Here is a 71,637-nt window from a genome sequence, read left to right on the forward strand (position 1 = left end):
CTTGGAGCAATAGGTATTCGAATTGTATCGAATAAAATCTAAGTATAACTCTGCACACTCAAATAACGTCAAGACAATTCTCAAAGAAGGTATGAACATGTGATGATTCAATCATGATGCATGAACATCTAACAATTTGATTTTAAAAATCATGTGATAACCTAATTTTTCCAAAATAATCGGAATAAACATTATTACGCTTTAAGATTGTTGGAAATATTATGCGAATAGCGATAATAAAACACAATAGGGGAAATTTATTCTAAATATATTTCGCTGAATTTTATTAATCACATGAATAATATAAAAGAATCGACAAGTACATATTAATTCGACATAAATTAAAACGATATGAACATACATACATGAGCATCGAATTAAACAAAGTAAACATACATAAAAATAAATCGAATAATAAGAAGCTTTAAGGGAAGAGAGATGCAAACTTTCGGAGGCACGATTGGATCGCTTTCCTTAAAGCGTAATACGCCCCGTACTGTACTTCGGTTTGACGGCGTAGAGCTTCCCAGGATACAACCGAACGAACGACGATAACCAATACAAGATTTAATCGTAGTTCAAGCGAAACTTACGATATATAAACTCTCCAGACTCAATGAAGACACTAACATACAAAATGGATGCAACGACTTACTGATATTAGGGTAGAAAATTATGAAGAGTTTGTCCAATATTTATAGCCAAAAGGGTAAAGGGATATTCTTAAAAAGATTCTCTGACTTGGAGTGCACACAAAGAAAAGCACTCATAGATAAATATTAATTCAATATTTATCTTATCAGATAATCACTAGGCTTGCACATGTTAAAATCCAATCACATGTGAGAAGGACAATTCTAATCGGTTCGAACAAGTCGAATCGGACAGTCTTAGCATGCCTGGCCGAAATTATGGCCGGGTCCAACTGGGCCGGAGCCCAAACATGTTCGAAAATGGGTCAAAACATAAGCCAAATTGACCTGGGTCAATTCCAAGTCAACCCAAATTGGACCGAGGCCCAATACACGATCCAGCGGGCTTATGCACGCGTATGGACACTTCTAGACTTCATCTATACATACAAGTCAAGTGACCCACTATATTGAGAATCTATATATGAGCACAACTATTGTTGTGTAAATGAGCAATGTGGGATAATAAACAAAGTGTCTATTATCCTAATAAAATGTTCAAACTTCTCAACATAATTTCTCATTCACCATGGACCAAATTGGTCATATGAATATTCAATCTTCATTTACAGATGTAGAGCTACGCATCAACATCTAGTTCCAAAACATTCGAACATTAGAACCCTTGAAAAATCTGATCAACTATAATTGACTGGACTAATATATCAATTTGTCCAACAGCTTGGACACTCAGCACCATACCGAAAGTAAAACAAACGAAAATTTAAATGTCGTAACCTCCAAGTATGAGTTAAAAGCGATCAAGCAATTCGGATCGAGCCCTAGTGAAGGGAACAAGTTCACTCAGGCTAGAGCACTTGGGGTGACTACGAATGGTAGTGGTCCTTGCCCAGGCGAGGGACACCACTAGCTACAACTGAGACCCAGAGGATTATATAGTCATTTACATAGAATTAATGACTATCAAGTCATTTTTATGTACTTATGGGATCACTTTAAATAACTTCGATTGAAAAATGAAAAAAGAATCTTTTGGGTAGGGTCATGTGATGTGACCCACTGATGGTATGCCAAATCCACCATGACTTGCTAGCTTTTTTTTTGATATAATACTGACTTTTTTTTGAGTTTAAGAGATAATTTTGATTACTAAGCCATAATGACACTTTGATACAAATAGGTTGGCAATCACCCTTTCACATTCGATTTCGAGTTTACAATTGAATGTGCGAGAAGATTGTTATCTCGGATAGTATAAACAAAAGTACAGGAATCAAAGGAAGTCACCAAAGACTTAATGTTGTACAAGATTTCCCGATACGACAAAAAACAGCTGTCTGAGGAGTTTAGCGCTTTTATCAGCAAGAGTGCATCCGATTCAATTATCACTTTGGTTGCACCTATTGACATTGCTAGAGACACTCCAAATTGTATGGCTGAGGCCTCGGCCTGGTAGATGTCCGGTGATCTATCATTGTACGTGGACTGACTAATGATGATTTCAACTTGATGGTCTCATATCACCACTCTTGTGCCCCATCTTCTTTGGTCGACTAAAAGTGCTGCATCACAATTTATCTTTAGGAAACCTGGACAGGGAGGACTCCATGGATTAGCATGCTGCCTGTTCCCGCTGCTGAAAGTTCTGTTGCTATATGCTGCTGCTGTAAATTCAGAAGAAATCTTCTTGGCTTTTGTAAGAACCGAAAGAGGGGAGGCACACATCGAATCAGCCCAAGCCCGATTACGATTCTTCCAAATAAGCCATAAAAGTAGATTGAAGAGTTTCCAATTATCCATACTTAAACAAGTAGAGAGCTGTGCATAAAGCGAGAAAAAAATCCTCATTATACCATGCGTAGATATTCAATTGCGGTAAAAACAGCTTCCAAAGTTTAGTCGACCATTCGCAAGAAATCAAAAGGTGGGCAAGGTTTTTAGGAGCTAGATCACATACTGGACAAATGCTATTAACAGAGATTCCTCTACGAGCTAGATTATCTTTGGTGGCTAAGCTTTGATGGCCAACTCGCCATAAAAATAGTCTGGCTTTGGGCAAAATGTGGGATTTCTGGATTGAATGTCTTTTAAGGCAACGTAGTATGCACCCTCACAGAGAAAGCTATATTCTTGGTGCCATTCCACGAGAGAAAGTCCTTTTTCCAGGAGCGATGGGAGTCGCCAAAATGTCCCAGGCCAGGACTGGTGGCAGCAGAGAAAATACCAGTTCCGAGTTCCATGATCCAGAGCTAGAATTGATGAGCTGACTGACTCTAGTAATGCCCTGAGAGGATAGGCTTGAGATGATGTTTCCTGCATTATCTGTCTTTGCAATCCAATTATCCTGACCTATAGCGATCCATGCTCCGTCACCGACATTCTAGGTGCTATCTCTCAATAAAATATTCCTTCCTTCGAGAATGTTACGCCAGACCAGAGAAGGATTGTTCTCTGTAGCCACTTCCGAACATGAATTTGAAGGAAAATATTTTTGCTTTGAGTGCTCTGACTAGAAGAGAGTTTTGATCTTGGACAATTCTCCATCCTTGTTTTGCTAGGAACGCTAGATTGGATGCTCTCAAGTTTCTGAATCCGAGTCCTCCATTCTTTTTTGATTGGGACATGGTCTGCCAGCTGACCCAGCGGATCTTCCGTTTACCTTCCTACCAAAAACATCTGATGGCAGCTTTAATTTCCTTGATAATTTTGATCGGGATGCTAAAGCAAGTCATCGAGTAAGGGGGAATAGCCTGGATTACTGCTTTAATAAGAGTTTCTTTTCCCGCTTTTGAGAGAAACCGCGTTGTCCATATATTCAATTTATTCCATATCCTCTTGACTATGTTTTTGAAATTGATGACTTTAGCACTACCAACCAGAAGAGGCAAGCCTAGATATTTCCACAAAGAAATTACCTCATCAATGTTTAAGATTGATTTAGTTTCTCTCCCGACTTGTCTTGAACTATTCGGACTGAAGAAGACCCCTGATTTGGAAGTGTTTATGAGTTTATCCTAATGCTCTCTCATACGAATTAAAAATGTTCTTCCAGGTTGCAAATTCAGCAACGTCTGTTCTTGCAAAGAAAAGGCTATCGTTGGCGAATAGAAGATGAGTCACGCTGGGGCTGTCCCTCGATATTTTTTAGCCAGTTAGAATCCCTTCGCGCTTTGCATTTAAAATCAAAGACGACAGAGCTTCAGAGCATAACAGAAAGAGGACGGAGACAGAGGATCTCCTTGCCTGAGTCCTCTTTTCTGGCTGAAAACGGGAGTCAGAACTCCATTAATTAGGACAGCCGATTTGATAGATTCAACGCATCTCATTATCCATGCAATCCACAAGTCGTTGAACCCCATTCTTCTCATGATGCCTCTCAAAAAGTCCCATTCAACTCTATCAAAGGCCTTCGTCATATCAATCTTGATAGCACACCATCCGGAGCTTTCAGTCTTTTTTGACTTCAGAAAGTGAGTGATTTCATATGCAAGTGTCACTTTGTCCGAGATCAGTCGTCCCGACAGGAAAGCAAACTGGTTTGGAGAAATAATGCTAGACAGGATGGACTTCAATCTATTAGCAAGGACTTTTGCGGCCAGCTTTATAGATTACATTGCAAAGGCTAATCGGTCGAAATTCATATAACCTTTCAGGAGCTTTCACTTTAGGATTAAGACAATAAGAGCCAGATTAAAGTTATCTGGAATCTCTCTACTTTCTATGAAATCCCTTAAGCTGGAAGTTACTTCTTCTTTGATAGTTTCCCAGTGAGCTTTGAAGAATCTAGGGGAGTGGCCATCTGGCCCTGGGGATTTATTGTTCATACTGTTGAGAGCTACAGTGACTTCCTCTGTTGTGATTGTAGAAGTGAGGAATGAATTATCTTGCTCAGTTACTCTGGCCGAAACAGCTTCCAAAACCGGTAGGGTCTAACTCTGTCTGTCTGCTTTGAATAAGTTCTGAAAGAATTCCACTACAAGATTAGAGATCACTGTCGGGTTTGACTGCCACATTCCGTTAGTATCCATCAATCCTTCTATACGATTGCGCTTCTTCCTCCCATTGGCTGAAGAAAAATGCAGAGCTTTTAGCTCCCTCTTTATACCAGTGTTCCTTATCGCGCTGTGACCAGAAGTCGGATTCCTTATGGCTCAAGTCAAGGATTTATTTTTGAAGGACCTGTGCTCTGTCTCTTTCTTTATCTCTTAAAGGAAGGCTTGAGAAAGATTCAAGTTGAGCAGCTTTCCGTCTGATCTGGTGGCCAAAATTTGTGGGATGATGCTTTTTCCAGTGAACCAGGTTGGCCCTGCTTTTACTCAGCTTAGCCCAGAGATCGGAAATTGAAGTAGCTCTAGGGTCCATAGTCCATCTAGTTTTCACAAGATTTGTACATTCTGCTTCCTTATTCCAACAAATTTCATAACGAAAGAAAGAGGAATTGACTTGTGGATTCAGACCTGCTGGAAGAAACTAAGATCGGGACATGATCTGAGACCCTGTACCTCCGCCTTCGAATAGTTTCTTGCCCACACTTTATCAGCTACTGCTCTGTCCAACCTTTCTTGAGTGACATCTTGTCCTTCTCTCTTGCTTCTCTAGGTAAAGGGAAAACTAGAGAAGGGGAGGTTCGTAACCCACAATCGCTAAGGGTCGAGCGAAAGCTTTCCAACTGTTCCTCTAATCTTGTGTTACCGCCGCTCTTCTCTGAGTTATGGGTAATCTGGTTAAAGTCACCACAGATAAGCCAAGGGAAATTCGCCCCTTGACTGAGTGTACGCAACAATCTGTTTGTTTTCCACTTTTGGTCCGACTCGGGCCATCCATATACACCAGTGAGACGCCATGAGCCATCGATTTCAACGTCAATGTGATTGTGGGAATATGAAATAATTTTTACCGCTACATCTTCACTCTAGAACAAAGCTAGTCCACCTTTGTTGAACCCTTCTCTGTCTACCCCAAAACATCCAGGCCATGAGAGCCTACATCGAATCCATTCGAGATCCCTTTTCATTTTCATTGTTTCAGAAAGAAATATAAGGGAGGGCTTCCAGAAATTTTTTAATTTCAGGAGATTCGGAATCTTGTAGGACCGCCCAAGCCTCTACAGTTCCAAGCGATTGTATTCATGGCGAGAGTCGGGAGAGGGTTTTCCCCTCCGCCTCCGGAAGTTCTTGGTTGTCGTTTCCATCTAGTTCATTGCCGAGCAGAGATGAAGAGCGATTTCCCAGAAAGAGATTACCGTGGGTTGAAGATGAAGGCTCAGTTGGATCCGCCTGATGAGGTTGGGCTTGAGAAAACAAGAAGTCCCTTTCCCCTACCAAGTTTATGTTGGCTATCGACTGCAAAGATTGTCGGAGTCGGGCTGCTCGTTTGGGGCTCCTGCTAGTGAAGACTACAATTGCGAGGGGCGGGCTAACCTTGGGTCGAAGATGCTCATTGGATTTAATTCTTCAAATTGGTCCGTTCCTTCAGTCCGAGCCTCCTGGGCCCTTTGAATGCCTTGGGCTTCTAAGGAAGTAAACTCAACAGTGGGGCGGCCCAAGTCTACAGCCCAATCTGGTTCAAGGTTTCTAGCTTCTTGATCTAATCTCTGTATGGGTTTCAAGAAAGTTTATTTCCCCTTTAAGACGGGCTGCTCTGACTATGCTCTGGGCAGTTGGGACAGCAGTTGGGTTTGAACAAAGGTGGGCTTGTTCTAAAATTGGATGGGCCCTGATGATTAGATTTTCGGCTTCTATTCTGGCCCGTTTCCTGAGATCCAATTTCCTTAGAAAGGCTCTCCTATGGTTCGGCTCATCTTCCCCGGTTGGTTCATGGTTAACATTCTCTAATGGCTCCTTTCTCTTTCGGTCTGATTAGAACGATGGCATTTTGAGCTGAACAAGTTGCATAGTACAACGATCAAATCGCTGTGACACAGTAGGGGGCAAGAGAGAGAATCCTCTGCTGCGGCGATTTTGCCAGTCTCTCTTCTGACAATAGCCGTTCCTGCCACGCGGTTTATAGAGTTAGCTGATGGATTGAACGAGGTATCCTCCGAATTCTCCCATGGACCAAACTTTTGTTCTTTCCGTTGAGCGTTGGACGACGAGCCCCTTCTAGATTTTGAATTTCGTTCTTTGTTGGCCGGAAAGTTAACCTCTCCTTCTCCTGCCTTGAGACCGTATCCGAAGGGAAGAGGGGTTCTTCTGTCTCCAGATCTCTGTCGACATTCCGAGGTCTTGTGGTCGAATCTGCCACACATGAAACAGAAGTCCGTCACCCTCTCATATTTCAGAGAGATCCAATGACTAATGCCCAAGTATACAAGAGGGAGCCCCCTTTGAAGCGGCTCGTTTACGTCGATTCCAATTCTAATTCTGAGAAAACGTCCACTCCTGTCATCAACATCCCTAAAGATGCCAATTTTAGCGGCGAGTACTTCTCCCAAGTCGGCTGTCAAGCAGCAATATGGTAAGCCGTGGAGTTGAATCCAGAAATCTTGCTGAGAGAAATCCACTTCTGCAGGCTTCATGGAGCTGTTGAAGGGTTTCAATACGAGTAATTTTCCTTGGAACGACCAAAGACCGCCATTCAGTATGAAATTATGGTCTTCCACTGAGTTAGTTTTGAAAGTGAAAATGTTGAATCCGGCGTCTTTGATGAAGAGAGTTTTCAACTACCATAAGTTTCTCAAAAACTCTTTCATAATGTGGAAGGGAACTCTCTTGGTTGAGTAAATTTTCCCCGCTATCTCTGGGTTTACTACGTTTTCAGCCGAGAACTTTGAGTCATCCAAGGTTATGGGATCCAACTCTTTCAAAGAGGGATTTAGACACAAACGACTGTTCATAGTCGAGTACTGGCTTTTCCACTTTTAAGGAAACAAAGATTCTTAATAAATGCCGATGTTTAAAGAATAATTAAAGAGCAATTAAGAACGGAATTGTTGTCGGAATTAGGTGGGTAAGTAAGGTAAAGGGGGGAGGAGAGGAAGGGGTCTTTCATTTTTTTACTAATGCATATTACGTCGATGACATTGTACTTTAGTTAAAGTTAGTGCAGTTTCCTTAAAAAAAAATTTAGTTCAGTTTGTGGTTATGATTATTGTGGCTTGATGTAATACTGACTTGCTAGCTAAGAATTGGTTTTCTCGGCAGTTTAATTTTATTTACAATATGATACTCTCGGCCCAATTTCAATTATAAGCCCACAAACTCGTTATATGGAAGTCCAAGAAAGCAACTTGCGCCGTGCTTACGTAAAGGAACAAAAGTTCATACTTGAGACGAAAATAATATTGAATAACATAAACTAAAGTGCAAATTTCTAAACCTGGAGGACTATACATCTCAATATTTTTTTTCTTCATATTTTAGAGGACTATGGATTTTTTTTTTTTTTAAAATTGCAGCTACGCACTGACACGGTGCACCCATAACACCAACCGTTACACTCTAACTTATAAAAGGCGACACACTTTGTCTTATCAACGCGTAGGACCGCCCGCACCTACATACAGCAAGGAGCTCATTCTTGACGACCATGGAATTAACCACTTTCCTAATCAAATTATAAGAACCTAGATTTGGCCCAAATTGCATTATTCGAATCGGGCTAAGTTTTGAAGCCCATTTTTGAACATGAGGAATAATAAAACTTCATTTTCTTTTTGTCATTTTCACTCTCAAAAAGGTAGTGGAAAATGCATAGAATCATCCATCCATTCATTCCATATATATATGAATCAGTCAGCACGCCTGCCTGCCTGTGATCTCCATATTATGCATTTTGGATCTCTTCCCATTTATAAATTCTTTCATGGTGGACGGATTGGGAGTCAATCTTTGTTTCCATTCGCAGACGTTTCTTCCTTAATCCTTGTTGGAAAATCTTCCATTTACGTGCAAAATCCCATACTTACATAATATATAATCATCATCATGAGATCGCCCAAACCCCAATCATTATCAACCCCTCGTCATCGAGAATTTCAGGTATGCCCCCATTTCTTCACTAGCTCAAATTTCCATTGCAATATAACTGGGTGTTTGAGTTTTTCATATGTAGCTTATAAAGTTCCTTCCTTGGTCGGTCATTCATGTGAACACTTGGAATGTCTGAGAAATGGAATTTAGAATTCAAATTTTGGAGATATTTACGGCTTGGTAATTTCTGAGGAATGGGATTTAGATTTCAGAATGGAATTCCGTCGTAACTCTGTTGGGAAAACTTCGAATTGAAGTTTACGTATGGTATTTTAAGATAAGAGTTAGTGACCTCCCATGAGGTTCTATTATTATTAGAACACTGCTATACTATCCTTTTGGTTTTACATAAATCCCACTGAATAATTCTCTGAAACATGTTTGCATGATTGTGGCTGCAGCAAAAATTAAAACCCTGTGTCTAATGTGCGTTTCACTTCTATTCAATCGCTGTTTCGTTACATTGTACTTTTGATGCTTCAATCCCTAAAATTTTATATAATCAGGAAATATTGGTTTCTCTGTGATCAACTTTCTCTCCACAGAGTCACAGTGATGGTCAAATTTGCAATTTTATCATGGTGATACACATTAGCATCCTAACTCATTGTGCATGTAAATTAGCTAGTTACATCTCAACATAAATACTAGCTACTTTGTATTACAGAGGAAGTTGCTGAAAATATTATCAGAGCTTATCACTGATAAATTTTCTATCATTCTTTCATCAATCTTGATCTTTGTTTGCATCCAAGCACTAAAATCTTTTCAAATTCGGTACATGTTTTCTTAGCAGATGGAGCAGGAGGACGTCCCAATTCTAAGGTCGCCCAAACCCCAATTACTATCAACCCCTCGTCATCGAGATTTTCAGGTATGCACGCTCGTCACTATCTCAAATTCTCATAACAAGAATGGTTGGTGGTTGTTTTGTGCATTTTTGGCTTAAAGATTCTTCCTTGATTATGTGATCACTTGAATATGCACCCTGAATGTTAAACTTTAATAATTTCTGCCACTGCTCCTCTCTTAATGCCATTATGCTTAGTTTCCAGTTTCGTAAAGCCTCACTTTTTCCTATTATCGTGTTACTGGTTTCTCATCTATCAATTTTAAATTTCCGTCTATATTTTCATTGTTCACTAATCATTATAAAAACTGACTGATTAACATGTTGATACACATCAGCACCTTAAATCAGATTTTGTCTCAACAGTCATTGAGCATGTAAATTAGTTAGTTACGTCTCAAGATTCTTGGCAGAATCTATCATTAATACTAGCTGCTCTGTACAGACTAGGTTGTGGATTTAGCAACAGATTTCAAAACTGAGTTTTGTCTCATATCTCTGTTGTTGCTCTACATTTCTCTAGTTTTCTTTGCATCTGAACACTCAAATAGTTTTGTTACTTGTTGTCAAAGCTGATGGATCAGGAGGACGTCCCCATTTTAAGATCGCCCAAACCCCAATCACTATCAACCCCTCGTCATCGAGATTTTCAGGTATACACATTTGTCATCATCTCAAAGTTCCATTACAAGAATGGTTGTTGGTTGGTTTTTTCATTTGAGGCTTAAAGGTTATTCCTTGTTTATGTGAGCACTTGAACTTGCTCCCTGAATATTGTTTAACTTAATAATTGCTTGTTGCCACTGCTCCTCTATTAATGCCACTATCCCACCTTAGGTTTTAGTTTCGTAAAGCCTTACTTTTAGAATTTCTATTATCATTTATATATAGGAAACACTGGTTTCGATATGCCTAATTTTGAAATAGTGTTGAAAAACGTTATCAATCATAATCAAAACTGATTAACATGGCGATACACATCAGCATCTTTTTTAAACAAATTTTGTCTCAGCACTCATAGTGCTTGTAAATTAGTCAGTCACATCTCATGATCCGCAGAATCTATTTAAATACTAGCTACAGAGTAGGTTGTGGAAATAGCATCATATTTTAAAACTGATGACTTTTCTATCATTTCTCTGTTGTTGCTTTATTTCTCTTGAGCTTTATTTGCATCCAAATACTCAAATCTTTTAGTTTTCATGCATGTTGTGAAAGCTGAAAGAGCAGGAGGACGTCCCAATTTTAAGGTCGCCCAGACCCCAATCATTATCAACCCCTCGTAATCGAGATTTTCAGGTATGCGCATTTTTCACTATCTCAAACTTCCACTACAATAATAACTGGCTGTTTGATGTTCTTTGAGCTACTTTGTACATAGTATGTTAATGAAAATATCATCAGATTTCAGAACCGATGACTTTTATCTCATTATTTTCTCTACTTTCTGGAGTTATCTTTGCATCCAAACACTAAAATCTTCATTACATGTTTTCTTAAGCCGATGGAGCAGGAGGATGTCCCAATTTTAAGGCTGGAGCACAAGCAGGATGTTGAAATGGATGTCTTATCTTCTACAGGAAATGACATTCATTCCAAGCCACGAAAGTCATCGAGGAAATCTGTATGTGGCCTCTTCAACGAAAACAAGACGCTAGAGTCTGAAGAACGATCTAAATCAGTCACGAAGCTTTCTGGACTCATCTTCTTTTATATAATGGTCATCGCCATAGAAATTGTAGGTGGTTTCAAAGCCAACAGCCTAGCTGTAATCACAGATGCAGCTCACTTAGTTACAGATGTTGCAGGATTCTCAATCGCGTTGTTCACAGTTTGGGCTTCAGGTTGGGAGGCGACGGCTAAGTATTCTTTCGGCTTTGGACGTCTCGAAATTCTCGGCGCATTGTTTTCCGTGCTGCTCATATGGCAAATGTCTGTCATGTTAATAAAAGAAGCAGTTGAGAGAATCTTTCTTGCAAATTCAGACGTAAACGGAAGGCTCATGTTTGCAATAGCACTTTTCGGATTCATTGTCAACTTTGTAATGGTTACATGGTTGGGTCATGATCATGCTCATGCTCATGGCCATGGTCATACTCATCACCATTCATCTGGACATGATCATGACCATGATCATCATCATCACCATGAAAAGGATGAAATATGTGTTGAAATGGATGAAGAGCCGACAAAGAAGAACAAGTTCTTTAACATTAATATACAAGGGGCGTATCTTCACGTGATGGCCGATCTAATTCAGTCTGTTGGGGTTATGATTGCTGGAGCAGTTTTGTGGTTAAAACCAGAATGGCTGGTCGTCGATCTTGTCTGCACAATCGTCTTTGCGACTTTTGCTCTAATCACTACGATTCCGATGCTTAGGAATTTATTTGGTATATTAATGGAGACAACGCCTAAGGAGATCAATATTTCTAGGCTGGAAAATGATCTGAAATGCATCAAAGGAGTTCAAGAGATTCTAGACTTGCATGTTTGGACTATAACGCTCGGACAGGTCCTGTTGACTTGCCACATCCAAGCTGAGGCTGGCGTTAGTTCAACTGAAATACTAACCAAGGTTAGGGAATATTGTAAGAAAAAACACGGAATTTATCATGCGACTGTACAAATAGAGTAGTTGCGTGAGGATTATTATAGAATAATTTAACAGAGGAGAATTTTAAAATATCATGTTCTTGAAACTAGTTTCTTTTCAATTTTATTTTTCTTCTCCTTAGATTGATGGAGTAATTAATTACTACCTCCATCCGGAAATAGATGGAGTAACATTCTAGGAGTTGTATTTTTGAAGGCTGTTCCAGCAGGAACTTGTAATGGTGGATATCTTCTTCACCATATTGGCAGTTTTAATCTTGCAAAATTAAAATGTCTTTTTGTTCAGAGGTCCCCATGTGAACATACAGCCATACAGGAACATGAAATACAATTTTCACCATCATAAATATACACAGATAGACAATCCTGCAATGCTAACAACACTGTTCATTAGATTTCTTTAAATTTTGCACGCTTCATACCACAACCCGATGAAACAAAGAAGTATTCTACACGTCACTTCCTCGGCCCAAAAATTGAAAAACAATGATAAGCAAGAAAAGGGAAAAAGAAAAGATAAATCTGTTTCTAGAAAATTCTTTCTGTTCTTCTCAACGACAAACTCAAGTAGAACAGCATCCTTTACTAGTTCCATTCCCAGATGCATTAGCAACATTAATGGATGTCCCTTGACCAGGAATGGCAGTGGTAGCACCAGCTTCTTGGGCTGCCAACGCCTTTTTGCTAATGATATGGTAAATCTCACTTAGTATGGTCTGAAACGCTTTCTCGACATTCGTTGCTTCTAGTGCTGAAGTCTCGAGAAATGATAGACCTTCCCTCTCTGCCAGAGTTTGACCATCGCCTTCTTGAACAGCTCTGAGATGAGCTAAGTCGGATTTATTTCCGGCCATCATGATTACAATGTTTGAATCAGCATGGTCTCTCAATTCACGAAGCCACCTTGTGACATTGTCAAAGGTTTGCCTTTTAGTTATGTCGTACACAAGAAGTGCACCGACGGCTCCTCTATAGTAAGCACTGGTTATAGCTCTGTATCGTTCCTGCCCAGCTGTATCCCATATTTGGGCTTTCACAGTTTTTCCTTCTATCTGTATTTATAAATTTAGAGCAATTTAGTTAAGCTTCGCACAAACCACCATGCAATCTCCAATATAAATTCATATTATGTTTTATCCCTAAACAAACAAAATGAAAATAACCTGACATACACGAATAAAGTCAACAGAATTGCTAATGCAAGGTATGCTTCCATATATACAAATGATCATAAACTGACGTATAATATAGGTAAACCTGATCAGTTTATTTGATAACTTCAACTATACGCACTGAGGAGACACTAGATTATTTCACGATGATCTTTAGACTTGTTTTCCCTATTAGAGAAACATGATCTTAGATAGGCGTCGACTATCATTTTCAAATTACTAAAAGAACAAGCCATTATGATGCTTCGAGTACCCTTCTGACGCATAGTCCTGAAGCTAAAAACACACATGTAATCCTCAATTCTAAACTACATGGGTTTGCCGGCAACACGCATTGGTTTTCTGCTACTATTAAAGGAATCAAAATTTCCCAATTTAACAAGGCATTATTCCATAAACAAATGAACGAATGAACGAAACAATAATCTATACAGAACTACACAGAATATATGTACCTGAAGAGTTCTGGTGGCAAACTCAACCCCAATGGTCGATTTTGATTCCAAGCAGAATTCATTTCTCGTAAATCTCGACAAGATATTGGATTTACCTACACCAGAGTCACCAATCAACACAATCTTGAACAGGTAATCGTACTCATGATCCACTCTATGTGCCATCCCCTTCTCCTCTCCGATCCAGTCAAAACCTGATCCAGAAAAAAAAAAAAAAAAGAAAAAAGAAACTAGATCAAAAAAACGAATGAACATGAACAAACAATCATACAAAAAATCAATTGAGAATTTTTAGGCTTACCCAAGTTAGGATAGTCAGAGAAGAGGGTAAATTACCAAACTTTTTCACAGAATGCGATTCTCCGTTCTTGGTAATTTTTCGATTTTAGGGTTCGTATTCGCCGAAAATAAATGAAAAAAATAAGTTATAGAAATGGTAAAAAAGTTATGACAAAGGTAGAGGTGGAGAGCGTTGATCTGTACCTGACTGACGATGAACGTTATAAATATGTATTGCGTAAGATTATTTATTTTAATTATTATTAATATTTGTGATTGAACGGCGCCGTATTTATAAGAAGCAAATGAGATGGCAATCTGACATTTGCAGGCTGGCAGAGTGTTTTTCTTCGTGTGGACCGTGTACACGTTAGTGTTTGCCACGCCGTTATTTTTAAAATGTTTTTAGTAAAGTAGGCCCAATGATTGGTTGGCGCAATAAAAGCCCAATACAGAAAGGGAACCCATTTAGTTCTACATCAGGACAAAAGCAGTTTGTATTTTAGAGTAAGATTGAGTAGGGTGCGACCAAATCCACCAATCCAACAGATCCAATCAACTCCAATCGATTTTAGGTTGGATTGAATTGAATTTGAAAAAAAATATATTAAAAATTCAATCCAATTCATATATTTTATCGTGGGTCATGAATTCGACAAAAGATATCTAATCCAATTCATTAATCTACCAATCCACATTTTTATTAAATTAAATTATTATTTATACATCAATATATATATAAAATAAGATATATCAATTTTTAATAAATCTAAAAGATCAAAACGTCATCTATTTAAATACGGAAAAAGTATTTATTAGTTGGGTGAAAATTTATGATAATATATATGTACAAATAATTATACTACCATAATATTTTTAAAATTTATTATGATATTTTGTATACGGAAATTGAAGTGCATGAAAAACTAATCAATTTTTTCTATTTCTTTATAAGATAGTTTAATTTGTTAAGATTTTCAACATAATCTTTTTTGTAAAATTTATTTCGATCCATAAATTATCCAATCCAACTTACTTATTTGACCTGTTGGGTTGGGTTGGATCACAAGAAAATTTTCGAAAATTCAACCCAACCCAACACCTTCTTGTCAAATCCAATTCAACCCATACTCACCCTTATTTTAGAGTATCTTATATACAATAGAGAGAACTTTTTCAATTTGTTCCAGTTGCAATTTAATTGAAAATTTTATTGTCAAATCAACATCCGACACATGGCGTTTTAATTAGGAATCAAGCTTTTGAGTTTAATTAGGAATCAAGTTACAATTTTAAGTTAATATTTTTTTTCCTATTCTAATTAAGAAATCAAAACACAATAAAATAATGATTTCTAATAAAATTCTATCAATTACTTATTCCTAATCATATACAAATTATTTAATCCTAATCATATGAGATTCCTATTCTCTTTTATCTTTGTTTTACGAGTATATATAGTTATATGCACCATACTAAATTCACACCCGTAAAAACAAAAACTTCTCGTACGATTTTCTTTTGCTAAGCTAGATTTGTTTTTTATTTTTAAAAAAGAAGCTTCGGTAGGGTTTTTTTCCTCATCAATACAACTACTAATTATTTAATTAATTAATAGAAGTTTTGTTTTGTTTTTATTGTGATCGATTGATTTTTTTTTTAATCAGGAAAAGTTTTGTTTTGTTTTTATTATGATCGATTTTTTTCCCACCATAATAACATTCTATTATTGCATATCTTATTTTTCAAATAATTAATTATTTTTCTTAATTAAAATTCATTATATATTTTTTTTCTATTCATAATTAAAACGGACATATATTCTATTTTCCTATTCAAACGAACATATTATTAAAAAAAAATCTAATCTAAATATAATATATATTATTTTCTTTCTAAATTTTTATTAAACTATTATTTTTAATAAAAATCCGTTATATTTTTAATTAAAATGAGTATATCTTATATTTCCAACAATAAGAAAAATTAAATTGATTAGATGCAATTATAAATTTTATTATCAAATTAAATCTTGATATTTAATTTTTATTTTTTATTATATTTATTATTTTTAAAAACAAAATAAAATTTTAATTCTAATATTTAGATTTTAAAATAAAATCAAAATAATTATAATTAATATAAAATTAAAATAATTTTCTTTTAACATATATTTAATAATATTTAATACAAATTATTATTATATAATTATTATATGATATATGTACTAATTTTTAAAGGTATCATTTTACCGTCCATTTCCACTAACTAGTATATATATCGCCGAAACAGATTCGCAACTCGATACTGTGTCATCGCCATATCATAACGTGTACAATTCTCGTTTAGGTTTGATCATTTCATCGGAGCGATCATCATCATCAGAGAGATGAAGAAGGAAGATACAGTGAAGCTGATAAGCGCTGAAGGATTCGAGTTCGTCGTGGACAAAGAAGCAGCCATGGTCTCCCACACAATTCGCAACATGCTCACTTCTCCAGGTTTGTTCTTCTATTCTACCTCTAGATTGTAATAATTCCGTAATCGTGATACGTTTTAGTTTGATATGCATTATCACAATTCAGTGAAGATTATTTTTATTTGATTAGGTTTTAATTTGATTTGTCCTCTTATTATTGTCATTGATTAATTAGGGGGTTTTGCTGAAAGTCAACTCGGAGAGGTGACATTCCCCGAGATCAGCACGACAATTCTCGAAAAGATCTGTCAGTATTTCTATTGGTCTCTGCAATATTCCAGGTATGTTAGTACTTAGTTTTGATAAATTCTGAATTTTGGTTCCCTGTAAAAATGAAGCCTGACCATCTTGTATGTTTATTCGATGATAACGTTGTCACCGCTGTCATTTCATTTTGAAATTGAAAAATTTAGAATCTGTTGCATTGCTTGTATGACTGCGGTGCTGTTTTATTTTTCCGTTGATCGGTTTGTTATCCATTTCACTTCAAATACTTCCACTTATTGATAGTATCATAAATGTTTTGGTTATTTTCTTGTCTGTTTTGTCATTTCTGAGGTATAGAGGCTCCACTTTCGCAATTAGTTGGCAGTTACTGATATTTGGTCTTGAGGGGTAATAGTGTGCTACTCATAACTCATCTCAAACAAGTAGAGTTCTAGATGTCCTGATTTGGGATTCTCATAAAGAATGCCCCCTCCATTTAATGATACATGCAGTTTTTCCAATTTTACCCTCTTATTCCAAATCTCCCGTAGAACAACTTATCTCCTTCGTCAGAAAATCAGTCAAGTTGGCGGCGGCTGTTGATCATTTATCTTCCGATCTCCTCCGTCATAACCACCATTTCATCCGCCATCGCCATCGAAACCCATATTCCGATGATTTTCGAGACTCTGCTGGACGGGAGTTAAAGGCTGACAAAGACAGCTATTAAGAAAATAAATTGGCGACGGCCGTTGTTTGTTCGTCTTGGCATCTCTTTCGTCACAGCCACCATTTCCTCCGCTGTCGCCTTCGACGTAGGATCGATTGGACTTCAATTTATCATCTTACAATTCTAACCGATAAATAAATTATGAATGAAATTGCTAAACCCTTTGAAATAAAATTTAAACTTCCCCACTCATAATTCCCAAAACAAAGCTTGATGATATACCACATAAAATAAAATAAGCCGAAATCAAATGAAACCCATATCAACGAATTTCGTGTGTAAGAGTACAAACCTCTGGATGCTCTGCATCCCGAATCACCATGGTTGGGCCTCCAGCTGTTCCGGTGGTGGGACTCAAATGAGGTTGCAAGAACTTATAACGGTGATGAGGAGGAGAGGCAATTGAAGGCTTCGGAGGACGCGGGTGATAACGGCTGGTAGACTTGTAACCGCCGCCACGACCGATTGAATTGATAATGTGTTGGGATCGAGCAGCACACATATTGAATGTATTCTGAATCGGGAGAATGGAGACGATGATTGGGATATTTGCAATTACTTATGCACATGAAAGACATTTTAATCAAAAACACACTTTCCATAATTTAAGCTCAATTATCTAAAACTGCATGTATTGATACTGAGGCAGTATTTGTCAAACACGTGCTATTCCGTCTTGTGAAGTGCACGATTCCTAAGTTAAAAAGGAAAGTAATTTGTCTTTGGAAAACTGTGATTGGTCAATATTCTAATTTGTAATTAGCATGAGTCATATATATGTGTGTGTGTGTGTGTGTGTGTGTTATAACCTGGTATATATAGGTAAAAGTTTTTTTGATTACCTCTGTTCTATTGTTTAGACTCGTCATGGCCTGCCATTATACAATGTTTGTTGGTAGAAGTATGCAATTAAACTCTCGATCTTATTTCTTGTTTTCCATTTTTCAGGGGCAAAGAGACTGAATTCCATATCGAGCCTGAACTCACCCTGGAGCTGATGATGGCTGCCAACTATCTCCATACTTGAGCAGATTACTTCCTTCGGGGAGAAACAACAGTATTCATAAGTCTTCAGCTTGGATCACTGCTAGTAGTAATAGATAGTTGTCTAATTCTGAACATGTATTTATTGGTTTTCAGTGTATTCTATTTAATCTGACCATGTTATGTATTGGCCTTTATTTTATTTTATTTTGGTCTATCTACCAGAGCTATACTAAAGGATGGTATTGGTTGGCTCCCAAGAAGGCCTAGGATGAACCTGCAATGCAATTTACAGATGCACCGCAAGGTGTTACTTTAACATATCTTTTATGTGTTTGTATCATTAGAAACTATGCAAAACTTATTTGATGAATATGTTTTTTTATTGCTGGACGATGTAAAGTTGCTATTTGCACAAATTACACCTATAGAATACCAAATGTTAACAAGTTGCATGATGGGATTAGATTGGTTTGTTTTCATGGATGTTATGGAGTATTTTGGTTCCGATATTTGAGAAGAAAGATCGATAGGGAATGACTTTCTTTGTCCAAGTTTGTCCACTTTAGATAGACTTTTCTTCTGCACGGCTATACACGTTAAAACTCTATAAATTAATAATGTCGGGACCGGAGAAATTTATTCTCGATAAATTAATAATTATTAATTTAAAGAGTTTTTAACCGATTCAACGTAATTTATATTTTCGTATAAATTAAGTAATTATACTGTACATATCAAACAAAAAGGCAAATTAGTCTATGCCTTTTAGAATTACGTTGTAGCGAATTTTGTGACTCAATAGTTATACTGTGTTCTTACTTGGTGGCAATGGCTCCAAATAGAAAACAAACAATTATTGAATCATATTTCAATAGAATGTAATATATTTTTTTTTTAGTTTCTATAAATTATTAATTTATGATTTTCTTGAGACCAAAAGTTATAAATGAATCTCTCAAAAAATTATTATCTTATTATTTTATCGAATTTTTTAATTTTTTACATTGGTCCAAGTCGGGACGGGACAAATTTATTATTTTAAAAAGTTTATTAATTTATCGAGTATTAATTTAAAGAGTACTGTATATGCGGAAACTTGAACAATTATGTTTTCCTTAAGGCTTTGTTTGATGTGATGGAGAGCATCCATGGCCATGCTTCGCTCACAGAATCTATTTGCAAGTGGCTTGTAGTCGGCACCAAGACGTGCTTATTGCGAGCAAGTTGAGGATGTGATGATGTAAGAGGGCGCATTAAGTGTGAGTTTGTCCAAGCTTTTCGAAATTACTTTTTACTTTCCTGAATATAAGTGTTTGTTTTCTCTTTTTCGATATTTTCATACAAAGTACTGGCAGAATAAAAAGTAAGGGGTAGTAATATTTCTTATATTTTTACGGTACGCAACGATGTGTTATTATTTTCCTATCTAAGTTGAAAAGTTAAGTAAATGGTAGGAAAAAAAATAGAGGAAGTATCTTGTCTAAGTCAGCGAGGCACGAATACTAGACAAGTTTTATCTCATTCGTGACCATCCATTTTGGGGCTAATTGTTATCGTTGAAAGTGATTGCCACATGTAGCTTAAGACTAAAGAGATGATGTCAAGTTACAATTGTGGGCAAACAATAAATACTTGCATGATACAATAATGGAACAAAATAGCACCGTCAACTCGGAATTTCATCATGATGAACAGACCTCTTAACCGGAGTTTGATCTAATATCAAAGGGTAGTGCCCTAATCGAGGAATGGGAATATGGCCATAAGAGGTGAATCAAACTAATAGAAACATAGAAGATAAGAGGGAAAGGTGGAAGTCAATTTCAAGTTAATCAGGAAAAGTCCTGTCAATTACATGCATCCGAAGAAGATCACTTATAAGGATAGATTTTTGTTTCTCTACTAAATTAGGAATCTCAAAACCATAGTTCTTAGGATAATGGACACTTGGCAGAGACAGATAGCTCCACTTTGGATGACAGGTGGACACTGAGAGACGGTTATCCGTTATAGTTGATCAATTGAAAAAGAAGATAGTGTGCAGGAAACAGAGAATGTGACATTAGAGGGTGATGGACAAAGCAGAAAGTAAAAGGAGGGAAATTAATCTCCTTTTTGTTTAGTTTTTTTTTTTTTTTTTTTTTTTTTTTTTTTTATTTTTTAATTCCAAGATTTCTTAGTGCAATAGATATTATTTATTTATCTTTTTTCAAAAATAAGGTATTAGTATTTTCATTGTGATGAATGCACATGGGGTTGGCTCAAACAGTGGTGTGATTGTGTTGTAGTAGTGTTAAAAATTTGGAAGATTTTTTGCTTGTTGATGTGAGCTTGTGTTGCGTTGCTTTCTTTTCTCCTTTAAAATCTTATTCGTTCATTAGCGTCATACTTAGAAGATATTTTGCTGCCAAGTTAATTCGTGATCGACAGCTTAGGAATGGAAAATAACAGTAGAGTCTCTTCTTCTTCGTCATTCATTAGTGATCTTTTTGACACCAAAGAGTCAACAAATTCTGTCTCCACGGGGATTTTTGAGTCTATTTTTCCACCTCCATCGACGGTAATATTCCTAGAATGCACTTCTAGATGACTAGATGCAGCTAGGATTTTCTCTCTTTATATGTTTGCCTACAAAAGGATGGGAAGAAAAGTATCACGTTAATATATTTTTATGCGATAATTTAAGGCTAATGGGCAGTGGAACGATTTACAGGTTCCAAAAAGGAGGGGCTCCTCGAGCTCTTGGGAAAATCAGGTCTCAGGAAATCAAGAATGGAAAGCAAAACTAGGAGCTCCAGGTTTGTGATTTTGTGCATACTTTAGTTTCCTTTCATATTATCTACAAAAGAAAAATATTTAATCTCCATATAATTCGATTCTTATCCCTATGTTTTCTTTTTCTGAGAACCTTGAATTGATGGATAATACCAAATCTATCTATTGTTTTTTTATATGAAGTTGGATTTTCAGTTTTTTCGGTTTTGCAAATGAAATATGTCTTTCTGATCGAGAGAGGGAAATTCTTACATAATCTTCCTCCCTAAGTTGACCGGATTCATAATATGATTAATTGTTTGTCTCAAAATAACTCAGCTCCAGAAGTGGAGGAGGTGAGCTATGAGAGAAACTCAAATAAACTCTATCAGGAAAAGAGAGCAAAAGAAAATCCATGCCATCTAAGTTCATCTCTTCACTATGGTGGACGAGACGTCTATACCGATTCCCCGAATACCAGAACCACTGGATCATACCCAAAAGTGAGTCTCAGTTACTTTATAGTAACAAACAAATTCTGTGTTTGGACACTTTCTATATGAAATGACATTTTTTGGGTGAAATAGTTTCAGAAAGAAGGTCCTAGTGCTAACAATTCAAATGATGCTTCAAGAGGAAATTGGTGGCAAGGTAGTATTGGTATATCTAGTAGATATCATACTGCTAATACTTTTTTTTTGATGATACATACTACTAATACTTGAGCTCATCTTTTTGGCTGCATTAATGTCTACTTAAATACTTGCTCATCAAAACTAGCATTTTTTCAGGTTCGCTTTATTATTAGTACCTTAGCCGTGTTCTTGGTATACAAATTTGAGGCAAGGTTAAGAAAGATTTCAACTTTTTTTATCTATAAAATAAATAAATTTCAACTTTTGGATTTCTGATTTGTATAAACACAACTTTGCAGGATTTTATGAAAAGCCAGTGTATGAGTATCAAAAAATAAATAAGTAGCTGAGCTCCTATGTGGGATCGATCTGCTACCAGCTTCTTTAAGCCAAAGACTTTTAGCTTGTTTGATTTCTCTGTCTAGGAAAAGATCTTTTTAGGAATATGAACACTAATATTATTTCCTTTTGCCTGATAACATAAATAATAATGGGGTTGTGTTATACTACCTCCGTATATTTCCGATGCATTTTACATAGGAAATGTAACAGTTAATTAGAGGGAGTATGTCTAAAAACAGATGCTTTTAGAATTATCCCAATTTCTGTTATATTTTTCTATTGAACAAAGAATTGAAGAAATATTCTCACACGTATTGTAATGTGGTATTCTATTGTATCAAGCCTTTTTTCAATTCTGTGTGTATATATCTGATACCTCACTGCATTGGAGAATTTCTGATTGTTACCGAGTGAAAGCGTAAAGAACAAGGAAAACGAAAATAGCAAGAGCCATAGGAACCAATAAAACCAGAGGAGCAACAGCTGCAAGTGTATACAAACTCCCACAAGCCAAAGTCCCTAATTTTATCTGAATCAAATCCACCAAAGCCCACATCAAAAACCCGCATCCGAAAACTGACCCGAAACCCGATACCAATATCCCTACTCTCAACGCCATCGCATTAACACTCGCCAAGCTAAAGCTAGCACCAAACTGGAATTCTTCTGCATTCTCAACATTAATACTAATAGCTTGCTTGAGTGCCAAGGCAACGAGGCTGGAGAAGAGGAAGCAGCTGAAGGAGTACACGTGGCAGCATACGAGGTTCTCTACGATGCGAGGCCCAGCTGCACAGGAGGCGAAATCGTGATGGCCTATTAAGGCGACCGAAGGATCGATATTGGTGGGGTTAAAGGTAAGACCAAGGAAAAGGGCTAAAGTGAAGAGTGAGTTGACGTTGACCACACCGTCTAACGCCATGATGTGGATGTTTGTTGTGGAGGAGATCGGTGTCCGACGCCGTGAAAACCTGCCGATGATCGACATTTTTGCCTGAAAGAGACACGGAAATCGTAATATAAATACTTAATTATATATGTGAATTTAAAGAAATGGTTAGTTGCTTTTTGGCATGTTTAGAAGGTGAGTGACGTTGATGATTGAAACTTACAAGTTTATTTTTTTTGTTTATTGCGTGACTTTAAAGTCAAGAAAAAGGATGTTGATTTTAGTCTGTTTATCAGAGGATGTGTAGAAGCTAAACCAAACCCTAAAAAGATAAGAACAAAAGATCGTAGCGGAATATAATATTTAATTTGCCCCCCTACTATTTGATGATCATAATAATTTAGTGCATAAATTCAAAAAGGGCAATATTTCATCCCCAAGTATTTTTAGGACGTAGGCTCCACTGAAATACTGACTGACATGTATTTTCTATCAGCATTTCACGAATTTTCTCGGACCAAATCCTATACTCCTATTATCCAATGATGTTTTAGATTATTGACTAACTACATGTCCATATGAATGAATATAAAAATCCAAACCATCATGCATTTTGAAACGAGGGTAAACTATGTTGTTAATGGTATAATCCAGCCTGACAAAAGAGTACAACTAAGAAGAGTTAAATATTGAGAGAATTAAAAAAGAGCCCATGACTGAGTTTCCAAGAAAACCTCTATATTGAGGAGTATTTAAAGGAGCAAAATTCCTAGAGTTTAACAACAAACCACAGAAAAGATTTTGTAAATTAAAAAAAAAATGGCAGAGGAAGTGAAAATGTTTGGGTTCTGGGCAAGCCCTTTTAGTAACAGGGTAGAGCTAGCCTTGAATCTAAAAGGAATTCAGTACGAATTCATCGAAGAAAATCTGCAAAACAAGAGTCGGTCATTTCTCAAGTACAACCCCATTACGAAGAAAATCCCAGTGATTGTGCACAATGAAAAGTCAATCATAGAGTCCCTAGTGATCTTAGAGTACATCGAAGAAACCTGGAAAGACAATCCATTATTGCCTCAGGATCCCCACGAACGAGCCTTGGCTCGGTTTTGGGCTAATTTCATCGATGACAAGGTAAAGTCAAGGATTTGGCACTTTCCAAGCATTTTGTTTTATTTGTTTTTTATGTATAAGATGGAATATTATTAATCACTAAAAATTAAAATGTGCCCAAGTTCGATCGTGCTAGTTGTCGATGATCCTCGGATTAAAACCTAGTCATCCAAACTAGGAGGTCGTCTACAATTCAACTATTATAGATTATGGAACCTCAACCGAAAGAAAGTCATTAGCTACGGACACATTCATCCATAACTATAAAAGAAAGTACATCACTGAAAGCACTTTTCTCTAATTACAGAGAATAAAGGAATCTAAACATCGAACTCATAGAGATAATGAGAGTCGAGTGTTTTTGCGATCTAGCTCGAAAAGTTGAGAACCTATGCCAACCATGGAAATCAACTGACAGTACTTTCCTAGCATATTAATTCTTCTTAATCACTGAATTATTTAATTTATAATTCATGTTAATTTTCAGATTATAAAATCAGCGCATAGAATAGCTACGAGCAGCAGCAAGGAAAGAGAGGATGCCATTGAAGAGAATGTTGAGAATCTGAAATTGCTTGAGAAGGAGCTGGCAGGAAAAGATTTCTTTGGAGGGAATAGCATTGGATACATTGATATTGCGGCCAGCGTGATTGCCATTTGGTTTGGAGTGGGGCAAGAAGTTTCAGGTCTACATTGGTTCACACAAGAGGAACATCCAAATCTATGGAAATGGAAGACTAAATTTGAACAGGATGAAGTTGTCAAACAGTGTTGCCCTCCAAAACACAAACTTGTTGAATTCATGAAAATGCTTACGGCTTCGGGATCTGCCCCAAAATAGACCTGTCTAAATTAGATTCAGTACTGTACTTGTCTTGTTGAAATGAAATAAATAAAAACTGTGTTTCAGATTTTTAATTAGCATTGGAAATTAAAGGTAATTAATAATCAAATTGCAAGGGTTCTTGAACAAGCAATACCGACAACTTTTCCTTTGTTTAGCTTGGACTAATGTTGCAACTACCTTTCAAACAAATCTATGTAATTCTTTTTTCTAGAAAAACAGATTTTTATTCATTTTTTTGATAATATATAATGAGGGAATTGATTATAAAAAAGTTTATGATATGAATGTACACACGTGCAATGCATGGACTAAACACTCCTTGCCCTCAGAACAAGGTCATAAACCAGGGTTATGTGTACAACCACACTATCGGGATTACATCGGAAATCGCATAAAGAATGTGAGGTGAAAACTAAAGAAAGCTAGCCTAATTTAAGCAGGAAGGAGCAGAACATCGTGTGCATATTGGGAATGGACAAAAATATACATTTTAAACGGTTCCAAAACCCACAAGCACTGATTGAGAAATTAGGATACGTTTGTGTCGTGTTTGGAGCATTCTCCAGACATCCTCAAAATACGTATTTTTTACTAAGAACTTAAAGTTACTATTTGTTGGAATGATAAATTAAGTCATTGTATATATGAAACATGAAAACAAAAATGTAAAATTTTAACTATCCCCTAGAGATTTTTTTTTTTTTAATTAGCAACAATCAGTTGTGCAAAAGACTTGGCAAACTATATACTACTCCCTTCGTCTCTCAATACATGTTTTTTTAGACTTTTCATTTTGTCTTATAGTAGATGACTTTCATACCTAATTTAGATCAAAATATGTTAAATTTCTTCTTTTACCTTATTTTTTGTGACAATAATTTAAAAGATATTTATTGAGGGATGGAGGGAATAGTAATTTTTAAGAGCGAGTTGGCGTTGAATCCACTGTCTAACGACAATATGTAGAAATTTGTCGTTGATCACATATGTGTCCGTTGCCACTAATAAAAATATTCCATATCTTAAATACTATAACTCTAGCAGGAGATACTCGAAAAGACATTAAAGAGCTCTCCAAATCTCGAGGTTTAGCCTATTCTATAATGACTTAGTTGTATTATATGATATGCAAATAGCTATCATAACACAATTATGCACAACCACTAATAGGGAATCTATGAATTAAAGCATAAAACTTGATAAGCTATAGAAGAGAAAAAAACTTACATTATCTGATAAATCGTTGATCCAATTGAATTCACAAGAATTGTGAAAGAAAAAGGTCCATTTATTTGATGGTTGAGCTTCTATTTCTTTGTAGCTCTTATATCTTCACATTGATCCCTACGACATTGAGAAATATGCAAAAACTAGATATGGCCCCAGAAGTTCGGTTTAAAGTTAGACGGTGGAGAGACAAGGTAGGCGGCAGAAAAGTGTTTTTAGAGAATTTTCAACTCGTTTTTTATGAGAATATTTATACTATTTTGAAAATTAGATTTTCTAAATAATTTAATTCGAGTATTTATTCATTTTTTTTAAAAAATAATTAATAATTGTTGCGCGATCATCTTGAATGGACTTAACGCTACGTTATGTGACACATCATTTTTTTTTAAATGGTGGTAGTAACTAGTAAGGTGTATTATGGAAGTAAAGTTGGAGTAGCAAAATGTAAGAAATGAAAGTTCAGTCATAGGAATGCAATTTTTAAGTGCTTTTAAGAAATAAATTAAGTTGAAAATGGGAGAGGAAGTGAAGTTGTTCGGAATGTGGGTAAGTCCTTTTAGCCGGAGAGTAGAGCTAGCTCTGAAGTTGAAAGTAATAAAGTATGAATACATAGAATATGATCTTTCAAATAAGAGTGATTGCTCTTAGAATACAATCCAACTTACAAGAAAGTCTCAGTGCCCATTCACAATGGAAAGCCAATTGCAGAGTCTCGTGTCATTCTCGCATTCTCGAGTTCATAGATGAGACATGGAAATCTAGTCCCATCTTGCCTCAAGATCCTTATGACTAATCCACAGTTCGCTTCTTGGCCAGGTTCATCGACGAAAAGGTAAAAACCATAATTTTATCCCTTAAACTTTGAAAGTTTACTGCTTAGTCCCAAATATAATTGTGTTTGGTATAGCTTTTTATTTTTTTATTTTTTTTTAAATTGTGTATTAAAGTAACATTTGTGTTTGGTTACTTACTTAAATTGTAAAAGTGGATTTATATAAAATGGATTTTGAAAAGTAATTTTACCAAATATAAATTTAGTCAAAGTAACTCTTATTATATTTGTCGAACAACAATTTACTTTATTATTAAAAAGTACTTTTCTACAAAATAAAAATTTACTTAATAAAAAATCATACCAAACGGACCAGTATTGCTATTTTTTTTAAATAAAATAAAAGAGGTGTAATTAATTAACTAAGACGTTGCCGAATTAAATCGTGTTAGTTGTTGATAATCTCTGAATATCCAGGTTTTGAGAATGTTATATAAGAGAGTTCTTGGGCAAGAGAAGGAAAAAGAAGAGGCCATGAAAGAACTTGAAGAGTGCCTGAAATTTCTGGAGAATGAGCTCCAAGGAAATTAAGGACTTCTTTGGCGATGATGTCATCGGATATGTGGACATCGTTAAGCACGTGATAGCCTTCTGGCAGAGTCCTATTCAAGAGGTTACTCGTGCGGACTGGTACACAAAAGAGGAATATCCAAATTTATGGAATTGGAAAGAAAGTTTTCATCAAAACAATGCCGCCAACCAATGCCGGCCTCCGAGAGAAAATCATCTTGGATATATAAGAGCTACCCACTTAAAATCAAATTCCTCTTCCACATATATAGTTATGATTATTTCGAGTATTGATTATAATCCAGATATCACATACATATTATCCTCAAGACTTATAATAACATAATAATAATACAGTTGGCCCATAACACAATTACATTATTCAATGCTGAAATTATTCGAACTTTTGTAATGGTAATTGGACTAATATGTGTGAATATTCATCTGAGCAAACAATTTTTTTATTTAATTGTAATAATTGAACATAAACAATTCCGAATGGTTTGAGATTCAAAAGCCATGAGCACTAGGATCCTTAACAACAGTAATAGCACAAGCTGCACTTTGCAACACATAGCTTGTAACACTTCCCAGCAGCACCCTACGTTTAACATATTCAAATAAGTTTAAAATAAGCTAAAATCTCTAAATTTGTGACAAAAAAAGACTGAAAATATGTTTAAAAGAAAACATACTGTTGGACAGTGAGGCTTCCGCCTCCAACTTGCACGAGCTTTATAAACTTCACTTTTCAGCTCGCCGATGCCAACATGAGAAGCGCCATCTTTTCTACTAAGTGCTTCCATTTCTTCATTTTGCATTTTCTTCTTTAGTTCTTTGACCTAAAACCGACAAATGAATTTCATGAAAATAAAACTAACTGAAAAAATCCATCATTTAAACGAAAGTAAGATATCCAAGAAGTTGTGATATCTTTTCTCTGGCTGCATTAACTTCACCTTTTTATTTTACTCTTCACTGTTGGCAGATTCTTTAGTAGCTTCTTTTACAAAAGCTGATGAATTTTGCATCCTAATTCTGTTACTTACTCTGAGCAAAGAGCTCCATCACACAAAAAGTTTAACATCTCGTATCCTTCAGCGCTTTTATCAATCCAATCTGAAGGAAAGCCAATCAGCATAATTTCGGATTCAGATGCTATTGTTGGTTTGGATATTTTTGCGATTAAAGAAAGAAACGTCAAGGTTAAGCTTTGTTTTTGAAGAAAGAAAAATATGAGGACAAAAATGAAAACTTGGATTTCAACAGGGACTTTGTTGAAAAATCTGCAGAAAATTTGTTCTTCATAGAGATCAACGGTAGAGATGGTTGTGTGGAGCTCAAGTATTGCTTTAAGGGTAGAGATGGTTGTGTGGAGCTCAAGTATTGCTTTTTTTCTTTTTTTTTTTTAAATTAAAAATTGAAAGTAAAAATGTGATTGGTTGAGTGTGTAGGCAAGTTGGGTTTAAAAGGCATCTATCCTACCATTGTAAAACACACCCGATTCCAACAACAAAAATTGAAGCTTTCATAGTTATTAAAAATGTAGTCTTTCATTTGCTTAGTTTTTTTTTAATTTCTTGTCTTGAATAAAGTAGTGTAGGATTTTATCGTCTTTGTTAATTCTTAGTTTATCACTCTCCTAAAAAAAAACCATTCTCGACAACATATCCAGAATTTAAAAAAAAAAAAAAAGAGCCTTTGATGTGCTTTGAGTAGCAAGCCAATACTATGCACAAAAGGTGTTTTGATTTCAATTCCAGTCTCTGTGCTCCTCATCCGGTGTTCACAGGTTTCAATACTCAATTCCGTTTAGCTGAGCTGTGATTGGTAGAGTGCTGTGCTTGCACCACCTGTGGTCACGGTTCAGAGCATTTCCAACAGTGGTATCAAAGCCATAACAACCTACGATCACAGGTCTTACAATAGCTATTTCACCAAGAGCTTGCAACCATGAATGTTTTCCTGCCTCAGGAGTCAATGATGGAGACCTAAATGAAAACAAGCAGAAATAAATTTTATATTCACTTAAAGAAAATAACTAAATCCATGAAAAGGATTTATAGATAAAGATTAATACTCTATTTTCATATCCTATTATATCAAGGACAGAAGCTGAATATGTATTTGGACAAATGAGGAGTACTGGTCGCACTTCCCCTCTTCGCCCACGTACCAATTCTCTAATGGATTCAGGTTGTCCTTTATTAATATCAAGAATCTATAATAGTAAATGAAACACAAAGCATGCAGTTATCAGAATTCTACTTTAAACGGTTATTACGCAATCTGGGAAGTACAAACTACAAAGAGATCAACGGTTTCAATTTCTGAGAGTTGCTTGACATCTTGTATCCTTCAGCCTACTCTAACTCTCAAGTTTTCAGCTTCTGAAAGTTGTTTCCGAGAGAGCTCTCTCTAAATTTTAAGGTTTAGCCTATTCTATAACGATTCAATTGTATTATATGATATGAAATAGCTATCTTAACACTTATGCACCCGCTATATAGGAAGTCTATGAATAAAAAGATATGCATAAAACTAGATAAGCTAAAATAGAAAAAGTAAAAAAGCACTTACATTATTTGGTAAATCGTTGATCCAATTAATTCAAAAGAATTATGAAAGGAAAAGGTCCATTTGTTTGATGATTGAGCTACCATTTCTTTGCAGCTCTTATATATACCATCACATTAATCCCTACAACATCAAAGAATCTGCAAGAACTAAATATATCCCCAGAAATGCGCTTTAAGTTTAGATGGTGGAGAGACAAGGTAGGTGGCGGAAAAATGATTTAAGGATTTTTCAGCTCGTTTGCGACAAAGAGGATTTATAATATTTTAAATGTAGGGTTTTTTGAATAAATTAATTTGAGTATTTATTCATTTTTTTACAGCTAATAAGTTAATTTTTTGAATGAATTAACAACTGCAGCGAGATCATCATGAATGGACTTAACGTGATGTTATGTGAAGTATCATTTTTTAAGTGCAATTAAGTAATAAATTAAATTGAAAATGAGAGAGGAATTAAAGGCGTTAATTGAATGTAGGCAAGTCCTTTTAGCCGGAGAGTAGAGCTAGCTCCAAAGCTGAAAGGGATAAAGTATGGATACATATAGAAGAAGACCTTTCTAAGTGGATTGCTTACCAGAAAGTCTCGGTCCTCCTACAGAATGGAAAACCAATTGCAGAGTCTCATGTCATTCTCGAGTACATAGACGAGACTTTGATTTCTTCTTTTCTTTATTTTCTGCGGCCATTTGTATTTCTATGATCTCAAGCTCCTCGAGATGATCTATTCCAACAGTTTTGTTGTTCGTCCAGCTAGTGACCGACCCAGCTCGGAAGAAATGTACTGACAAATTCTCGGTGCCGTGCGCTATTGAGGTCTACAAGGCTATATTTGAAGGCACAGTTGTGAGTTCCATGGGCCATAAAGTAAGACTACCAAAAAGTAGTTTCTATGGGCCATACATGCCATGTAGGACTACTCAAGTCAAGCCCTAAGTATAAATCGATGCTGCAACAGAGTCTGTTACAGTAACCAAAACAGAGAAATGCAAAAAACCTTGAAACTGGATAAAACAATTATTCTACTCTTTTTTTTTTCCTTCAATACAGAAAATTAAAACATTGAATTAAATTTTCTATCATCTTGATTAAACTAAACTGCAGAAAGAATTGATGAACTCAGATATCAATTTTTGATTCATAAGCCATAAAATGAAGAAGACAAAATTAAGAACCTTATATAGTGATCCAAAACTTAACCTACACCTCATAAATCCCTATTATAATATTTAGAAATTCATAAAATGGTGACTGGTTTTCACAATACCAGTAAAACCAAAACCAAAAAGAGTACAAGTTGTTTTACTCAAAAGAATATTGGAAAATGAAAATATCTTCTACAATGCTAGCTTTTTCTTACTTTCCACTTCTATTTTGATTTTAATCTTCAGGTAAAGTGTAATTGGTGAAAAAACCACTATAGAATCTTCTTCCCTTCCAAAAATGTAGATCAAATCACAATATGCTTCAGTAGTTGACTTTGAAGTTGACTTTTGAGTCAATGATGGAAATGAGTGGCCACCATTGCAGAAACCTCCACCATACTATTCTAAATGAAATTACATTATTACTTTTCTTCAACTTAAACAAAAACTGAAAATCACTACTTGACTTGTTTGAATTATATTTGGGACTAAGCTGTAAACTTTCAAAGTTTAAGGGATAAAATTATGGTTTTTACCTTTTCGTCGATGAACCTGGCGAAGAAGAGAACTGTGGATCGGTCATAAGGATCTTGAGGCAAGATTGGACTACGTTTCCATGTCTCATCTATGTACTCGAGAATGCGAGAATGACACGAGACTCTGCAATTGGTTTTCCATTGTGAATGGGCACTGGGACTTTCTTGTAAGTTGGATTGTATTCTAAGAGCAATCACTCTTATTTGAAAGATCATCTTCTATGTATTCATACTTTATTACTTTCAACTTCAGAGCTAGCTCTATTCTCCGGCTAAAAGGACTTACCCACATTCCGAACACCTTTACTTCCTCTCCCATTTTCAATTTAATTTATTTCTTAATTGCACTTAAAAATTGCATTCCTATGACTGAACTTTCATTTCTTACATTTTGATACTCCAACTTTACTTCCATAATACACCTTACTAGTTACTACCACCGTTTAAAAAAAATGACGTGTCACATAACGTAGCGTTAAGTCCATTCAAGATGATCGCGCAACAGTTATTAATTAATTTTTTTAAAAAAAATGAATAAATACTCGAATTAAATTATTTAGAAAACCTAATTTTCAAAATAGTCTAAATATTCTCATCAAGAATGAGTTGAAAATTCTCTAAAAACACTTTTCTGCCGCCTACCTTGTCTCTCCACCGTCTAACTTTAAACCGAACTTCTGGGGCCATATCTAGTTTTTGCATATTTCTCAATGTTGTAGGGATCAATGTGAAGATATAAGAGCTACAAAGAAATAGAAGCTCAACCATCAAATAAATGGACCTTTTTCTTTCACAATTCTTGTGAATTCAATTGGGTCGACGATTTATCAGATAATGTAAGTTTTTTTCTCTTCTATAGCTTATCAAGTTTTATGCTTTAATTCATAGATTCCCTATTAGTGGTTGTGCATAATTGTGTTATGATAGCTATTTGCATATCATATAATACAACTAAGTCATTATAGAATAGGCTAAATCTCGAGATTTGGAGAGCTCTTTAATGTCTTTTCGAGTATCTCCTGCTAGAGTTATAGTATTTAGATATGGAATATTTTTATTAGATCAAGCCGACCAAAATCAACAAGTGGTAGAATTAGCCTAACTGCCTTGGATGAATTTGCGAAGAATGTGTGTCCTGTATAGAGCAACGAGTTCAATTATAATGCATTTGTTAGGTATGACATGACCGGAAGTTATCAAGTTAACAATAAATTGGGACAGAACCTAGTTGTTCACACCGGACAACTATATCCCAATTTCTTGTCCCATATATATATCCTTATAGTTATAATAAAAAAATGCAGAAAAACCAAAATAGTTGAGATTACATAGGACCCTAGACTAGTCTTTTGTATAGTTTAGTTTCCTTGCCTTGTTCTGTTTTGTACTTCTGTCCAATATAGTAGTAAATATACATCAAACAGAACAACACAACAATTAGTATTGTCCCGTCCTGTTATGTCTTGTTCCATCCCACGTAACAAACATACCTTTAAGTACATTATTATCATTACACTTTTAATTTTTACAATCAATCCTGAAACACTACTGAAAATAATTTTGTTTCATTTCATCCATTACAATGAGTATCTGTTATTTTTCTATGAAGATGATCGGTTTAATTAACGTTGAAACTTAATTTCTAGCAGGCGTTGCTGTCCGTGAAGTAAGTGAGACCACTTAAAAAACTCACTTTCAAGTCTTACCAAGCAAGCTTTCCTGTCAGCGAGAACATCACGAAACCAACTTCAGCTCCACACAGAGTTGACAGTTTGCACGCCTTCTTTAATCACCAGGTTTTTCCTCTTCGAGGAAATCATAATCCTGTCAGCTTTCTTTTCTTTCAGTTTCAACTCTATATTGTTTTCCCCTTACCCTTTTTGCCCTCCATGATAGGATACTACACAAGTAGAACATACAACTACTAGAGAGGTATATGTATAGAGAGATAGCTGGGGATTGAAAGAAATTGTATTAATGGCATATATTAGATCTGTTTAATTTTTTTCTAGTGGCACTGGATAGTGTAGGAGATGATAAAATTGCCAAGACTGAGTGAGAGTAATAGGAATATATAGTTTGTAAAGTCTTTTGCACTAATGATTGTTGTCAATGAGAACTCATTTCAATTGATAGTTAAAAATTTATCATTTTGTTTTCATGTCTCATAGTATATTATACAACGACTTAAAGCTAATGTACGCTGAAGTGATAAATTAAGTTCTCAACCATCAAAAAGAGGTAAAGGGTCCTCTTTCCGTAACAATCCTAAGGATGTAGAGGCTGCTGAATTGCTGAGTTCTGCATTAAAGATTGGATTGAAATTAAAAAGAAGCGAAGAAGATGTGCTGCTGCGTGAAGCCAAGAAATTGAGTAATAATTAGTTTTCTATGTATTATTTGTAACTGTTTGTACTAATTCTCTATAATACTTCTTACAAGCATTGCACATGATATAGTTGTTGTTTGCAATATTTTTTACTTACTTGAGAAGGGTAAGGTGTTTTGATGCAAACGGTTTTTGTGGATGCGCTTGTCTAATTTGTTTTAGGTCCCCTGTAAAATTTATATATTCAGTTCTTTCGTATTAAAAAAACTTTTCAATTATATTTGTTCTTTGTTTTTGTAGTTTCTACTCATGTATACACTTTTGCTTGGTACTTGATGTCGTTTGGAGGTTTCTAGCATTAAAATGTTTACTTTGAGCTATAATGAATAACAAATTTCTTAGTCTCAGATTTAATTTACATAGACTTGTTTGAAAAGCTGAAAGATACTAGTTTTTATTAATTTTTTTCATTTTAACAAGACAAGTACAGTACTCAAACGTAGAAAAATCTATTTCGGGGCATATCCTGAACCCTGACGCATTTTCAGGAATTCACAAGATTTTGTTTTGGAGGGCAACACTGTTTGACAACTTGATCCTGCTCAAATTTAATCTTCCATTTCCATAGAGTTGGATGTTCGTTTTGTGTGAACCCTGAACTTTCTTGATCAAACCATATGGCAATCAAGCTGGCCGCAATATCAACATATCCAATGGTATTCCCTCCAAAGAAGTCTTTGCCTTCACACAGCTCCTTCTGAAGCAATTTCAGATTCTCGACATTCTCCCCAATGGCCTCTTCTCTTTCCTTACCGAAACTCGTAGCTATTCTATGGGCTGTTCTCATAATCTGAAAACTTAAATTAAATCAGATATTATATAAGAATTAATTAGGAAAGTGCCAATATATATCTTTTAGAATTAGATTTTACCTTGGCATCGATGAAATTAGCCCAAAATCAAGCCAAGGCTCGGTCGTGAGGATCCTGAGGCAAGATGGGATTATTTTTCCAGGTTTCGTCAGTACTCTAAGATCACTAGCGACTCTAGAATCGACTTTTCATTCTGCACTATCACTGGGACTTTCTTCGTAATCGGGTTGTATTTGAGAAATGAAGGACTTTTGTTTCGCAGATCTTCTTCCATGAATTCGTATTGAATTTCTTTTAGATTCAAGGCAAGTTCTGCCCTGTAACTAAAAGGCATGCCCAGTACCCAAAGATCTTAACTTGCTCTGCCATTTTTTCTTTTAATTACACAATATTTTATTATGCTTTGCTGTTAGATTCAAGTAAATTTGCCCCTTTAAATAATACTCCGTCTGGAGCTCTTTTATTATCCTCTCATAATTAATTCAACTCTTCTGAGTTGGACTTTCTTGTCAGGACGGATTATGCCATATCAACAGTTACTAGTGGTATATTTTTTTCCCTGAATTCCGGCTGTGGGACTGATGCTGATGGTTTTCTAGAAGGATTTCCAGAAAATATTTGAATCTTGTATAATACTTTCATGGGATACATTTTGCTCGTGTGGAACACATCATAAAGACAATGTCGATCATCGGCATCTTCTCATGGCAACAGACACATATGTGATCAACGAAGAATTTCTACATCTTGTCGTTAGACACTACTGTAGTCAACACCAACTCGCTCTTAAAAATTACTATTCCATTCGTCTCTCAATACATGCTTATTAAGCTATTGAGATAAAGAACAAGGTGAAAGAAAAAATTTAACATATTTTGATCTAAATTAGGCATGAAAGTCATCTACTTTGAGATAAAATGAAAAATCTAAAAAAATATGTATTGAGAGATGGAGGGAGTAGTATATAGTTTGCCAAGTCTTTTGCACAACTGATTGTTGCTAATGAAAATAAAAATAAAAAAATCACTAGGGGATAGTTAAAAATTTAAATTTTTGTTCTCATGTTTCATATATACAATGACTTAATTTATCATTCCAACAAATAGTAGCTTTAAGTTTTTAGTAAAAAATACGTATTTTGAGGGTGTTCGGAGCATGCTCCAAATACGCAACGAACTCAGTGTAAGTTTTCAATCAGTACTTGTGGGTTTTGAAACCGTTTAAAGATATTTTTATCCGTTCCCAATATGCACACGATGGTCTGCTCCTTCCCGCTTAAATTAGGCTAGCTTTCTTTAGTTTTCACCGCACTTTCTTTTTGCTATTTCTGATGTAATCCCGATAGTGTGGTTGTACACACAGCCCTGATTTTTGCCCTTGTTCTGAGGGCAAGGGGTGTTTAGTCCATGCATTGCACGTGTGTACATTCATATCATAAACTTTTTTATAATCAATTCCCTCATTATATATTATCAAAAAAAAAAGAATAGAAATCGGTTTTTCTAGAAAAAAGAATTACATAGATTTGTTTGAAAGGTAGTTGCAACATTAGTCCAAGCTAAACAAAGGAAAAGTTGTCGGTATTGCTTGTTCAAGAACCCTTGCAACTTGATTATTAATTACCTTTAATTTCCAATGCTAATTAAAAATATGAAACACCGTTTTATTTATTTCATTTCAACAAGACAAGTACAGTACTCAATCTAATTAGACAGATCTATTTTGGGGCAGATCCTGAAGCCGTAAGCATTTTCCTGAATTCAACAAGTTTGTATTTTGGAGGGCAACACTGTTTCACAACTTCATCCTGTTCAAATTTAGTCTTCCATTTCCATAGAGTTGGATGTTCGTCTTGTGTGAACCAATGTATACCTGAAACTTCTTGTCCCACTTCAAACCAAATGGCAATCACGCTGGCCGCAATATCAATGTATCCAATGCTATTCCCTCCAAAGAAATCTTTTCCTGCCAGCTCCTTCTCAAGCAATTTCAAATTCTCAACATTCTCTTCAATGGCATCCTCTCTTTCCTTGCCGCTGCTCGTAGCTATTCTATGCGCTGATTTCATAATCTGAAAACTAACGTGACTTATAAATTAGTTAATTCAGTGATTAAGAAGAATTAATATGATAGGAAAGTACTGTCAGTTTATTTCCATGGTTGGCGTTCTTTCTCAACTTTTCGAGCTAGATTGCAAGAACACTCAACTCTCATTATCTCTGTGAGTTTGATGTTTAGTTTCTTTTATTCTGTAATTAGAGAAAAATGCTTTGAGTGATGTACTTTCTTTTATAGTCATGGATGAATGTGTCCATACCTAATGACTTTTCATGGGTTGAGGTTCCATAATCTATGATAGTGGAATTGTGGACGATGTTAACCGATAATTAATATACACCTAACTTGTTTTTGCCTTGGGCCTCCTAGTTTGGATGGCTAGGCTTTAATCCGATGATCTTCAACAACTAGCACGATCGAACTTGCCACATCTTAATTACTAGTAATTAATAATATTCCTTCTTATATATCAAAAACAAATTAAAAAAAAAAAATGCTTAGAAAGTGCCAAATCCTTGACTTTACCTTGTCATCAATGAAATTAGCCCAAAATCGAGCCAAGGCTCGTTTGTGAGGATCCTGAGGCAATAATGGAATGTCTTTCCACGTTTCGTCGATGTACTCTAAGATCACTAGGGACTCTACGATTGACTTTTCATTGTGCACAATAACTGGGATTTTCTTCGTAATCGGGTTGTAGTTGAGAAATGACCGACTCTTGTTTTGCAGATTTTCTTCAATGAATTCGTACCGAATTCCTTTTAGATTCAACGCAAGCTCTACCCTATAACTAAAAGGGCTTGCCCAGAACCCAAACATCTTCACTTCCTCTGCCATTTTTTTTTCAATTACAAAATCTTTTCTTGTGGTTTGTTGTTAAACTCTAGGAATTTTGCTCCTTTAAACAATTCTCCATATAGAGGTATTTCTTGGAAACTCACAATATTCAACTCTTCGCCTCAATATTCAACTCTTCTTAGCTGTACTTTTTGTCAGGAGCTCTTTTTTTATTCTCTCAATATTCAACTCTTTCTACTCAACTCAAAAAAAAAAAAAAAAAAAAAAAAAAAAAATTCAACTCTTCTTAGCTGTACTATAACATTAACAAAATAGTTTATTTCTTTTCAAAATACATTATATTTTAAATTTTTATGTCTATTATATAAATATGTATTCACTTAATAATTTAAAATATTATTGGATAATACTAGTCAGTGGGCCGTCCGTTGGACGAAAGGACCATATTTTTGAAAATTAATAATTTAAATATATCATATAATAATTATTTATATTAAATATTATTAAATATATGTCAAATGTTATATCAAAAGGGAAATATTATAACTTTATATCAATTGTAATTATTTTAATTTTATTTCAAAATCTACAATCATATTAGAATAAAAAAATTATTTTGTTTTTAAAATAATAAACCTAAGAAAATGTAAAAATTACATATCAAGATTTGATTTGATAATAAAATTTATAATTGCATCTAATCAACTAAATTTTTTCTATTGTTGAAATATAAATATGTTCATTTTAATTAAGAATAGAAAAAAAGTATAGCGGATTTTTATTAGGAATAATAGTTTAATAAAAAGTTAGAAAGAAAATAATACATATTATACTTTGATTAGAATTTTTTTTAATAATATGTCCGTTGGAATAGGAAAAAGAAGATATGCCCATTTTAATTAGGAATAGGAAAATTTTACAATTGAATTTACGATTAGAACAAATTGAAACAAATTTAAAATTGAAAAAGTCTCGCTATTGTCTATAAGATTTTGACGCCATCCTATAATAAAATGATCTATAATTAAAAGATTGAAAAGATAATTATTTCAATATAATTTCGTTGATTACACAATAATAGAATGTTATTATGGTGGGAAAAAATCGATCACAATAAAAACAAAACAAAACTTCTCCTAATTAAAAAAAAACCATCCATCACAATAAAAAACAAAACAAAACTTCTATTAATTAGTTAAATAATTAGTAGTTGTATTGATGAGGGAAAAAACATCCTACCGAAGCTTCTTTTTGAAAAAAAAAAAAGCTAGCTTAGCAAAAGAAAATCGTACGGGAAACTTTTATTCTTATGGGTGTGAATTTAGTATGGTGCATATAGCTATATATATATTCGTAAAAGTAAAGATAAAAGAGAATAAGAATCTCATATGATTAGGAATAAGTAATCGGTGTATGATTAGGAATAAGTAATTGGTAGAATTTTATTAGAAGGATCACCTCCGTTGTGACTGCCGTGATTGGCATCTCTTGTGGGGAGGATGAATCGAAAGTAGCAGCCATCAATTTTAAGAGAGGAGAGTTTATGGATCTGTTTTGGAAGAGAATTGATGAGAAGGCGGCGACGAGAGTTTGTTTGAGCAGCTGATTTAGAGATCTATGAGGAGTCGAGGCGACCACTTAGGTGGTGAAGTCGTGTGGTGGGGAGGAGGGAAGGCTAACGTGCGCCATGGGTGAGAATTTGATTATTATCCAAAATCTTAAAGGGGTTGATGGTTAGCAGAACCAACAAATACGACAAACAAATTTTATTATGTTTTGATTTCTTAATTAGATATGAAAATAAATAATATTGACTTAAAATTATAATTTGATTCCTAATAAACTCAAAAACTTGATTTCTAATTAAAATGTCTTATATCGAATGTTGATTTGATAATAAAATTTACAATTAAATTACAATTAGAACAAATTGAAAAAAATTCTCTCTATCATATATAAAAAGAGAGGATAGGATTTGGTCTAAAAAATTCGTGAAATGATCATAGAAAATACATATCAGTCGGTATGTCAGTGGAGCCTACGTCCGAAATATACTTGGGGCTCTTTTTGAATTAATGCACTAAATTGTTAATATCATCAAATAGTAAAGGGCAAATTTATTATATCCGGGTACCATCTTTCGTTTTTATATTTTTAGCTTTTGGTTTAGCTTCTACCCATCCTCTCCATTCACAACAATACTCCTTCCAAATCTTTCATTTTAATTTTTCTCTTCTATCATATTCTTATTTTACACACTTTTCATTCTCAATTCTTTTCAAATCCTTTACCATTTCAACAACTTTTCTCATATTTTTTAAGTGGAACCCACTTAATACTATCTCTATATACAAATAGTTAACGCTCTCACTTTTTATGTTCATTACAGCCTTGATGTAACTAGATACATCAAATTTTCAATAAACCCAAAAAATAAAAACGTCATCTATTTAAACACGGAAGGAGTACTATTTAGTATTTTATTATTATATTTAGTTTATATTACTTTTAATTATATTAATAATACATATTATATTTATGATATATCAAAATTAATTATTAATTATCTTACTTTATAATCTTAATTTAATTTTTACTAATAAATTAATGATATAAAATTAAAATGTATTAATATTAAACAATATAACATAATTTTTTTATTTCAATACAATACAATAAAAGAGTACATTCGATAATAATTAAGAAAATAACTTAATTACGAAGAACGACAAACATAGAGAAAAATAAAAGAGTACATTTGACAATAGTTAGGAAATTAACTTAAGTACGAAGAACGACAAACATAGAGAAAAATAAAAACATGGCTAGAATTTTAAAACCGTACTAGTATCTATTCGTTGTCTCCAAACTTTTTCCATATATGCTCCATTGAATCTTCTTGGAGTTGAAGATGCATCTGCCCATTACGAAGGGTTGCGATTGTTTGAAGTGATTGTGCGAAGGTTGGAACAGGGCCGAAAAATATAGGTGTTGATTCGATATCATTACTATCGTACGATGATGAAATATGAATTTTGAAGATGGAGAGAGTGAAGAGAAATGAAGTGTATTGACTGTTGAAGATGAATTCAATATTTATAGATGGAAAAACAATGGCTATAATTTTTTAAAAAAATTCAAAATTTAATCAACAGCTATAATTTAATTTTTTTAAAAGAAAAATTAACGGTCAAATTTTTAACTTAAACTTTATAACGGATAAAATTATACACATCAAAATTTAAATTTAGTATTTCAACAAAAATATTTAAAATTTAAAATTTAAATATTACAATTATTTTTCAAAATTAATGAAAAATAACGGTCAATTTTTTATCTTAAACGGATACTTTTAATTGTAAAACGGATAAATAATACACATACAATTTTGAATTAAAAAACAAAACAAAATAAGCGGAAAACAAAAAATAAAGTAAAAAGAGATATGTGGGGCCCCTTCTTCTTCAAAACCCCTTCTCTCCTAATTTACACAATACCCCCTCACTTTCATCTCTCCTCCAAACACTCTCCAAACCTTCTTCTCCACATCAATAACTCCTCATGAAACCCCTCCACCTCACCCTCATCCTAAATTCTTGATGTGGGTTACATCCACAACAATAATCCCTCCAAATCCTTTCATTTTAATTTCTTTCTCCTGCCATATCTTCATTTTACACACTTTTCATTCTTAAATCTGTAAATGCGTGTGTCGACATGAACACATGTATGTTTAGATTGTCACTTTTTGACATAATAATTTAAGAAATGTTGAATTTAGTTAATTAAAATAAAACAACATAGTAGCAGTTATGTTATAGGATATTTAGTGAATAAATTAAAGATGCAAACTAGAGATCTTGTATTATTGTTATCACATGGACGGCCAAACTGGAGAACATCAAGGAACATAACTGATTTACAAAATAACAAACAGGATAGTATTAAAGGCTAAGATTAAAAGAGTACTCTTTAAGGATCAAGGAAGACTAAACCTCCAATACACAAATGTAAGTTTTTATCAAACACACAGATGGAAATGGAAACAAAATCATAATCTGTTTCATAAAGTACAAAATATTTTATGAAAGGAAACATGTTATGCTCATATTCTTGATGGATAAAAGATATATGTATAAGAAAACAAATGAGTATGAATCAGAATTAATCATTTTCTTGCGAATCAAGGATGCAATATGATTAGATCACAAATTAAGACAAAATAAAATCATGTCTGACTTAATCATTAAGCGTTGTGTGACGATCAAGGTATTGGAGATAATAAATAGGAGACAATCTTGCTGCAAGAAGACTTTACACAAACGGAGCACAAGGAGGAAGATAAAGTGACGTCCATTCCACTCTACCCTTTAGTTTGTTGCCATAGATTATCCAGATTCTTGGAGTGGTGTGTAAAGATCGAGAGTACTAGCCGGTCGTGGCTCGTTATTGGTAGGGTTCTAGAATAGGTCGGTCCTAGGTCTAGAATTTACATAGGAGATAATCGAATTACGAACAATAGTCTTGACGTGTGGCTTGTACACGCATATGAGTAATTCAGGTATATTTCTTTCCCCATTGTAAGCAATCTCTACCCGGTCCTTTGTCCGTGAACGTAGGTGTTGGCTATTTAGCGTTGAACCACGATATATCTTTTATTGAATAAATTTAGACAAAGTTGTTATTTGTTTCGTACTGAATCTCTCGCGTTCAATCTCTACTATTCTTGTTTTTATTTAATATATATTGTGCCAAAAACTGCAACGTCTATATGCTCCAACAGTTTGATCTAATCTAAGAGAAAACTGTTCTATCCATCTAATCGTATTTTCCAAGTTTGGGCAAATATGTATTTGTTTCAGGATTATTAACGCATCCGCCAAATAGTAACAACCGATCGAGTTTCTACTCGTTGAGGTGTTACATCCCTTAAATCAAACCAGCACGTTTAATTCGTTATAATTTGTTTGATTTGTTTATAAGTCTCCAAATCTCGACACCAGTCTTTAAGAGACTTATCTTTTATATGTCATATATTTAAATCAGCTTAACTCCAATTGTTAAGACTGATCCACTCGGTTAAAATCTCTAAACACAAACATATTTATTTAGAGAGATCTCTTTAGCACAAACAGGCTATAACACAAAAATCTCATTGGATCAGTAGATCACTAGATCTACAAGATCACATATTCACACAGTTGCTGACGTGTCCGATTCAGTGATCATTCAACCGAGTCAGATCAGAAGGTTCTGGTTCAATATCAACTCAACTGAATCAGATTAGACAGGCACTAACTCAGTATCCCATAGACTGAGTTGTTTCAACTTGAAGAGCACTAACTCAGAATGTGTACGACCGAGTTAGTTCGACATTTGAAGCCCTAAATCGCTATAGTCATTGTCATCCAGAAAAAGGACTTAAGCATCATCAGCTTACTCGACTAAGGTGCATCATCAGGAGCTTAGGATCCCACTGTAAGTCAGTTCAGTTTCTACTGAATTACCACTCATTCTATACAACACTTAGTTTGTTCGTAAGCTATAGTAGATTTGTAAGTACTGGTTGCGACTGATTAAGTACTAGTTCATCTTACACAATTTATTATACTCTGAATAGTTAATTGATTATTAGCTATAAATGTGTTCGAATTTACAATACTATTGTTCTTACAGTTATAATACTTAGATTGTTTCTATAGTAGTTTGACTGTTTTGATAGTATTGATTGTTTGGTATCCTCCACCATTTAGTATCTAGTTTAAGAATAGGATTTTATATTTGTATTAAAGTTTATTCTTAAGTAGATCACTTTGATAAAATCGAGATATATACAAGTGATTGTCAGATTAGGTTTGAATTATAACTGGTTAAGTGCCTATTAGGGAACTTAGTCGAAAAGAGTTAGGCTATCAAATTTCAATTGGTATCAAAGTAGGCACCGTAACGTAATTCGGTGAGATTAAGTCCTAACCATCATAAAGAACACAATTCAACTAGTAGCGGAAGGAATACTTAGACATTTTGCATGTCTATATTGGATTAAATCACTTATCACCAGTGAGACACGTGAACTTGAAGACACAATCTAGACCATAGAAGATAAAGTCACGTCAGAAAAATATATTGAAGATAAAGACTACAACTGGTATCTTGACAATGGATGTTCAAAGCACATGACAGGAGATAAGAATGTTCTGAACAAGATCGTTCCACGAAGATTTGGATCTGTGATACTTGGTGATAAAAGCAGAATGAAGATCATAGGAGAATGTATTTTAATTCTAAGAGACAATATTAGGTTAGAAGGTGTACTTTCAGTCGAAGGACTTAAGGCAAATCTAATCACCATTAGTCAAGTTTGTGATCAAAACCTATTTGTCACCTTCAACAAAGATCTGTATAGGGTCTATGACAACGAGAATAATTTGGTTATATATGGAGATAGATATGACGATAACTTCTACGAGATCATTGACAAATATGATCAGTATGTAAATAGAAGAGATCGTGTAAATATACACGACCAGCCTGAATGCAGCAGTCACTGAAGAAACCAACGTCGAAGGCACTTTAGGAAAGAAGAAAGGACATTCAGAAGAGAATCAGATTCTCATTCGGGATACGTGGATCAAGTTGAAAATCAGGATGATCATGATTCTAGGAGCAAAAATAGAAGAAAAGGAAAAAGTTCTTTCTCAAACAGAGATTACTCAACGAATGAAGGAACTTTAGCACACTATAAGGAAGACTCAACTAGAAATATTGAGAAAAGGAGAAATTTCAGAAAACACGCTATGGATAGTGACAAAAACTGCTTTCACAATCTTTATGATATAGGCTGGAGTCACATAGAGTACTCTATACCTCCAGAAAAAGATACATCGGAAGCTACATGGATATCATGGCTCAAGATAAAATTTTGGTCAAGATTCATGACCATCATTCGAAAGCCAGAAGCTTCCGTACTTTTGAAAGCATATATAAATCTTAAAAATTCTGAGGGTTACAGACAGAAGGAAGAGCAAGTATAGGACAAAGAGTATCAAATGGAATGTTGTCGCTTAAAATTATCGAAACAATTGAACAAGAAGGCACATAATGTAAAAGTAACAGGCTCAGGAAGTTCTGCCACGAGTCAACCTAGCAACATCGGAACTCAATCAACTAATATTGAGTATCAAGAAAAGGATGGCATAAAGGACAACGGAAACAAGGAATCACCAGTTGGAGAAGACAAAAAGGATACCAAATATTCAACAAATAACAAACACGATGATCTTGAAGATTTCAAATGTTCAGTTATAATGCAAATCAATACAATGAGAAAAGATGTTTTTGAATATCTGGAAGGACATTTTTGTGAACAAAATAAACTTAAAAACGAGTTGATTTTCTGGAAGCAAAAATTAAAAGATCAAGAGGAAGAGTTATTACAAGTCAGAACGTTGAACTGCTCCATGAAGAATAAAAAAGGATCTCATGTAAAAAGAGCAACTGGTCAACTAAAGAAGGAAGATGTAGTCTTGAATAAAAATATAATTTGTTATCATTGTGGAAATCAAGGACATATACGATCAAAATGTCATAAGGAGAAGGATCATTCACAATCTAAAGGAGATCTTTGGAAACATAGACAGACACCTCGACTGAAGATCGAAATAAAAGATGAGAGGATAAAAGGAAAAAAAACTCTAAGGGATGGAAGATTACATAAGGAAAAATCGGTTAGGAACAAGAGCTTCAAAGATTAAGTCACACGATAAAAAGTGGACTTCTAAAAAATACAGTGTGACCAATAATATACAAACCACTAAAAACTATATATCAAGAGAAAGAGATGTGTGACAGAATACCAAATAGGAATAAATCACAAGGGATAGTCGTAGGTGGTAAACTGAGAACTAATTCATCTTGTACCAATCTGAGAAGAATATGGGTTAGGAAGGATCTGATTCATCTTGCACAAGACGTCCAAAACAATATTTCAAAAGATATAAGAAAGGATCTCTTGTCAAACCAATCAAGAGAAAAACAAATAGATAAAAACAACATTATCACCATTAATTATGGAAATACAAAAATACGATCAATCAATGAAAACTCTGCAAAAACATCTCGAAACTCATAAGAAGTTGTCTAAACACAACTAATTGTTGATAGGATAAAATGTGTGTATTTATATTATTTTTAAAATAGGGTTTTCTAAATAATTTAATTCGAGTATTTATTCATTTTTTTAAAAAGAAAATTAATTAATAACGGTAGCGCGCTCATCGTGAATGTAGGTTATGTGACTCGCCATTTTTTTTAAACAGTGGTAGTAAAGGAAGTTTTTATAGACAGAAATCTCGAATTGAATGGATTAGTCTTTGTGATTCAAATATACCAGGTTCTTCCATTACTCCATGCGAGCCATTAGCTTAGAGTTGGAGGATGGCACTCTTCTACGCCAACAAGAAGAAGTTAAAAGGCTATGGTGGACTACTATCAAAACTTGTTGGGGATTGAGGTACTCCGTAGTCAACATATTGACTCGGTGGTTCTTAGTTTAGGGCCGGTAATGAACACGGAAGAAGCTGATGTGTTGTGTGTTGACATTACAGATTGTTGTGACCAAAAAGATCCGGTGACGGAAGGGTCATTGTAGAACGTCTGTAAGATCGGAAGCTGTAAATAGGATAAGACAATAGAGGGTGGCAACTACGTTAAAGCGTCTACGGTCTAAACGGGACCAACAAAGCTCACCACAAGACCGTGGCCGAATGGTGCGTATCTACCGGATTAAGGTTGTTAAGCTCCTCTCGTACGAGAAACTTGTATGAACACACGTGAACAATGATCACTTAGGTGTTGTATATCTCTATGAGTATGAGAGATTTGTTTAGGGTTTTCCCTTAAGAGGGATTATATAGGGTAGAATCCCACTAATCGAGGGATCTTATTCCTTGTGATCTTCTATACATGGTAGTGTTCTTAATGGAGAATATATCTAAGTATAGGAAATCAACCGAAGAAGCTTGTTTCCTTATAGGACTCTTACTCGGTCAGTCGGGTTTGGCCGACTGATTGTTGTAGGCCGAACCTATAGTTCGGGCAAGCTACTAGTCCGACCGGCCTTTTCCACCACACAGATATGGAAATTAAGTATGTCATTTTTCACATAGGAAAGGATAAAGCACTTGGGATTGATGGATTCAACAGTTTATTATACCAAACGTGTTTGGATACTGTAGGTTTCAACTGTTTGCAGTGTTGTACGAGAATTCTTTGACACTGGCTGCCTTCCTAAACAGGTAAACAACACCTCTCTAACTATTATTCCTAAATGTACAAATCCTACTGGTTAAACGATTATCGACCCATTGCTTGTTGTGCTGTGATATACAAGGTCATCACTAAAATTTAAACTAGTCGATTAGGGAATGTGCTTACCAGAATTATTAGTCCATGCCAGTCTGCTTTTGTTTCTGGTCGAAACATTTTCGACAATGTCTTGCTTGCTCATGAGTTAGTGAGAAACTATCATCGTGATACTTTGCCTGTCAGATGTGCTTTGTAAGTTGGGATTTCCTTGAAGAAGTGTTACTTGGGCTTCACTTTCCTAATAAATTTATTAAATTGATAATGACGGGTGTTAGAAATCCATTTTACTCCGTCCTTATAAATGACAGTCTTGAAAGGTTCTTTCAAGGGAAAAAGGGACTTCGTCAAGGTGATCCACTTTCACTCTTGCTATCTGTGTTGGTGATTGAGTATCTTTCTCGATGTCAGAGTGTCAAGCTTCGAACTGATTTTATCTATCATCCAAGGTGTATTGCTATGAAAATTTATCACCTCTCTTTTGTGGATGATTTGTTCCTATTATGTGGGGGCGACACTAATTCAATTGAGCTAAATGGATAAACATCACCAAACTGCGACGTTTAAGTTTATGGGGTATTACTAAGCCTATTGATGCGAGTTGTTTGTGGAGAATTTGAGAGGATGTAAAACAGCTCTTCTGCTACCAGTTGGGGGATGGAGCAACTTTCTCCTTTTGGTTTGATCCTTGAATCGAAGGTAAATCTGTAATTGAGTGTTTTCCTCAATTGTCTATTACATATTCTGATATAAACAAACATGCTGTAGTTCGTGATGTGTGGCGGAATAATGAGTGGTTTTTTACCCGATCCATTGGATGAATACACCGCGCAAGCCTGGACGGTTTTTTAGGGCCAATTATCGATTGTCCAATGCCCCTGATCGCATTACTTGGCCTGCACGTTTATCTGGTAAATTCTCAGTTTCGAATGTTTGGCAAAAATTATGAAGGACCAAAACAATGGTATTTGGAAGCTGATTTGGACCGGGCCAAATATAAGCATAGTTTTGTGATGTGGATGTGCTTAAAAATAAACTTGCCGTAAAAAGCAGGTTGTTCAAATGGGGGATGGTGCCTAATAATATTCGTCCACTATGTAGACATGATGAGGAATCTGTTGCACACTTGTTCTTTCATCGTGTTGATACAAAAGAAGTATGGCTAGCTGTTAGCACTTTTTTGCAGATGCAGCCTGTGTTCCAATGGCAAAGAATTGTCAGCATCTTCTGTCGAAGAGCTTTAGGCAAGAAGTAGGCTGGCGCAGCAAAGACGAGTGACTACTATGGCGACTGTGTACTGTGTTGTGATCGGAATGAAAAAGTCTTTGCTCTCACAGATTTCAACAGAAAACAATTATCTGTGAGATATTTAACTATGTCCGTTTAAAGCTTGGTGATTATAATGCATAGTTTTTATATTTTGATGCTTTGAGCTTGCGCTCATTTTTGGCTGTAGCAAGCGCTGTTGTTTTGTACAAACACTCTACAATTTTGGCAATACCGATTCACTTTTATTGACCAAAAAAAAAAGTGCATTATATGGAAGTAAAGTTGGAGAAGCAAAATGCAAGAAATGAAAGTTCAGTCATAGGAGTGCAATCTTTACCAAAGTTCAGGTAGCATCCATGTAACAATCCCATAGATGATTTTGTTTGTATATTATTGAGTGGATGGTTGAATTCAACTTATTGTAGCGTCATCAAGTATGTCATGAACCACTCTATATAAGTACATTTAGTAAATCCCATTTCAATCCATCTTGTTCGGAATGGGAGAGGAAGAGGAAGTGAAGTTGTTCGGAATGTGGGTAAGTTTATTTAGCCGGAGAGTAGAGTTAGCTCTGAAGCTGAAAGGGATACAGTATGAATACATAGAAGAAGACCTTTCAAATAAGAGTGAATTGCTCTCAGAATACAATCCAACTTACAAGAAAGTCCCGGTGCTCGTTCACAATGGAAAACCAGTTGCAGAGTTTCGTGTCATTCTCGAGTACATAGATGAGACATGGAAACATAGTCCCATCTTGCCTCGTGATCCTTATGACCGATCCACAGCTCGCTTCTTGGCCAGGTTCATCGACGAAAAGGTAAAAAATCACAATTTTGTGCCCTGAACTTTCAAAGTTTACTATTTGTTCCAAAATATAATTTAAATCTATTGCTGATTTTTTATTTTTTTGGAGAAAAAGATTATATTATTATTAATTAATTAAGATGTGGCCGAGTTGAATCGTTTCAGTTGCCGATAATCTCCAGATATGCGGGTTTTGAGAATAGCACATAAGAGAGTTTATGGCCAAGGGAAGGAAAAAGAAGATTCCATGAAAGAACTTGCAGATTGCTTGAAATATCTCGAGAATGAGCTCCAAGGAAAGACTTCTTTGGCGGTGATGTAATCGGATATGTGGACATTGTTGCGCATGTGCTAGCCTTCTGGCCGAGTCCTATTCAAGAGGTTACTGGTGTGGACTTGTATTCCAAAGAGGAATATCCAAATTTATGGAATTGGAAAGAAAAGTATCATCAAAACGATGCAGCCAACCAATGCCGGCCACCGAGAGAGAAACATCTTGGATATATAAGAGCTATCGTCTCAAAATCAAATTCCTCTTCCACATAATTTCGCGTTTAAAAGCATACTTATGATTATTTCGAGTATATTAATCAAGATTTCATATATATATATATATATTATCCTCTCAAGACTTATGATAACATAATAATAATACAGTTTGCACATTACACAATTACATTATTCAATGCTGGAATTATTTGAACTTTTGTAAGAGTAATTGGACTAATATGTGTGAAAGTTCATCTGGGGCAAACAAAGTTTTTTATTCACAATAGTCGAACATAATCAAACACTTTGGAATGGTTTGAGATTCAAAAGCCGCGAGTACATGGATCCTTGACAACAGTAATAGCACAAGCTGCACTTTGCAACAGATAGCACAACCTACATAATTAGCCTATTCAAATAAGTTTAAAAGAAGCTAAGTTCTCTTAATTTGTGCCAAGAAAGACTGAAAACAAGTTCAAAAGAAAGCGTACTGTTTGACAGTGCGGCTTCCACATCCAGCCTTTCTGCAAGAGCTTTGTCAACTTCACTTTTTGGCTAGGCGATACCATCACTAGGAGCGCCATCGTTTCCAATAAGTGCTTCCATTTCTTCATTTTGCAGTTTCTTCTTTAAATCTTTGACCTAAACAAACAAATAACTTTCATGAAAATAAAAGTAGCTGCAAAAAAGTCCATCATTTAAACGAAAGCAAGATATCCAAGAATACCTTTACTCTGGCTGCATTAACGACACCTTTTTGCTTTCCTCTCGAATGAACTTTGTATTTTGGTCCTCAATCCAAAGCCTAAATTTACTGTAGCAGATTCATTAAATGCGATTAAAACAATACTCTTCATCGTTGGCAGATCAAATATTCGCTAAAAGCATTCTTTAGTAGTTTCTTTTACAAAAGCTGATGCATTTTGCATCCTAATCCTATTACTTACTCCGAGCAAAGTGCTTCATCACACAAAAAGTTTAACATCTCGTATCCTTCAACGCCTTTATCAATCCAATCTGAAGGAAAGCCAATCAGCATATTTTCGGATTCAGATGCTATTTCACCAAGAGCTTGCAACCATGGATGTTTTCCAGCTTCAGGAGTCAATGATGGAGACCTAAAATAAAAACAAGCAGTAACAAATTTTATACATTCACTTAAAGAAAATTTCTAAATTTATGAAAAGGGTTTATAGACAAAGATTTGTACTCTATTTCCATATCTTCTTGTATCAATGACAGAAGCTGAATATGTATTTGAACAAATGAGGAGTACTGGTCGCACTTCCCTCTTCGCCCATGTGCCAATTCTCTAATTATGGATTCAGGCTGTCCTTTATCAATATCAAGAATCTATAGTAGTAAATGAAACACAAAGCAGTTATCAGAATTCCACTTTAAACTGGTTATTATGCAATCTGGGAATTACAAAACTACAAAGAGATCAAACGGTTTCAGCTTCTGAGAGTTCTTAACATCTTGTATCCTTTAGCCAACTCTAACGTTTCAGCTTCTGAAAGTTGTTTCCGAGAGAGCTCTCTCTAAATCTCAAGATTTAGCCTATTCTATAATGACTCAATTGTATTACATGATATGAAAATAGCTATCTTAACACAATTATGCACCAGCTATATAGGAAATCTATGAATGAAATGATATGCATAAAACTAGATAATTAAGCTAAAAAAGAAAAAAGGAAAAACAAACAAACAAACACTTACATTATTTGGTAAATCGTTGATCCAATTAATTTCAAAAGAATTATGAAAGGTAAAGGTCCATTTGTATGACGATTGAGCTACCATTTCTTTGTAGCTCTTTATCATCACACTAATCCCTATGACATCAAAGAATCTGCAAGAACTATATATGGTCCAGGAAATGCTCTTTAAGATTAGACAGTGGAGAGACAAGGTACGCGGCGGAAAAATGATATAAGGATTCGCGACAAGAGTATTTATACTATCTGAAAATAGGGTTTTCTAAGCGAATTAATTCGGGTATTTTTTCATTTTTTTTTTTTAATTTTAATTAAGTCTTTTTTTTTATGAATTAACAACCGCACCGAGATCATCATGAATGGACTTAACATGACATTATGTGAAGTATCATTTTTTTTAAGTGAAATTAAGTAATAAATTAAATTGAAAATGGGAGAGAAATTATTGAAGGCATTCGGAATGAGGGCAAAGTCCTTTTAGCCGGAGAGTAGAGCTAGCTTTGAAGCTGAAAGGAATGAAATGAATACATAGACGAAGGCCTTTTCGAATAAGAGTGGAATCCTCTTAAAGTACAATAAAACTGAAAGTCCCAGTCCTCCTTCACAATGGAAAAACTAATTTCAGAGTCTCATGTCATTCTCGAGTACGTAGACAAGTCTTGGAAAGATAGTCCCATCTTGCCTCGAGATCCTTTATGACCGAGCCACAGCTTGCTTCTTGGCCAGGTTCATTGATGACAAGGTAAAAAATCACAATTTTGTTTCCCGAACTTTCAGAGTTTACTATTCGGTCCCAAATATAATTTGAAGCTATTGCCGCTAAGGAGTAATTCTTAGGTAGAATTTTCCTAACACATGATCATTTAGTCATGATATATCACTAATTGAAATGTGTATGTTTTGAAAATTTTATCCAATGATTAAAAATAGGGATTCTAAACTTGCACGCGTGACAAGTGATATATGCCGAAGATATGAAGTTCCCTATCTATGTTTTTTTGACGCTGCCGATACAAGTTTTGAGAATATCACATAAGAGAGTCCTCGGCCGAGAGAAGGAAAAAGTAGAAGCCATGAGAGAACTTTCAGAGTGCCTGAAATATCGGGAGATTGAGCATAACAATAATAATACAGTTGGCACATAACACAATTACATTATTCAATGCTGGAATAATTTGAACTTTCGTAAGGGCAATTGGACTAATATTTGAAAAAATAAATAAATCATCTGAGCAAACAAATTTTTTTATTCATAATAATTGAACATAAACACTTTGGAATGGTTTGATATTCAAAAGCCATGAGCACTTGGATCCTTGACAACAGTAGTAGGACAAGCTGTATTTGCCAAGACATAGCTTGTAACACTTCCCCAGAACCACCCTGCATAACGTAGTCAAATCATCCTCATCATATATATAATTAACTTTATAGAATTAATTAATCATTTTAGAATTATTAGTTTAATAGAAATTTAAAAATTATATATACCTCTGGATAGTACCAAGTCCTCTACTCCCCATGACCAATGAGTCGATCTTCAGAGTTTCTACAGCCTCGCAGAGTTTCACTCTAGCATCGCCCCAGTATATCTTTGCCACTGTCGTCACCTATATTCATATATATTCATATCCAAAAACCAAAAATTACTTATATTTCCAAAAATTTCATGCTAATTACAAATGATTGATTCATATTATACTAACATGTTTCTCCCTGTTAGTGGTATCTAGCATATCCAAAACCTCAGGGTCAAGCTTAACATCATAGCTCCGCATAACCTCTTCTTCGTGGAACTCGTCCAATGGAATTAAAGCTACAATATCAGAAATATTGTGATCGATCAAAATATATATATATATATATCATATGATACAAAATTTGATTATGGTGTGAACTCTAGAATAAGAAAATAAGATAGAAGTTAAGTACGAGAGCCAGTCTCGGCCCAAAGGAGTGTGCGAGAGACGGGATCATCTTGTGGAGGTTTAACATGAATAACGAAGAGATGATCGCCTTCTTGTAGAAGATTTTCGATAACCCATTTGAGAGCTATCTTGCTTCCCTTTGAGAAGTCAATGGCTACTCCAATCTTCCTATCTTTTGTCATCTTAATTTAATTCTTTTAGATATATTCAAATCGCATTAAGATCGAAGAAGATGTGAATAAATAGTCAAACTTAAAGATATTTTGAATAAATAGCCAAACTTAAAGATATTTTTATTATGGTTGAGGCGATCAATCTTTCGTTGTTGTTGAATGTTAGTTGAGACATTTTCCTAGACATGCCCACTACGTCATTGATTGATAATTTGATTTTCCTTAGTTTCTAGTAAATGTCTGGCATGTGTGTCAGGTGACTGTCCACCTAGCTACTTTCTTCTTGAATTATGAATTATCTAGATCCCCCTTTACTTATACTAACCATATAATAGCATCGAAAGAAAATTATGTACTACATAACGGATAAAACTAAAGCAAAGTTATTAATGCAATTCTTCTTGCAATATTAGGGTGTGTTTTTTTCATGTTTGAAGTATGGTCTTAAAGACATATTTTTTATTAAAAATGATAAAAAAAAAAAAAAAAAAAAAAAAAATTTAAAAATATTTGAATCATGTTTGAGCATGCTCCAAACGGCAAGTACGAATGAACACATCTTTTAATGAATTATCTAGACCAAGAACCTTTAATTACGAGGAAAAAAAACTATATATAGCACTATTGGATGGATCCATATTTGTTCAGTGTTTGAAAACCATATATAGTACCATTGAAGTAAACCAGACGGATTGAAAACGGTAGAGATTCTTTAAAACAAATTGCGGTCGATTTAATTAATAAAGAAAATGAAAATGATGGTAACGATAATCTCACGGTGACTTTGGTTAAAGGCAAATTCGCATAATATGCACTAATCAAAACTCAGACATTTGTATAAAAGAGGCCCACTTACAATGTAAATTTAATTAGCTGGATATATTATTAATGAACTGAGTAATAGAAATATTGAAAAACAAACAATATTCAATTGGTAGTATAGAACTGAGGAATAGAAATATTGAAAAACAAACAATATTCAATTGGTAGTATAGTACAAATCGTTGGAATTTTAGATTTCAAAATAGTTTGTGTTTAAATTAAATAGCTTATTTCACAAATAAAAATATTAAGAAGGAATTGTAAAAGTTTTTTGGAGAATTATGATTGTTAAAATTATGTTTTTTTAATTTAAATCAAAAGATATGATAGATATAAAGTGAAAAGTCATCACTTTTCATTCAAACAGTATAAATAAATAGTTTGACAATCATCTTATGAGACAAGATCATATAACAATTACGAGTTAATTCAATATTACTTCATCTTCTCTCTAAATTTGAAAGGGTTTTTTAATTTTGTTCTTATGAAATTTTAAGGGTTTGCTACCTTAAAATTTTGTATGCTTCCTTAAAATCCTAGAAGAATACCGTCCATACAACCGGTAGCAACATAGTGGGACGATAATTCCTTAAGGACATAGAACCACTTCTATAACACGTTGGTATAAAACGTAAACAGATTCTAAACTCTTCATCATTGCTTGCTACAGAAGGATTTCCAACAATCTTAAGGAATTATAATCACTACAGGGAACCGAATCTAAATTACACGATGTGGATATCAAGAAATTCGATAGATTTGAAGAACGATGGTCATGTTGAGAAAAAGAGAGGTGCACAATTTCTTAACTTATTCTCTCATATAATGTTATGAGGAAATCATGATTTTATATATGGATAATAATAATTCAATTAATTATTTTAAATTCACATGGTATGATAAATTATGAATTAGGGTTTAAACCTTGATATTTTTCATATTTTGATTATTTATGAATTGTATTGTTTTCTAATATATTATCGTAATAATATTTATAATGCTTTAAAATATGATGTGTGATAATGTAACCAAATTTTGAATTATTATGATATGAAAAAGTATGCATGTTGTCTAGAAATATAATAATAGATTATTTTGTTATTTTTAAAATACTTTTCATATTGTTTATTTTATTTAATTTATGGCATGTTGAATACTTAAAAATAGTATGTGAGGTAAAATTCATATTAATGGATTAGAATTGTCAAATGATCTTGAATAAGAAAATAAAAGTTCACAGAGACATTGTGAGAAGATATTCATGAAAATGTTTGAAAGAAAGTTTGTAAATAGAAAGTCTTATATGACTTGAAAATGAAAATCAAAACACTGTGTATCATTTGATGCAAATATTTTTAGAGCATATTTGTAAGGGATACGAAAATTAGAAATATCTAGACCATGGAAAAAGACCAATCTTAATGGATAGATATTAACTTATGATTATAGTAAGGATGAAATATTGGGGGTATCCACATTTAATTCTTGATAAATATTGAAAAATGAAATTCATATGTTTAACTATGACCAATTTAGAAAACATATAAAGTATATATAAAATTTTCTTGTGTAAATAATCTAGTATGATGAACAAAAGTAAGTTTCTGGATATCTCATGGAGATAAAAGAACGTAGGATTATTTTTAATTATCAAGCAATATTGGATGAAAGAAATCAATAATGACGCTTAGGTGAATCATAAGTGTACAATTAAAAGAAATTTCATGAAAGATGAATTAAAAGATCGGTGGACATATTATTTCTTTGGTATTAAAATAAATAAGGTATAACTCCACTTGGAAAGAATTATTATTCTTATAACTACAGAGAAGGAGATAAAATGGCTAAAAAAATGATAATAATTGAGCATTGTGGCCACAATCAAGCCAATCGTCGAAATATACTGTGATGGTAAAAGCTATAATTTGAGGGATACCATAAAAATTGTTTATGTAAAAGGCAACCTTGTTGACTCGTTTACTAAACCATTAGCCAAAAACATGATCATGTGAACAACATTGGCTATGGATCTTCAAAGGATATAACTAGTTATAAAGTAATGGGAACCTTACCTTTCGTATTGATCTAGAATCGCAACATCAAAGGTTCAAAAGATAAAAACAAGTTACTTTATGACGGATGAACAAGTGCTAGGAAAATATATAGCACTTATGTAAAACTGAGGGTAAGTGTATAGAACACTCTTATTGAAGTAAAGGAGTGCAGACCAAAGAACTAACTAAGTCTTTTAGGACTTGTCTTACAAAACTTCACCTAAGTAAAACACAATGGAGTGGTGCCGCTCCTAGTCAAAAGTTAGATTGAACTTTGTTAAGTGTTTTATGATTCCAGATATTAGCACATGGACATTTAAATGGTGCTAGTAAATTTAGTGAACACTAAAAAACAAGCCTGACTAAGGACGAGTATGAGTGTGTATAAGACTTCTCTGCCTTATCATATGGGTTGATGGTTCAATGGACTTCGCTCCAACCATTTTAATTCGGTAAGGTTTGAGGGTTTATACAAGTAGTAAATTTAAATCGAAAGATATTTACTATATGCACAACTACTTAAACTTAGATAATTAATCACAAAGTAGTGGGGGATTGTTGGAATTTTAGATTTCAAAGTAGTTTGTGTTTAAATTAAATAGCTTATCCCACAAGTAAAAGTATTGAGGAGAGATTAAACAAAATTTCCTGGAGAGTTATGATTGTTAAAGTTATGTCCTTTTGATTTAAATCAAAAGGTAGGACGGATATAAGTGAAAAGTCATCACTTTTTAGTCAAACACTATAAATAAGTGTTCTGACAATCATTTTATGAGACAACATATATAACAATTATAAGTTAACTCAATATTATTTCATCTCCTCTCTAAACTTCAAAGGCTTCTTTAGTTTTGTTTTTAGTAAATTATAAGGGTTTGCTATCTTGGAATTTCGTGTGCTTCCTTAAAATCCTAGAGGAATATCGTCCATAAAATTAGTAGCAACATAGTGGGGGTGATAATTCCTTAAGGACATAGAATCACTTCTATATAGGAACACGTTTCTGTAAATCGTAAAATAAATTTAAAACTCTTCATCATTACTTGCTATAGAAAGATTTCCAACAACAGTATATTTCACAAGTAAAATTATTTTTACTTTGAATTGAAGCGTTTCTTTTTCTTCTTTTTCTTCAATGGCTTCTTGTACTCCATTCCATATGACACTTAATGGTATTCTAATTAAAACCCAGAAAAATGAAGATCTCTCTCATTCTGTTTTTGAGAATTTTCTTCCTCATCATATATAGATTTTCACTCTTTTCTGATCCTCGATTTATTTTTAGTTTCATCTATTGATGAAAAGGTTAAAACTTGCTTCATGCGTAAGCAAGAAAATTAGGAACTAACAACGAACCATAAATAGACATCTTGTAAAATTTGAATTTTTAAATTTATTTATGCTAAAAGTGTATTTGGTTAGGTAAAATAGGACATTAATAAAATTATATTATAATCGCATTTGATGATGACCTTCTAGAATTTACAAATCCATTATAGGATATAATAATTAACACATAATGGGGCCGTTTGGATTGCGTGTTTCAGGAGCAGATTGGGTTTTGCAAAGCTGAAGTAAGCTAATACTCACGTTTGGATGCTAGATTCGCGAAGTCTAAGTTGCTCGAATACCCATGACAAGAGGCTTCGTTAATAATTGGGGTGGGGTGTATTATTGACGAAAAGTTACAGTTATGCCCTCACATATTTTTATTAAAAACATAAAATGCCCACGTCGATCGATATTTATGTTTCGAATTCTTTCTTCCTGTTATAATAACTCCTTTTATCTTCTTCTTCAACTACTTCCAAACCCTTGTGAAACCTCCATCGACGGCGACGAAGGCGGCCAAAATTGACCGACGACGAATGAAAATTTTCTCTTGGACAACGAGGCTGAGGACGACAACCCATTTCGAAGGAATTTGGTACGGATTTGTTTCTGCACTTCAAATTTTCAGATTGCTTGAAATTAAAACTCAAACTCAACTGTAGTCGATTTTACCAACCGATCTTTTTATTTTTGATTGTACTAGATGTTGAATGGTCTTGTTCAAATAATCAATAATTGCATGTTAATTCAGATTGCTTGAAATTAAAATTCAAACTCAACTGTAGTCGATTTTACCAATTGATCTTGTTTAATTTTGATTGTACTAATGTGGAATGGTCTTGTTCAAATAGTCAATAATTGTATGTTAATGTACCTAGTAATGGATGCATGTTAACTGATTTTGATAATTAATTAAACTTCTATTTATTGGTGAAGATGTTGATGGATGCATGTCAATTGATGTTTTTCAATTACTCAATTGATTTTATTATGCAGATAGTGAACCAAGTTAAGTGAATTTTCCATCCATCTACAACAACCTCCAACTGGACCATCAATAACAATAACTGGGGCAGCAACAAGAACAAGAGCATCATCAAGAATTAGGCCGGCAAGTCCAGAAGAGAAGCTTCTAACTAGACTAGCAACAAGAACAAGGGCAGCAATGGCAAGAAAGCCACCAACAAAACCAAAGAAAGCAATTGCCTCCAAGGACAAGAAAACAAATGCCAACAACGAGAGAGCTATTGTGCTTTTTACACCTCAAAAGCTGACATCAACTTGTAAAGAACTGCCATCAAGCCCTCCACACCATCCACCAAGTCCTGCACGCCATCCACCTAGCACTGAATAACCACATGTCTAAGAAGATGTACAAAACCCTCCTTTGTCCTCTACTCCAACAATGGAGGATGATGGTATTGAAAATGAAGGTAAGAAAAAGTAAATGGATGCTGGTTTAATTGATGCTGAAAACGCTAAGAAGAAGTTGGTGGATAATGGGCTGGGAAAATATTTTAGACAGAGGAAGAAGAAGCGGGTTGATTGCCAAGCGAGGTGAAGGAGTTTCAACAACAACATGAAGCAGTGTTTTTGTAACGACCACGATCCACGTTTATTTTCTTAATTGAATTTGAGCCAAATGGTCGCTTAAATAAATTCTTAAGTTGAATTTGCTATCGAAACGAGTTAGAAGAGCGATAAAATTTTCTTCAATTATTTTAGATTGAGTTGAGCGTAGATGCGAAATGAATAAATTGAACGTTGTAAAATTGATATTAAATGTCAAAAACTTTCATTAAACAAAATAAAATTTAAAAATTACAAATAAATATTACTATCAAATAACTAATAAAGTCCAAATTACAACATTAAGATTTTTAAACTTTAAACTAAAAATATTTAAAATGATCATATACACAAAAATACATCAATTGATTATACAACTCACACTCCACAAACCTAAAACATTACAATTCATAATACACATTAATGTATAAAGAGGAAAGGAGAATTACATCATACACTTAGGAATTTCAAACCTTGACCGTATAAGCTATTGATTCATTTCAACATAATCTAACAAAATTTGACTGAATACAAACTTTTGGTCATTACACAATAAAGTCCACCGCCACCTACCAAGCTCCACGACTTATATCAGACATCTTCTTCTAGCCAACTCTACAATTCACTCTACTCTAATGAATTTTCAACTCTTGTCGGTAGAAAAATGCCACCAAACCTCTCCAAATCGACAGCATGCAAGGTAATAAAAACTAGAGAGATCATGTTGTTATTCGTTCAACATGTGACAGAAAACTTACAGGAAAATCAAACACTCAATTTTTACCAATAATAGGATATTCGGGCAGAGATCAAAGCAGCCATCCAAGCATTCAAATCAAACTACCAATAATCAAATTCGAAGCTACAAATCCTATCAGGTATAACATTAATCCAAACTGTACAATTACCAGTAATGTACAAATTCAAACTTTGTAAATTTAGCTAATACTATCAAAATCGAAATCCTAACAGCAAACAAATTTAGCAATAAGGAAGAATTAGGGAGAAAGAAACTTGTCTGCTTTGTTCAACCGAGTCGACTCACTGAGCCAGCCCAACCGAGTCAACTTAGTGACTGTTCGAGTCAATTCAGCCCAATCCGTCCGATTTCCAGCATGTTCAAGAAGAGAAAAAGCTTTCCCTCGTTACCGTTAACTTCCTCCAAACCGAATCGGACCTCAGCAAACAAACAAAATTTTTGAGGTAAATTTTCAAGCCAAATTTAACGTCGAATTAAAATAAAGACTACGTTAGAAAGCTTAGAATTCATTGTAGAACAACATATAAAAAATCTGAGCAAAACCCCAAAATTTGTTCTTGTGACCGAATCCGCAAATTCAAAATTGAAGACAAATTAAACAAAATCAAACAAAACTAACCTTAGAATCGTGACCAGCGTCTCGTCCGCCATCGATGCGACCACAATTTTCGGATTCTGGGCCGGATTCGACACGGCGACGAGTTACAGAGAAGAGAGTCGAGAGAGAGTTATCCGGAGAAGAAAGGAAATTGTGATTGAACCGATTCGGTCAGTCGGTCTTATAGTTGAGTTGAACTGGTCAGAATTCTTACATGACTATTTTACCCTCCGGACTTGGAAATATTTACAGTCTTGCCAAGCAGTTAGTAGTTACGGATGGGTCGAGAGAGTCGGCCCAGTGCTTGCGTTTTGGGCCTTCGGCCTAATATCACTATTCATGCAGCCCGGTCCGAAATACGGTTCACTCACCCCAATTTGACTCCCAACCCTAAACTGAAACCCTAAAATGGATATTTTTATCTTCCGAACCTAATAAAATCATTTCTATCCGATCTAAATCTATCAAATTTTTACAATAGCTTAATGTTAATATTCCAGACCTAATTCTGTAAAAATTTTGTAGTTTAGTAATCAGATTTAATAAAACTTAAATTATGGTTTATTTAAATGATTTTAAAGTATATAATTGGTCAATTAATAAATTGAAGTTGGTATTTATTTAAAATAAATGTGTACATATAATAATAAATTATTTTGGATTAATCATTATCATAATTTGATTTTATTAAAATATTTTTCATATAGAAAATATTTTTTATGAATTAATTGTCTTAAAAGTTATATTTAAAATGATTAATCGATAAAATACTGTCGTAGAATACGAGAGCGACCGTCTTAATACGAGTAATATTTCTATGATGTATTTAATTAGATGATTGATTAATTTTGATAATTCTAACAGGTCGTTAGACTTGTTGATGTAAAATCGGGCGTACAATTATTTCGAGGTGAGTTATTTTTCATTATGTGATAATTTAAATTTTTGCTAAATATATACTATGTTGTATAACATCTATTTATTGTTTTAAACTCATTTATATACGACATAATATTATACATATAAATAGAAATTTTGGTATATAAAAAACTGAAGAAAATATTCTTCAAATAAATTAAAGCAAATTTTGCTTTATTGAAATAAAATTGTATAAGAATCCATAAAAAATTCCACCACTTGTTGACGGTTGTCTAAGTTCAACCCAAGTGGTATTTATTATTCAAAAGGCAGATTATGGACAGTCTTGTACCTCTGATCAGACTGTACATTTTACTATGACTGTTACTCAGCGTCTAGTAGGGTCGAGTTCCTGGCATAGGTTCTCACATACGTAGGGAGGATTGTTACGACTAGCTATCGTAACTTGATCCGTTATTGATTTTCACTGTTGGGTTCATATTGTGTTAAAATTTGATATGGTATATATCAAATTAAAACAACTGATTGATTGATTTAAAATATTCTGTGAATATTGAATATGTTATCAAAAGTTGAAAATTGAAATAGTTTTAAGTGTTGATAAATGATTATTGAAAACCTCACTAAGCATATAGCTTACAGATTTCTACAAAATATATATTTTCTTCAGGTTAAGCAGGTTCAGGTTATGAGGCATGGCTAGGGCCCAAATTCCACAGATGATAGAAGGTATCAACGGGCCCCATACTAGACCCACATGAGGGGTCGAAATGCGGACGCCACAGTTTTACTGTGCAGAACCAGCAATTGGGGAACCTTACTGGCATTATAGGTTCTCATTTGAGCTTCAACGAGAAGATGTTGAAGCGTAAAATAGATATCATGGTATTGTATACTTGTTTATGGGTTTTCTTTCAACTTGCTAAATAATGTTCTAATGACTAGTCTTCTGAAATGTTTGTTTGTTTTTTGCAGGCCGAGTTGGTCAAGATGGAAAGCTTCAAGACCTTGGACTAGTGGGTGCCAGCCTTGAACTTGATAATGGTAATGAAGGATGGGCATGGACATGTATTGATCAGTCAAACCGGAGAAAAATGAAGCATATGTTCGATTCCTAATTGATCGAAATGCCATATGTAAATAAAAAACAATTCAGTTGTTTAGACTTTATTTGTTTACTCGGTTTTATAAATTAGTGTATGAAAGACTGGATTTCTTGTAAAATAGTATGGTTTGTGTTTGTAGATAGAATTGAATATGTAATGTAAAATAGTATGGTTTGTGTTTGTAGATAGAATTGAATATGTAATGTAATCGTGAAGGTAAGAAGTAGATCAAAACGGTACGTTCAAGGGCAAATGGGTAGTTGTGTTATAAATCCCATGAATAAACTCTGCTATCCAAACGCTCAACATGATTCAAGACGTTAATTCTATGAATTCAACACCACCATCTAAATGGAATCACGTTTTTCTTAATCCAAAACTCGAATCCTAGTCCGGTGTTAATCCTAAACCTGTCTCGAATCCCATAAAACTAATCCATTGAATCAAACGGTCCTAATATTTATGTATAAAGAGAAAAAAGAACTTCAATAGTGTGTTATTAACCAAACACACTCTTAACATAAATAAATTTAAAAAATTAAATTTATCTTATGTCTATTTTTGATTCGTTGTTAGTTCTTAAATCTCCTGTTTATGCAAGAGGCAAAACTTTTTTTCGATGAAACGATTGCAATTTGTTCCATTATTATTTATTTAGATCAAATTATATTATATTTTATTATATTTAAAAAATATGTAGCGGAAGTGGGATGGGGTAATATCTTATAAATTCGTTTGAATTGCATTCTCCAATTGTGAATTTGTGAGGCATAAAATTAGCTCAACAAGTCCCATATCATCAGCTGACTCTGTTGACTATGTGACCACGTGACCTCAACTAAACCCACCTCCACTCATAAATAAATACAAATACAGATCATTCTCTCTTCTAGAAATAAATTTACAAAATAATTGAAGAGCCAAAAGTGGAACAGACCTTTTGTTTGGTTTTTCTTTTCTTTTTTAATGTAGTGGAACATGCCTTAAATTCGACTCTTCTCGTAAAATGATTTTTCTTTAAGTGAGTTTTTCGATGATCTCATTTTGGATTAGCTCATTGACTTGCTCTTTGTGAAAAAAGAATAAGAAATTTACTACGTTCGTTGACTTTCTATTTGTAAGGGACTATTCTTCCATCCGTCTTTAGAGAGATTGTTTTATTTTTTAAGATTTATTTAGAAATTAATGTCTTTCTAAGATTCACATATTCATGCCTAAAAAAAAAAATTCACATATTCAAATACAAAAATGGTACTATCTAACTTCATTTGCTCAAATTTTGTAAGTTGAGCTGAATGGGACTTTCTCCGCTATTAATCGATTGAGCTTGTTTCGATACTCCGCCAAATTAATTGCTTTATTTTCGACATTAGAATTATTAATCTGTATATTTAACTCCTAAATTGATATCTTCATTCATATACACTACTTGGATAAAAACAATTTGTTCAATAATATTTTATGACGTTATTTGTATTTGGGAACTCGGAAGAATACATTAGTACATGGATGTATACAGAATAAGTTTCCATTGTAAGGTCATATGATTGACTTTAACGGAGCGGATAGTGGGGCGTGTGGTTTGTATTTAAGATTTTATTAAAAAAATTCAACCATGAATGATTGTCAAAAGTTTTTTTTTTTTTTTTTAATTTCAAAATAAAGTTTTTTTTTTTAGGACAGGTTTGAGTATTAGGACGGCAGCAAACAAAGCAACCAACAAATTAACTGTCCAACGAATAAACCCACAACAGAACAGCTTCACCAAAAGCCCACCTAGACAGGACTTCAAGTACCCTGTCTTTAATAACTACTTGTATATATACTTGTGTATTTGTTTTCTATTTCCCAAACCTTAACACTTGATCACTGCCACGATCATAAACTCTCTTTCTCTACTCCAAATCCTATCTTTACTTCCTTTTGTCACTCTGAGAGTGACACAATTCGGAATACTTCAGCCAGCAATACTGCAAATAAAATAAAATAAAATCTGAATTTCTAAGCAAAAGCTCTGTTTTTTTGAGTTGAAAGCTTTTAATTTCATTAATGATGTCTGCCGACAGACAAAACAAAGAATGGTTGTTGTCTCCTTCCTACTCGGAAAACATGTCATCTTTCTTTAGCTCGTATGATTCTAGCTCCGAGCTGGGTTCGACTGAAACAGAGAGTAGCGAAGAAGAAGATGCCGACGAATACATGACTCAGTTGACTCGCCAGATGACTCATTACATGTTTCAAGACGATGAAAAGCAAGTAAAGGTGACATCTTTATTATCTTTTCAACATGAAATTTCGACCTTTTCGTTTTGAAATGAAATCTGAAGTTGGTTTTTTTTTTTTAAGACAAGCTATGATTCTGCTTCAGTGAGTAACCAATATGTCGGATTGCAGTCCAATCAAACTCTCATTGAGAACAAATCAGAGCCACTCAAGTTAGTATTCGCTCTGTTATTTTACTTTCTTAAATTTTGATTTCAATTTTCTTAATTGTGACTTCAATGTCTTCAGCAAGAGCAGATTATGAAAAAGCAGCAAGCTATGAACAAGAAAAATTTGGTCAACGAGTCTCCAAAACTAGAATCCAAGCACCAACAACTTAGAAATTTAAACAACGTTCAATGGAGACCACAACAGATGCCAGTTGGGTCGGGGATGAGAGCCGTTTTCCTAAACGGGTCGGGTTCAGGTGGGACTGGAGTGTTCTTGCCGCGTGGAGCGGGGCGATTCGAATGAATCACGCAAGAAATCAGGTATCGTTTCCTTTTCAAGTAAACAAACATACTACTACTATTTTCTTATTAGGTTTTGATTATACGGTATGATAGTCATCTTCGCATCCATGAAGAATTTAATCCTATAATAAAATTCCACCCGAATAATCATTTGGCCAACGTGTCTTATTGTGCTCGATTAGATTAGCGATTTCTTTTCATGGTTGCTTTACATTTTTGTCGTAAAGTTTTAGTATTTGATTTGTCGGGGGAAGACTATATATTATGTCATGTGCTTATCTTCCCCCCCTTTAGTTGTTTTGTAGTGGTTAGTGTATTAAAGTGGACTTTCACACCTATCACATATTGTGATCAATAATTAACTTGGAAAATTTTCTTCTGATTCTTTAATAGCTTTGTTTGTTTGGTTGGTTGGTTTTGATTCTTTAGGATTCCACTTGCTATTTAGATCGTAGATAGATTCCTTTTTATCGCTAATAGTTGATTATAACGTTTCAACTAATCTGAAATCGAATCATTTCCTTATTGGCCCCACTTGTTTTGGTTCACTTGTGCTTGCAAATATAATTCAAAGAAAAAACTATATGAGTCGTTCTAAAGGACGAAAAGAGAACAAAGAGAAATGATGAGAGATATAAAAATCGACAAAAATACCCCCAACGACAAGAAAGATTCTCTTTTTTATTTTTGTAGTCTAGCAATGTTCAAAACTGAAGCCTAATTTTTAAACTCATTCCATGGACTCATACTCTGAAGAGTTGAGAGTTGAATGAGTAATAATGAGTTCATTTATCATTTTCATGTTCAAAACTATATTCCTTTGTGAGCTTTTACAATTGTAGAAAAATATTCCTAATTGAGCTTTTTATATTCCTATTGTAGAAAATGTGATGCACATTTTTATATCCTGTTCTGATTTGATCTGATCAGGTTGTTCCACTGTGCTTATACCTGCGAGAGTGGTCCACGCTCTAAAGCTCCACTTTGACAAAGTGGATGCCACAACAAGATCCGATTCTTCTAGTCGAAATAGTATATTCTCAACTTCCTTCCTAGTACTGTAGATTAATTTGTATCTTGACTCGATCGAATCTCATTCAGATTTGCATTAGGAATGATATTTATTTATTAGTGGTTGCCGAAAAATATACTTTGATTTCTAAAGAAAATTCATGGGGCCGTCGATTTGATTTTGGATGTAGATGATTTAAAGGGAGGCAGAAGTAACATGTATGCACAGAAAGAGCAAGACGACAGCAGGACGTCGGTGCCGACAATGAATATTCATCAAGAGATTCATCTTCCTCAAGAATGGACCTATTAATTACACGGCCGACCGGGATAAATATCGGGTCTGTGTCGAACGAAAAGTTATGCTATATATGCCCTTTCAATATTCCCTCGCTAGTTATGGAATGGTGTAAAGAAAGGATAGGAAAAAGAATGTAGGAATTAGGACCAATAAAAGGGAAGACAAGGTAAGACTGAAAATCTTTTTAAAACTTCAAAATTAAAATTTTAAAAATAAAGAAGGGTGAAATAAAAGAGGATGTGTCATAAAAATGATGGCTTTTATTGTTTATACCATCCTCTGCCTCTTTTGCTATTTTCTGTCTAATAAATCCTAATAATAATTCGACGCATCGTACACAATATTTGGTGTTAAGTACTCTTACCATATTTGAATGTTACGTCATTTTTATTTTTAAATTCATTGAAAATCCATATATTTATATTTATATATTAATTTTTTAATGAATTTAAATAAATAAAAAAATAAATTATTTGAAAAAGATGTAGTATTCAGTATGTAAAGATTGCCGCATAATTATGCCTATTGTCTCATAGATGAAACTCATGTTGCATGATTTTCGAGACCGGATTAATTTGATAGAAACTGGAGGAATTAAATTTCGGATAAAGCAGTCTCAGAATGATCGAATTAGAGATTGATCGACTCATAACATCCTATCCTATCTTATTTTATTTTTCTATCACATTTTTTCATATTCGAAACCCACATTTGTCGGGGTAATTAAATTATGACAACCAGGTGAAAACAAAAAACCCAGATGAGATCTGAGTCGTCGATCGATACATCAACAACTCATCTGAGGAAGATCAGAATGTTTTCCATAACTGAGCGGCTTGTCGTCTGAATTTTTCGTAGCTCGACTGCCAAAAACGAAGAAACCAACAGCATGTCCTAAAATCACAACAATCAAGACTCCGACATTGAAGGACATGACAGCAAGCATGACCAAATAAGCAAGGCTCATCCTGATTGCGTGCATAAACCGTCTGGATAATTCCAGCGACGAAATTGTTAGATCCAGATTTGATCAATTGAGCATGAGAAAGCCATTCGATTAAAGCTGCAAGCAAGAAAACAAATATTAGGGCTAAAGCGTACATTCCTGGACTCGTCCCTGACCATCCTGTGAAAAGGATGTAGCCATAGTTTCCCCAATAGAAGCTCATATGCATCATCTCCTTCTCCGACTCATTCATCGCCGCCGGCGCGGATGATGACGCCATTCCTGGCATGTCATGCATCATATTTCCGTGATCCATATTGATTTGGGTTTGGAAATTTTATGAATTTGAGACGATGGTCATGGACAGATCTTTCTTCTTCGAAAATGTGGGGCGGATTTTAAGGTGGTTTTCACTGAATTTTGTAATACATAATTTTTCATTTGTTGGTGTACTTTTTATTTCTCGTTTTAGCCTGAATACAAATGCATGTATTATGTAGTACAAAAATGTACAATACAAGATTTGTTCTTTTAATTTTTTTTTTCTCTAAATTTAATTTTTCTTCCCTAAAATATATACCAGCAACATATAAAATTTATATATTTTTAAAAAATGGTAATACAAAATTAAACGTATTGATAGTATTGATAGTGAACTGAAATTTGGATTTTTATTACCTGTCAAATATGGCTTATATTGCAGAATTGGAAAATGTAGACTATGAAAAATCACACGGCTAGGGTTAAGGTTAACATACGAAATTCAAAGCAACAAATAAATACGAAACTAATATTTTATTAATCTCAAAGTATATATCAACGCGATTGTGATACAACTCCTATGAATCTCTTGATTAACGTCTATTTTAAAACAAAATTTAGACTACTCGTCCTCGAAGATCTCAGCCACAAAACTATTTTGGACCCAAATTTTGATGTACTCCTTTTTAAGAGCATGAGTCCGAGCTAATGAGGGTGGAGGCTCACCTGGGTGAAATTCTGAAAATGACGTCTGGAAAACAAGAAATTTGTGTGTAGTGTCAGCTGTCTGATTTTCGAATCCTTTGCAAATGAAATAACTCCTCTTTTTATAGTTAGGGAAGACAATGTAGGGTATTTAAACAGGATATCGTCTTAATTGGCGAATATTCCACTTACCATATAAATCTTATCTGATCTTCTCCTGAGGTTTTGGGCGTTGGCGTAATCACTTTCCTTTCCTGAACATGAATATGTCTTGAATATACCTTCTTCCATATATGGGTCATATAAACAAAATATAGCCTTAATAGCGATTATTCACTTACCTTATATGTCATTTTCTGCCTCGCCTCCGTGATATCAGGTGTTAACCTAATTGACTTTCCTTATTTAAAGAGAATCAAATATCTTTCATTTATGTTTTGATTAGAGCATTTTTGAGGAAGCTTCTCAAATATTCTCATTTTCATCTAGCCTTTCCCATGCACTCTAGCATTCTCCAATCCTATGCGATTTTCATGATTTGGGTCAGGCCCTCTTTATGCACCAGAGGCTTCCAATGGCCTTGTCAAGGTTTATGTCCTTTAGTTGTGGGGCTTTCCTCCACCCTTGAGGCCTATATTCTTTGTTTGACCTAATTGACTTAATTTTGACCATATTTCATGCGGATATAATACATAACCTATATTATTATTTATTTATTTTTTCAAAATTTCATCGTCTCTTTAGGCAACTTGAGATTTAACTTACTTGATATTTATTTTCAAATAAACTACCTATTGAGCTAGGCCTTTTTTAGCCTAATTATAGGTGACTTTTTTACCACCTCTGTTTATTTATCTTTGGGTAAGTTAGCTTTGAATTTGACTGTTTTATTAACCTTTCCTTAAGAGACCATTTTTTTTTTAGGTTACGTCCCTTTTGGCGATTTGAATTTTAACTTACCATATGTTTTTTTTCGGGTAAACTAACCTCGAGTTTGGCTATTTCATTAGCGTTGCCTAGTGACCCATTTTTATAGGTTACGTCCTTTTACGTAATTTGTTTTAACTTACCAGATATTTATTTTCGGGTAAGCTGACCTCAAGTTTGACTATTTCATTAGCTTCGCCTTAAGTGACCCATTTTTATAGGTTACATCTCTTGAGGCAATTTGAGTTTTAACTTACCACATATTTATTTTCGGGTAAGCTAATCTCAACCTTGGCTATTTTATTACCCTCGTCTATGTGATCCATTTTTACAGGTTTCGTCACTTTAGGCATTTTGATTTTTAACTTACCATATATTTATTTTTGGGTAAGATAATCTCGACCTTGGCTATTTTATTAGCCTCACCTATGTGATCCATTTTTATAGGTTTCGTCACTTTAGGCATTTTGATTTTTAACTTATCATATATTTATTTTCGGGTAAGCTAATCTCAACCTTGGCTATTTTATTAGACTCACCTATGTGACCCATTTTATAGGTTTCGTCACTTTTGGCATTTTTTTTTTATTTTTAACTTACCACATATCTATTTTGGGGTAAGTTACTTTTTGAGCAAGGCCTTTTTATTAGCCTTGTTTCGACACGATCTGAAATGTAGTAGAGGTGAGAAGCACGCGCCTCTTTCCGATCGGTCTTCTAGTTAGGTTATCAGACTTATGATAGAATGGGCGGTGAGAAGTATTTAAGCGTCTACGGCCTATCCGGGCCTACGAGGCTCACCACGAAGCCGAGCGGCTACGTGGTGGATCTCAGGTCTAGTGAGGAAATGATCCTACTTCGGAGAGAGCGGTAACATAGCCGAGGTTGATGGAGTCTTCCATCAAAACTCGAGGAGTCGAGGATGGCTAACTCCGAGCGGTTATTGCGGATAGGTACGATTTTTTCCATTTCTTCGGCTTATTATGATATCGGTGGTGTGAAGGGTGTTACAGCTGATGATCATACAAGCTCTTAGATTCCTTCTAAGAGTGGAATTGGAAGCCTGAGTGGCCCGTCTCACGGTGAACTAGCTTAAGAGATATCATTCTTAGACAGGCATTCGGGAGTCCGACACATCGTAAAACTTTAATTGACCAAGCTAGACATATGGGGGTTGTACGAGCTCGTCTGTTCTTTCCAAGAACTGAGCTGGAAATTATGAGGGGTTTGCCCTCTATTTCGATGTGGTTGGGCTCGTTTCTTGGTTGAGCAGGGTGAATTTGGCTGCTTTCATCTTTCGAGGAGTTGTATAAGGCCGAGGATGCCATCATTCCTTATCGCCAATGGGGTTCGACTCCTATTATGATTTCGAGGCCGAAGCTGGGGGTAGAGGTCGGCCTCCATAGCCAGATAAAAGGTGGCAGCCTCGATGTTCGGATCCCGGAGCTAAGGGGAGATCCGTCTACGGAGAGTGTTCGGATGCGCCATCCCATGGGCTCAACTATAAATCGGGCGCAATAATTGAGGTCTTGGAGATAGACGAGTCTATTGAGGTGGCATGTCTCGGCATTCTTTTGGTAGGAAGCCTAGGAGTTTTGTGCCCTGCCTTCCTTCGGCATCATACTCCTTTGCTTTTCTCGTATCTCCAAATCTTGACTTGTTTCTGATTATGTTAGAGTTTCTAATCATTTTCTTTTAGTTGTACAGCTGGTAGAGCTATAGAAGTTGATGATGCCAAAATAGCTATCGGCTTTCCTAGATCAGCTCGCTGTTTCTCGAGGGAGACAGGAAAAGGAAAGGCATGTGGCTCTGACGGTAAGCTTCCATCTAATGTTCCCCAAGACAGGAAGAGGCGGCTTTCTCCTTCCATAGTTCGTTCTAGGGCTGTAGACCAAGCCGGAGGCGAGCAAGGTCAAAATTAGGGGGTCGAGGATGATCTTTTCAAGAAGGCGGTGATCAGACTGGTGTCAAGCAAAGTTGGCAAAGAGTGGCAACTTTTACAGGATGCACCAAGCCTGACTCCCT

At 34.6% G+C, this 71,637-nt stretch overlaps 9 protein-coding genes and 2 pseudogenes across 9 annotated transcripts; 6 read left to right on the forward strand and 5 right to left on the reverse strand.

Annotated features, from left to right (window-relative positions):
• The first annotated feature begins 10,977 nt into the window (after positions 1-10,977).
• On the forward strand, positions 10,978-12,111 carry LOC139882684 (metal tolerance protein B-like). Its single transcript, XM_071866963.1, has one exon. It carries the CDS (start codon positions 10,978-10,980, stop codon positions 12,109-12,111), a length of 1,134 nt encoding a protein of 377 aa, XP_071723064.1.
• Positions 12,112-12,652: 541 nt separating this feature from the next.
• LOC139882681 (ras-related protein Rab11C) lies at positions 12,653-13,881 on the reverse strand. The gene is made up of 2 exons (XM_071866961.1): positions 13,717-13,881; positions 12,653-13,141 (listed from the first exon to the last, which is right to left on the reverse strand). Exons 1-2 carry the CDS (start codon positions 13,879-13,881, stop codon positions 12,653-12,655), a joined length of 654 nt encoding a protein of 217 aa, XP_071723062.1.
• Positions 13,882-16,384: 2,503 nt separating this feature from the next.
• Positions 16,385-18,438, forward strand: LOC139882679 (uncharacterized). Its single transcript, XM_071866959.1, has 3 exons — positions 16,385-16,496; positions 16,650-16,755; positions 18,360-18,438. Exons 1-3 carry the CDS (start codon positions 16,385-16,387, stop codon positions 18,436-18,438), a joined length of 297 nt encoding a protein of 98 aa, XP_071723060.1.
• A 2,397-nt stretch (positions 18,439-20,835) lies between these two features.
• LOC139882685 (uncharacterized) lies at positions 20,836-21,877 on the forward strand. Its single transcript, XM_071866964.1, has 4 exons — positions 20,836-20,958; positions 21,085-21,196; positions 21,492-21,655; positions 21,740-21,877. Exons 1-4 carry the CDS (start codon positions 20,836-20,838, stop codon positions 21,875-21,877), a joined length of 537 nt encoding a protein of 178 aa, XP_071723065.1.
• A 655-nt stretch (positions 21,878-22,532) lies between these two features.
• LOC139882686 (uncharacterized) lies at positions 22,533-23,117 on the reverse strand. Its single transcript, XM_071866966.1, has one exon. The coding sequence runs from the start codon at positions 23,115-23,117 to the stop codon at positions 22,533-22,535; it is 585 nt and encodes a 194-aa protein (XP_071723067.1).
• A 720-nt stretch (positions 23,118-23,837) lies between these two features.
• LOC139882687 (probable glutathione S-transferase) lies at positions 23,838-24,969 on the forward strand. Its single transcript, XM_071866967.1, has 2 exons — positions 23,838-24,149; positions 24,616-24,969. Exons 1-2 carry the CDS (start codon positions 23,838-23,840, stop codon positions 24,967-24,969), a joined length of 666 nt encoding a protein of 221 aa, XP_071723068.1.
• Positions 24,970-26,718: 1,749 nt separating this feature from the next.
• On the forward strand, positions 26,719-27,893 carry LOC139882688 (glutathione S-transferase U7-like; annotated as a pseudogene).
• Positions 27,894-36,721: 8,828 nt separating this feature from the next.
• LOC139882689 (probable glutathione S-transferase) lies at positions 36,722-37,908 on the reverse strand. The gene is made up of 2 exons (XM_071866968.1): positions 37,588-37,908; positions 36,722-37,075 (listed from the first exon to the last, which is right to left on the reverse strand). Exons 1-2 carry the CDS (start codon positions 37,897-37,899, stop codon positions 36,722-36,724), a joined length of 666 nt encoding a protein of 221 aa, XP_071723069.1. The 5' UTR covers positions 37,900-37,908.
• Positions 37,909-48,991: 11,083 nt separating this feature from the next.
• Positions 48,992-49,842, forward strand: LOC139882690 (glutathione S-transferase U7-like). Its single transcript, XM_071866969.1, is given in 4 exon segments — positions 48,992-49,309; positions 49,437-49,446; positions 49,500-49,595; positions 49,598-49,842. Coding segments are annotated over 4 exon segments (669 nt in total).
• Positions 49,843-52,901: 3,059 nt separating this feature from the next.
• Positions 52,902-53,615, reverse strand: LOC139882709 (universal stress protein PHOS32-like). Its single transcript, XM_071866986.1, has 4 exons — positions 53,438-53,615; positions 53,212-53,321; positions 52,997-53,115; positions 52,902-52,911 (listed from the first exon to the last, which is right to left on the reverse strand). Exons 1-4 carry the CDS (start codon positions 53,613-53,615, stop codon positions 52,902-52,904), a joined length of 417 nt encoding a protein of 138 aa, XP_071723087.1.
• A 13,945-nt stretch (positions 53,616-67,560) lies between these two features.
• On the reverse strand, positions 67,561-68,035 carry LOC139882691 (copper transporter 6-like; annotated as a pseudogene).
• Positions 68,036-71,637: the final 3,602 nt, after the last annotated feature.

The sequence above is a fragment of the Rutidosis leptorrhynchoides genome, unplaced genomic scaffold (assembly GCF_046630445.1).
Source record: "Rutidosis leptorrhynchoides isolate AG116_Rl617_1_P2 unplaced genomic scaffold, CSIRO_AGI_Rlap_v1 contig3, whole genome shotgun sequence".
In the NCBI taxonomy this organism is placed as follows: Eukaryota; Viridiplantae; Streptophyta; class Magnoliopsida; order Asterales; family Asteraceae; genus Rutidosis; species Rutidosis leptorrhynchoides.

Excerpts from the sequence above, each read along its gene's own strand:
- LOC139882689 (XM_071866968.1), bottom strand. The coding sequence starts at position 37,899 with ATGGCAGAGGAAGTGAAGATGTTTGGGTTCTGGGCAAGCCCTTTTAGT. Across the intron at positions 37,076-37,587 it reads CTAATTTCATTGATGACAAG|ATTATGAAATCAGCGCATAG; the intron begins GTAAAGTCAAGG and ends GTTAGTTTTCAG.
- LOC139882685 (XM_071866964.1), top strand. The coding sequence starts at position 20,836 with ATGGAAAATAACAGTAGAGTCTCTTCTTCTTCGTCATTCATTAGTGAT. Across the intron at positions 20,959-21,084 it reads TTTTTCCACCTCCATCGACG|GCTAATGGGCAGTGGAACGA; the intron begins GTAATATTCCTA and ends CGATAATTTAAG. Across the intron at positions 21,656-21,739 it reads CCACTGGATCATACCCAAAA|TTTCAGAAAGAAGGTCCTAG; the intron begins GTGAGTCTCAGT and ends TGGGTGAAATAG.
- LOC139882709 (XM_071866986.1), bottom strand. The coding sequence starts at position 53,615 with ATGACAAAAGATAGGAAGATTGGAGTAGCCATTGACTTCTCAAAGGGA. Across the intron at positions 53,322-53,437 it reads TTGGGCCGAGACTGGCTCTC|CTTTAATTCCATTGGACGAG; the intron begins GTACTTAACTTC and ends CTGATATTGTAG. Across the intron at positions 53,116-53,211 it reads CCACTAACAGGGAGAAACAT|GTGACGACAGTGGCAAAGAT; the intron begins GTTAGTATAATA and ends ATATGAATATAG.
- LOC139882684 (XM_071866963.1), top strand. The coding sequence starts at position 10,978 with ATGGAGCAGGAGGATGTCCCAATTTTAAGGCTGGAGCACAAGCAGGAT.
- LOC139882687 (XM_071866967.1), top strand. The coding sequence starts at position 23,838 with ATGGCAGAGGAAGTGAAAATGTTTGGGTTCTGGGCAAGCCCTTTTAGT. Across the intron at positions 24,150-24,615 it reads CTAATTTCATCGATGACAAG|ATTATAAAATCAGCGCATAG; the intron begins GTAAAGTCAAGG and ends GTTAATTTTCAG.
- LOC139882679 (XM_071866959.1), top strand. The coding sequence starts at position 16,385 with ATGAAGAAGGAAGATACAGTGAAGCTGATAAGCGCTGAAGGATTCGAG. Across the intron at positions 16,497-16,649 it reads CAACATGCTCACTTCTCCAG|GGGGTTTTGCTGAAAGTCAA; the intron begins GTTTGTTCTTCT and ends TTGATTAATTAG. Across the intron at positions 16,756-18,359 it reads TGGTCTCTGCAATATTCCAG|GGGCAAAGAGACTGAATTCC; the intron begins GTATGTTAGTAC and ends TCCATTTTTCAG.
- LOC139882686 (XM_071866966.1), bottom strand. The coding sequence starts at position 23,117 with ATGTCGATCATCGGCAGGTTTTCACGGCGTCGGACACCGATCTCCTCC.
- LOC139882681 (XM_071866961.1), bottom strand. The coding sequence starts at position 13,881 with ATGGCACATAGAGTGGATCATGAGTACGATTACCTGTTCAAGATTGTG. Across the intron at positions 13,142-13,716 it reads TTGCCACCAGAACTCTTCAG|ATAGAAGGAAAAACTGTGAA; the intron begins GTACATATATTC and ends TTATAAATACAG.